Consider the following 72,089-nt stretch of genomic DNA (forward strand, 5'->3'; position numbering starts at 1 on the left):
AAAACCTAATATGGGGGGGAGGGGAAGGGAACCTTGTATACCTCACCAATAGTACATATGAAACATCTTTTCATTAACTCATGCTTATTTTCTACCTTTACATGTCACTTAGAAGAATGTCCTATTTACTTAGGCTTAAATACCTTGTCCAATATTGTAGTGAGTATCTGCCTGCTTGATGTTCAAATGATTTTTAACAATGCCATTTAATAGTCAATTACCCTTTTATAACCAGAAATTAAAGCAGCCTTATCCATTAAGTCTTTTGTGCCCTGAATAGGGGAAAGATAGAAAGAAATTTTATCCTTTTGTTTTTCTCCCTTTCTGCCATCAGACTTTGATTTCTTTAAATTGTTTCCTTCCTGACTCAAGAATCTGACTTCAACTAAATAAATCTGCAGGTCATCAGAAGCTTGTATGGATTGATTATTTAAAGCCATAATCTCATGCCTGCATTCTGGAGCAAACCTTTGGAAAAATGTTTTTAGTTTGCAAAAGTTTTTTCAATAGTTTTAAGACTTAAGTCTGACCTTGATAAGAAAACTTCAGTTGTGCTGTGCTACTTTTCAAGAGTTGAGGGAAATTCAAGGATCAGATTAAAAGAGGAATATTCATGTTCCCCTCCAAAAAGCCCTTTGGCGTAGGGGAATGTTCATAGGTCCTCTATCTAGGTGTGAGTAGATGAGGGGTAGAGTGTATTTGACTTGGTATAGATTATAATGGAAGTTTTTGGCAAACCTATTTATTTGACAATGACTGCTGCTAGAATACTGTGTATAGTTCTGGTATCTACAATTTCAGAAGGACATTGATAAATTGGAGAGGGTTGAGAGAAAAGCCATGAGAATGATTTAAAGAACTAGAAAATATGCCTTCTAGAGACAGACTCAAGGAGCTTGTAGCCGGGTGGTCACCCGCTCCTGCCCAGAAGGGCTTAAAACAGCCCTTCGAGAGGGCTGTGGCAGGGGGAAAAGCTGGGCTGATTGGGGAAACAGCCTCAGCTGTGGCCACGCCCCAAACAGACCCAGCTGGCCCTATAAAGGCCAGGGAAGCCAGGAGTAGAGACAGTCTCTCTCTGCTTGTAGAGAGAGAAGGGCCTGGCTGCTAGGGAGCTGAGCAGGGTACTGGGAGTGGAGCAGGGCTGGGGGAAGGCTAGAGGAGCTGGGGAGCTCCAGCCTGGAAAACCCCCAGGCTGCGGGGCCTAGCTGAGGACCTAAGACCAGTACCGGGGCTGCAGAGGGGCAGCCCAGCTATAGAGAGAGGTAGCAGGTCCAACCCAACCTTGCCTGTGATGAGTGGCATATACTGCAGTCTACCCCAGGTAGTGGGGCTAGATGGTGACTAGCAGTAGCCTTACACTGAGGCGAGGTGGGGTTAGTGGGTGGGAAGACCCAGAGTGTGGGGGTACTGCCAGGGGGACAGCAACCCAGAGAAAGGGGCACCAGGGTCCTGGGAGGGACATGGGGGGCCAGCGGTAAGGTGGATCATTGGCCTGCAGAGGGCACTCCGGAGCTGGGATGAGCTAATTCCCATGGACAACCAGCAGGAGGCGCCGCAGGGGTGAGTCCGCACCGTCACAGAGCTCTATCTATTTAGCTTAATCAGAGAAGCTTAAGGGGTGATATGATTAAGTCTCTATGTACCTACATGGGGAAACAAATATTTGATAATGGTCTATTTAGTTTAGCAGAGAAAAGGTACAAAATCCAGTGTCTGGAAACTGAAGTTAGACCAGTCTGGAAATAAGGCATACATTTTTAACAGTGAGAATAATTAATCATTGGAACAATTTACCAAGGGTCATGGTGGATTCTCCATCACTGGCAATTTTTAAAATCACACTTCAATCTTTTTCTAAAAGATATGGAATGTTTTCAAGGAAGTTCTATGGCCTGTGTCATACAGGATGTCAGACTAGACGATCACAATGGTCCCTTCTGGCTTTGGAATCAGAGTATCTGAGCACCTGACAATCTTTAATGTAATTATCTTCACAACATGCCAGTGAGGTAGGGAATTACTTTCATTCCCATTTTACAGATGGAGAGCTGAGGCACAGAGACTAAGGCCCAGATTGTCAAAATGATGTAGGCCCCTACCTCCCACTGAAATGAGCGTTCGATGCCTAAATGCCTTTGAGGATCTGGGTGTAAGTGATTTGTCCAAGATCACACAGGAAGTCTCTGGTGGAGCAGGGACCTGGGAATAGCACCTTCACACATGCTATTCATCCATGTCTTACCTACTAGACTGCAGTACCTCTCCTACAAATAGCTTCAACTGTTGGTATATAGTCTACCCGTGAAACTGGGTTAATAACCGGTTTCAGAGGGGTAGCCGTGTTAGTCTGTATCAGGAAAAACAACTAGGAGTCCTTGTGGCGCCTTAGACTAACAAATTTATTTATTTGGCATAAGCTTTCGTAGCCCACGAAAGCTTATGCCAAATGAATGTTAGTCTAAGGCACCACAAGGACTCCTCCTTGTTTTTTGGGATTAATAATGCATACCAAGGTTTCTAAAGTGCTTTTTGTAACACGCATGGAAATGCACTCAACTTCAGAGTTATTAGCCCTTCTCCCCCCCCCCCCCTCAGATATTGTAGCCAATGCCCAGAAAAATCATTTGGTTTGGAGACACTGCAGACTAGTGAATTAGGTATTAGTGCTGAAACCCAGAGATATGGATTCTAGTCTTGGCTCTGACCCTTACCTATAGCTCATTTGTAAGGAACTATACTAGCAGATCTATGCCAGAAGAAGAGCTTTCCTTAATTTGTACCAGTATCTGGAACTAAACTAGTTACAGATGCACATGGATGTGTGACTAACCTAGATACACTTTGAGTCAAATCCTCACATGAGCCATTGTTCGCTTAGCCAGCTCCCCTCTCAAGTTAAGGATTGGTGGCCCATCTATCCTATTTATTTCACACTTTAAAAACTGTAACTCAGTTTATCTTTAGAACTCTGCTGGCCATAGATTTATCCTCGTGTCCCTTTGCTTCACATCAGTTTTCTACAATTCCTTAACTTCTGATTTATATTTATTAAGATCAGCTTCTCCTTTCTTCCATTTGTTTTTACTTACACATGCACTCACTTTTATAGATGCCTTCATTTCCCCTCTAAACCAGGTCACTTTTAAAAATCAGTACAGCCTTCTTCCTCAGTTGTGGGATTGTGGCTCTTTGGGCAGCTAGTAAGATATTCTTAAATGATTCCCAATTATCATTCATATTTTTTGGATTAAGACCTTCCTCCTGGCTGATTGGGCTTATAATTGTTTTCAGCTTTGTAAATTTGGCCCTATCATAGCATCTAGTATATCTATTACTAGTCTACATTTTATTCTGCCTGCGCAATCACATTTATTATAAGTCACGATCACTTGTACCTAAGCTACCATTAATTTTTAGTTCTGTGATCAGTTCCTCTTTATCTGTTAAGACAACATCTAAGGTGCCACCGGACTTCTTGTTGTTTTTTGTGGATACAGACTAACACGGCTACCCCCTGATACTTTACTGGTGAAGTTAATTAAATCCCTTTTCAACAGCAATAAGCAAGTTTTCCAATAAGCCTCTGTAACCTAGTTTACTTCACAGCTCAAAGTATGATGCTGAGCTCTCATGAGGAGAAATGTGCCACTTTCTTGCTATTTTGGGCAGTGCTAACTGGAGCATTTACCAGTTTGTATCACAAACATGCTGACATTTGTACCACTCTGACTTGTCCCTGTTAACACTATGAGTGGCAAATTGAGTGGGCAGTTCCACTCACATCTATACTCTGTACTTTCTCTTAATCTTCCTTTCTCCTTTATGCTTAATTCTTTTAATCTGTTTCACCCTTTTCCCCCTTAGGTTGATATCTACCTAGATTACATTTTTTTATTTATGTTCCTGATCCTGCACTGGGAGGGAGTGAAGTCAATGAGACTTCAAGTGGATGAGGGCAGGTTTGCATTTAGCATCTGCCAGTGTATTATTGGGCTTTAAGAGTGTGTCACTTTGTACTAGTATAAATAACTACACAAGGTGCAGAGCGATGGCAAATTGGGCCCTGAGAATCAGAACTCCTGGGTTGTGTTCCTGGCTAAGCCGCTCACTTATTTGACTTTTGGCAAGCTATTTAGTCCCAGTTTTTTCTAAAGTAAACACACGTGTTTCCGTTTTCTTGACTTTGCACACAATGCTCAATGCATGTATGCAACCAAGGGTTTGCGTAGGTAGATAGCAATCAATACAGGCACATTGAGTATGTGCAAAGGTGTTTACGTATTTTAGTATGTGTCTGAAAATATGGGCCTTCTTCCGGATACCTGAGTTGCCTCATCAGTGTTGACAAATGCAAAGTAATGCACATACAAAATGGTGGGGTCTAAATTAACTGTTACCATTCAAAGATCTTGAAGTCATTGTGGATAGTTCTCTGAAAACATCTGCTCAATGTGCAACAGCAGTCAAAAAAGCTAACAATGTTAGAAAGCATTATCTGTCCTTTTCCTAATAGAAAATATCCTAATGCCATTATATAAATTCATGGTATGCCCACACCTTGAATACTGTGTGCAGATCCATTTGCCCCATATCAAAAAAGATGTATTAGAATTGGAAAAAGTTCAGAGAAAGGTAACAAAAATGACTAGCGGACTGGAACAGCTTCCACTTGAGGTGAGATTAAAAAGACAGACTGCTCTCTTTAGAAAAGAGACAACTAAGGGGGGAGATGCTAGGTCCATAAAATCATGACTGGTGTGGAGAAAGTAAATAAGGAAGTGCGATTTACTCCTTCTCATAACACAAGAACTAGGAGTCATCAAATGAAATCAGTAGGCAGTAGGTTTTAAACCAACATAAGGAAGTACTACTTCAGAGTGCACAGTCAACCTGTGGAATTCATTGCCGGGGATATTGTGAAGGCCAAAAGTACAACTGAGTTTAAAAAGAAATTAAATTCCTTGGAAGAAAGGTCCATTGATGGCTATTAGCCAAGATGGCCAGGGACTCATCCCCATCATCTGGGTCATCCCTAAACTGCTGACTGCTAGATGCAGGGACTGGATGACAAGATTAAATTGCCCTGTTTTGATCATTCGCTCAGAAGCATCTGTAGGGTGACCAGATGTCCCGATAAAATCGTGACCATCCCGATATTTTGTTCTCCCCCTCTTTCCCCCCCCCCCCCCCGGTGTCCTGATACTTTCTTCCTCTGATCTGGTCACCCTAAGCATCTGTCACCGGCCTCTGTCAGAAGACCGGGTGCTAGGCTAGGTGGCCCATTAATCTGACCCAGTATGGCTATTCTGATGTTCTCCATTATTCTCAAAATGCTTTGATTTTCATTTAGAAGAAGCCATGTAAGTATTATAAATGTAGAAAACTTACTGTTAATACTGTGTACTTTAAGTTCCTTTTGTACCCAATCATGTAGTTTTTGGGTCACCGCTCTCCAGTATTGGGGATAAAATAGGGCAGATCACAGTGATTGAATCACAATACTGAATTATTGTTTGTTTGTGATATACCAGGTAAGGCTGAGCACTGAGAGTCCATCAAAAAGCAAAGAAACTCATGATTAAAATTATTTAAGTTATTTGCCTAGCTCTAATGATCCTGTTTCATATTCCTTTCTTATCTAAATATTCAACACCACAGCATTTGTAAGCAGCAATATTTTCAGGAGAACAGGAAATGGGCTTAGATCATGCAGCACTGACTCCTTTTGCCTGAAATAGGGTTCCTTCTGCCACTTGGGGTGTGTGTGCAGCACTGGGGGAGAGGTAAAAAGCACCAGGAGGAGAAGGGGAGTAAGAGGGCCTAGGGAGGAGGGAGCATCTGGGGAAGGGAGAGTTAAGACAAATTAAAATCTAAGACACAGGTTGGAGTCTGCAAAGAGACTAGAAGGAAGAGAGCTTGGGAGGGAAATTGAGAGAATGCGCAAAGGGAATGAAAAAGGAGAGAACATGTGTTGAAGTGTGAATGAGAGTGGAAATGAGAGGGGAGTACTTCAGTACCCATCTGTGCTCAGAACTCTAGGCAACACTACTTTAGTTCATCAGGAAGCTGCTGCACACAACTTTAATTGATGAATTAATGACACAGAGCTGTCATCAAAAACAATGTTTCTAGGCAGACCCCCAGCTAGCTCACCCCTCTTAAAGGGATCATATCAAAATAAAGGAACCACGTCAAATAACAGTTGTAACTAGTCACTAACTTTTAGACATGACCGATCAGGAGAGAATGAGAAAAGGAACCATGGCCCAGATCCATGAAGAGATTTAGGCACTGCAGCACTTAGCGCCAAAATATCTAGCTTTTAGGTGCCTAGAAAACCACTGGAACAAGAATGGGATCCACAAAATGTGAGTTGGGCTCCTAGGCTTCCTCTACAGTGAGTGAGGAGAGACAGGTGCCTAAGACTGTGATTCACAAAAGCCAGCACCCAAGTGGGAAGCTGCCTAAGGTAACCAATGGGAGATGCAAAGGAGAGGAGTTTCCTAAGCCTCACCACCCCTCTCAGGGAGCGATGCACCTTAGTCTAGGCTGCAGTGAAGTGCCTAATCCCCGTTCAAATATCTTCTCCCAATCAGGCCGAAAGGGGAATTGAACCAGGGTCTCATTTAACTGTAGTGCTCTAACCATAGGGCTAAAAGTTATAAGGGAGGCAGCACCACCACCTCCTCTTGGATTTTGAATGAGGCCTGATCTGGTAGGCATGCTCAGAGTACACCTACTGGATTGGGCCTCACAGGCAAGATAGGCAGGGGAAAGCTTATCTTCCCTGGTTTGTGGCTTGCATTGAGGCTTAGGCAAGAGATAAGCATTCAAATGCCTAGAATGAGACTGCAGTATCCATGCTCAGAGGCTGCAAATTAAGGCACCTACAGGACTTTTACCCTGAAAATGTATGCACCAAGTGAGATTAAGAGCCTACCGAGCTAGGTGACAGCCAACCGGGGATCCTCTCAATCACAGTAGCACCTAAATGTGGGATTTAGATGCCCCGAGTACCTTAATAGATCTGAGCACATGAAAAGATGGGAGTTGCCTTACCAAGGGGGGGGGGTCCAGTGGTAATGAGGCCAATTCAATCAAGGTGGATGTGGCCTATTCTCAACAGTTGACAAGAAGGGGTGAATATCAAGACAGGGAAATTACTTTTTGTAGTGATCCATCCACTCCCAGTCTTTATTCAGGCCTAATTTGATGGTGTCCAGTTCTGCAGTTTCTCATTGGAGTCTGTTTTTGAAGTCTTTTTGTTGAAGAATTGCCACTTTTAAGCCTGTTATTGAGTGTCCAGGGAGACTGAAGTGCTCTCCTACTGGTTTTTGAATGTTACAATTCTTGATGTCTGATTTGTGCCCATTTATTCTTTTGCATAGACTGTCTGGTTTGGCCAATGTACGTGGCAGTGGGGTATTGCTGGCACATGATGGCATATATCACATTGATAGATGTGCAGGTGAACGAGCCCCTGATGGTGTGGCTGATGTGGTTAGGTCCTATGATGTCCCTTAAATAGATATGCAGACAGAATTGGTAACGGAAAAACTAGACAAGGCATTTACAACACACGTTTTGCTTCTCTACAGAGGAAAAAGGACACTAAACTCTCTCAACTCCTAAATGCCACAAGGAGCCCCAACAGTGGTTCCCTTAACTCACCAACAATACTGTTATACAATCCAGCTATACTCTTAGCCTGGCAGAAGAGTCTCTCCTATCTCGGGGCCCCTCCTTCTGCCCCATCACCCCCACGAACATGATACAGTTCTGCAGTGACCTAGAATCCTACTTCCGCCGTCTCCGATTCAAGGAATATTTCCAACACACCACTGAACAGCACACTAACCCACATAAACCTTCCTACCAACGCTACAGAAAGAAGGATTCTGCGTGGACTCCTCCTGAAGGTCAAAACAACAGACTGGACTTCTATATAGAGTGCTTCTGCCGATGTGCACGGGCTGAAATTGTGGAAAAGCAGCATCACTTGCCCAATAAACTCAGCTGTGTAGAACACAATGCTATCCACAGCCTCAGAAACAACTGATATTATAATCAAAAAGGCTGACAAAGGAGGTGCTGTAGTCATCGTGAATAGGTCAGAATATGAACAAGAGGCTGCTAGGCAACTCTGACACCACATTATACAGGCCATTACCCTCTGATCCCACTGAGGGTTACCAAAAGAAACTACACCATCTGCTCAAGAAACTCCCCGAAGAAGCACAGGAACAAATCTACACAGACACACCCCTAGAGCCCCGACCAGGGGTATTCTATCTGCTACCCAAGATCCATAAACCTGGGAATCCTGGACGCTCCATCTCAGGCATTGGCACCCTGACAGCAGGATTGTCTGGCTATGTAGACTCTCTCCTCAGGCCCTACTCTACTAGCACTCCTAGCTATCTTTGAGACACCATTGACTTCCTGAGGAAACTACAATCCATTGGCGATCTTCCAGAAAACCCCATCCTAGCCACTATGGATGTAGAAGCCCTCTACACCAACATTCCACACAAAGATGGACTACAGGCCATCAGGAACAGTATCCCAGATAATGTCATGGCAAACCTGGTGGCTGAACTTTGAATTTGTCCTCACCCATAACTATTTCAGATTTGGAGACAAATTATACCTTCAAGTCAATGGCACTGCTATGGGTACCCACATGGCCCCACAGTATGCCAACATTTTTATGACTGACTTAGAACAACGCTTCCTCAGCTCTCTTCCCCTAATACCCGTACTGTACTTGTGCTATATTGATGACATCTTCATCATCTGGACCCATGGGAAGGAGGCTCTTGAGGAATTCCGTCAGGATTTCAACAATTTCCACCCCACCATCGACCTCGGCCTGGACCAGACCACACAAGAGATCCACTTCCTGGACACTACAGTGCAAATAAGCGATGGTAACATAAACACCACCCTATACTGGAAACCTACTGACCGCTATACTTACCTACATGCCTCCAGCTTTCATCCAGACTACACCACACGATCCATAGTCTACAGCCAAGCTCTAAGATACAACCGCATTTGCTCTGATCCCTCTGACCGAGACAAACACCTACAGGATCTCTATCAAGCATTCTTAAAACTACAATACCCATCTGGTGAAGTGAAGAAACAGACTGACAGAGCCAGAAGGGTACCCAGAAGTCACCTACTACAGGACAGGCCCAACAAAGAAAGTAACAGAATGCCACTAGTCATCCCCTACAATCCCCAACTAAAACCCCTCCAGCACATCAAAGGATTGACCACCTATCCTGAAGGACGATCCCTCACTCTCACAGACCTTGAGACAGGCCAGTCCTTGCTTACAGACAGCTTCCCAACCTGAAGCAAATATTCACCAGCAACTACACACCACACAACAAAAACCCTAACCCAAGAATCAATCCCTGCAACAAACCCCGTTGCCAACTCTGTCCGCATATCTATTCAAGTGACACCATCATAGGACCTAACCACATCAGCCACACCATCAGGGGCTCGTTCACTTGCACGTCTACCAATGTGATATGTCTACCATTGTCACTACAAAAACTTTCTCTTTCCTGACAATGAATTCAACACCTCCAGTCCTTGCTCTATTGTGAAATGATCTTCCTAGGAATACTTGCTCTCCACTTTTCCATTGTGCAATGAGGTCTTTTTGTTTCATATATCCTGATGACATCAGCTTTTATTGGGGTTTTTGTGTGTGTGACTTCAATGTAAGTATCACTGTATGGATCAGATGATAGTGTAGTGACTCACAACAAATAGTTGGACTATTCTTTTTGCCATTTTCAGTTTTTCGTTCTGTGCTATCCTGGGTTGTGAGCGTTAGTCAGGCCCATGCATGATTCTGTGCTCAGTTTCCCAATTTATTCTGCTTTGTGTGGCTTGTTTGGCAGGAGAATTTTGCAGCAGTGCATTTGGGGTGCCAGCCCTTGTGCCCTGTAGCTGTGGTACCCCCTCCACTTTGGCTGGGTTGCCCTAGAGTAATAGAGGTATGGTCGGACTACCTACTACCCTGGATGCTAACTTGACACCTCCTTGGCTTGGTAAGACCTGTCAGAGCATATGCTCCACTATATTTCGCTGTCAAACCCCATTCACCTCCACACGAATGCTGAGGTAGGATTTTGTGGGGGAAATAGGTTGGATGCCCTCAATATTGAAATGAATCCTTAGCAGGGTTGGTGTCATAATTCGGTGGAGATGACCAAATCCACCAGTCTCGATCACTGCAGGGAATTCCTTATGTGAAACTGACCCTGTGTGTGTGTGTGTGTGTGTGTGTGTGTGTGTGTGTGTAAACCCAGTCATGCTAAGATGAAGACTTCATGATTTTAACATTATTTCCTCCACTATAGTTACAATTGTGTCAGCATTATGGCTGTTTAATTGGGTGGGGGGGAACCTGGCAAAGCCTAAAGTTTGAAGTATTCATATTTTTGCTATGAATTAATTTACAATAGTCCAGTTTCAAGAAAAAAAGCATAAAACATGTTTTCACTAAAAGTAAGGCAATTTCTCTCACCCAAAGTGCAATTTATTTCCTATATGTTGCATTTTTCTTAAACAAGAGTAAGCTTTTCAGGGCAGTAACTGTGTTTTCCTATAAGTCTGTATAGTGCCTAGCAAAATCCTCAGTCTGTCATTCCATGTTCCAAAATTTTATTGGGACGAATATCCGTTTTTGGATCAAGTCAAGCAAAACATTAGACTTCTCACATGCAATGTAAAAAACAAATTATTTTACAAAAATGTTCCCCACAAAAAAGAGAATTTGTCACTGGCTCAAAACAAATTGATCATAAAAACGTTTTTCCTAATTGCATTTATTATAAATGGGGACTGTTTGTTTTTAGGATTCCATCTGTAAATATTTCTCGCTATATGGCAACCTGGTCAGCTGTAATTTTACCTGGACTGATTGCTGATGATAGTGGCACTGGAAATCATGAGAGTTTTCAAATTTCAAATACTGCCTGTCAGGCAGCTTAGGGAAAAGTGACCTTGGAATGGTCATTTTACATCCATCAAACATGATGCAACTGCTGAACTTCTGCAGTCTTATCTCCCTGTATTGCATGAAAATAGTTTTAAAAGGACTATTGTAGACCCTGAATGAAGCAACATTCCAGAATATGCATGAAAAGCAAAATTTAGGTGGCCTGTCAAGATTCTCCTATTCCTTCACCTCTCTTGTCTCCAAGTACACACATCATTAATATGCTGGGTTTATTGTAAGTTACAGGAGGCAAATTTTGTGGAAGGTCCTTTAAATATTCTGTATGATTACATATTGGCAATACATACTCCTGACAGCAAATGTTTTGTAAAATGCTTGGGGAAAAAACACACAATATGGCATTTTTGCAATAGGTCAAACATAAAAATCATACTTTCCTTCTGACAAAAACAAGGAGGATTGTCGCACTATTTCCATCACCTGTCTGTTTATTAATAATAAACAATCAAAAGAAACATTGGGCCAAATGTTCAGCTGGTGTAAATCAGCATAGTTCCATTGACTTCATCCCTTACTGATAGGGTGAGCCAGCTATTGTTTTTAAGGCTTGCCACTGAACGGTCTTTTTGATCCACACATGTGTCAGGATGTTCAAGTATCATTGTACTTGGCTGGCAAATTTTACAATCTTTTTCTTCTGTATGTAGATCTTGTTATGGTTAAGCCTGCCTTTGGTCACCTCAAGGTTGGATTACTGCAATGCTTTCTCCATATGGCTAGCTTCTAATCTTTTGGAAAATTCAGATACAGTTAATGCCACAGGATTCTGTGCTATTTCCAGCCTAGATCATATTATTCTTGAGCTTATGATCTACACCCTAGCTACAGACTAAATTCCAGGTGAAGATTCAGAGGTGCATGCATGTGTTTTGTTTCTGTTTTTTTAACACTTAGCACTAATTTGGATCCTGGCTACTTGGGATCCTTCTATACATGACAGTTGCAGAGTACATGTGCTTGAGAGAGAGAGAATCAAAAAACCTCACCTTTGGAAGGAGCATAGTTATTGGACATTCTTGTAAAGGGTCCATGGCTCAGGAATTCACTTCCCACTTTGGTTTTCCAGTTTGCCATATTTAATGGCTTGCAAGACTTGCCTACTGTCATGGGCTGCTCTTGTTTTGAGGGGAGGTTTTGGGGACAGAGGGAGCTGGTGATGCAATTGAGACAGTTTCAGCATTAAAGGTTTTTTAAGGAAATCTTTTTATTTTAAAAACACATACATTTTGTGTAAAGTTTATTGTTTTTGATCTGGAATGGTCCTAGAATTTGTAATAAGGACAAATGGGAAATCTAAGTATACAAGGGCTGTACTAATGATAAACCCAATGAGCGGCACAAAATTATCTATGGATAAGTGTCATTTGACTCACTGCACTAACCAAACTCTATTCAGCCCAAACAGCTGCAGGATGCTAAACATAAGGAGGTATAAAAGGTCTTTTTGAGTGAAGTCATTATTCCAATAATAGAGGAAGGTTGCCTTAAGCTAGATGGAGAATAGTAGAATCAACCAAACCCCTCCAGCATCAATAACACTAGAGTAACAAGAGGCTAATATAGAAAACTGTTAGACCTGATTGCTGTTTCTATTTCAGTAGCAAATATATCAAACCTAAGAGAAACTTGAAACACTATCAAATGGCAGCCCATATCCAGCAGAGGTGTAAGCAAGGCAACTCAAGTCACAAAAGAACAGGCTAACTTCTGCTTTCACTGGCATTCTGTAGTTTTACACCAGTGTAATGTAGTGAGAATTTGGCTTTGCTATGGTAACTTGAGATGCATGTGCCACATCTCTGTGGTTTCACAAAAGCCAATAATTGCCCCTACTAACTCTTTTATGTAAATTCAGTGCTCAGGAAAATTAAGGGTCAATATAACCTGGCTGGCTATAACCAAACCTAGAGCAGGCAGATGCTGCACAACCTTCGCTATGTAACTTAAGGTTGGACCAGAGTTCAGACCTGTAACTTAACTGCTTTTCCCGTTCTGAAGCTGAACTTGGTGGTGGGTTTGCATGCAGGGCTAATATTTGATCCTAACCAAGGGCCTGTTTTTTTTTTTTTTTTTTTTTCAGTAGTGCTGAGCACCAGCAACTTCCACTAAAGTCTGAAAATCAGAAAAAAGATTGAACCTTGAAAACCAGGTCCCATAATTTTATCCTGGGTTTCCAGAGGTGAAAGACCATTGTGCTACTTCTCATTTTATGTTATAGTAGTGGTTGTCTCCCAAAAGAGACAAGATTGTTATGTAATATCTGGTAAGCAGATAGGCTGTTATGGAATAGACTAAACCACAATCTGGTTAATTATGAAAACCTATTGGTATGATGATCTATCTGGGTTCTTATATGGCACCACCCATCACTGTAGTCCCTGCAAAATTATTATAAATTACAATACTTGCCTGTGCTTTAAACAGTCCTTTGTTTTAAGGCTGACAAAATGTAGTTTTATGCCATTAAAATCAAATAATGTGCTTAACATGCATATCATTGCAATATCTTGGATTCCCTAGCATACAGAGAGAAGCAAGTACATTTTTTAAAACTTTTGATCGAGACACAATTTCTCAACACAAAATTAGTATTTAAATGTAAGTCTCTTGTGAAATGCACCTGACCTTACAGGAACTAGACTTGCACTCTGAAGATTTAAATAGATGAGACACTGAAAGTGTTGGTTTGACATACCTGCCTAGCATATGTACATCTATGACACTATATGTTTGTTAAATTAAAGTGACTAATCTGGAAAGGTCAAACTTGATGTACTTGTAGAAAGCCCAGAGGATCTCTATCAAAATGAGTGTTTTTTTGTTTTGTTTTTGTTTTTGTTTTTGTTTTTAATTTTAATCAAGTGTTCAAGGTCACCATTTACTTGTCTTTCTAAATTATCACATAGGCTTATTGAAAGGATATTTATGGCAAGTTTGTCATGCTTACTCAATGGCTTGACCCAATACATATAGTACAGTTAAAAGTCATACTGTTCATGTTGATAAATATCAGCAACACAATGCATCATATTTGGTTTTTTAATTTGCATTATCAGAATGGGTTTTTCCTTGCTATATTGGATGGTATATTTAGATCTTCAATAAGCTATCAAAGCCTTTAAACACTGATATAAAGGGCCATACTAGTGGCCTTGTGGTTAGTGTTCTGTACTTCCACACACTGTTCTCACTTACACTAGTTTTATGCTGGTCTAACTCCATTGACTTCAGTGGCGTTACTTCTAACTTACCCTAGCATGAGTGAATATTTTTGTGCCAGTGGTGCTGAAGGGGGTGGGAATAGTCCCAGGTTAGAAAGAGTTAGGAGAAGGTGCACTCAACCCCAGGGTAATGAGATGGGGAGAGAGTGCCTGTTACTCAGTAGCAACCATCCTGTTCATTCTAGCATAGTGTAGATTGAAAGTAGAAGGCAGACGAGAATCACTTTGAACCCTGAGTAAGGTTGCCATGGTATGGTGTGGGCAGATCCTTCCCAACCATGCCTCACACCACCACTTAAAAAAAATCCATGGACAAGGGGATGGGCTATAAAAGCAACTGAAGCAACATTGTTTTCTTTTGGTTTATTAGCAAAAGAAAACTTATATAATTTCTTATGCTCTGCAACAGTTCAGTGAGCGAGGTCCTGAGCAAAATTGTTTTGGATAATTTTTACTTTCCTAACTGGGAGATTTAGGGAAAATGCAACTAATTTTTTTCTCATGTAAGAGGGGCAAGGGATGGTGTAGAACTTCAAGTTATCCAGCTCAAGCCACAAGTGCTGCAAAGGTCTCAGTGAGAAAATGCGAGAGATGGAGACGAGGAGATGGTGTGGGCAGTGTTACAAGGTGTGCTGAGTCATATCCCCACTAGTTTTCATTAACTGGAACATGACTGAAAGACAGTTGCCAGAGGGTGCCAATTAACTGAGTAGAGATGCAGCTGAGGGGCTAATAGGGTGGAAGTAACCCCCAGCAGCTGGGACTATAGAAGCAGACCAGAAGGGCCTGCTGGGGAGGAGAGTAGGGAGCCTGAATGAAGGCAGGACTGGCTGCTACTAATACTGTATCCTTCCCAAGGAGCAAGTGGGGGAATCTGGCTATTGACTGTAAATGGTATGTAAATAACACTCCAGGGCTATAATAAAGCATAGTGGTGGTTAAGAACACTGGAGATGTGATGGTCAGGAGTGAAAAGTCTCTCAGGGGACCACGCCATAATAGCACTAAAGTAGAGATGATGAGCTGCTAGTATTTCCATTTTAAATGCATTTCAGGTAAGACAAACATCAAGGAAAGATTAATGTTCTGTTTCCACTGTGGTTTTGAGGCTTATCTGGCTTAGCTAGAGTGGTGAGCATTTTTCTTACCTGTGTGGAGGTTGTCTCAGTCACATGCAAGAAGTCAAATGGCAAGTCATTTTATAACCTTTGGTAAGGGTTGTGTGTGCCTATATGTTGAAGTTGTAAGATGAAATGGCCTAGAGGCATAAAAATAGCCATTGGCAAGTAGCTTTTGATTTACCAAAGAGCAGCAGAAGTAGGGAACAGTGCTAACTTTCAAAGAGTTTGGTCTAACAGCTAAGGTGACCATACGTCCCATTTTGGCTGGGACAGTCACTTTTTTAAGCCCTGTCCTGGCCGTCCTGACTCTTGTGCCCCCAAAAAAGTGGGCATTTATCCCATTTGCTCTTGCCAACTTGATCAGTTGCAAGAGCAAATGGGACAAATGCCCACTTTTGTCAAAGTGTGGTGTGGGGGCAAGCAGAGATGCCAGCCGTGTGTGTGTGTGGGGGGGGGGGGGGGGAGGAGCAGGGCTTGTTCAGGGGGCAGGCAGGGTTTCAGTGACCCTAGCTTTACATGGAGGGGGGGAAGGGAAGACAGGGTTTGAGTGACCCAAGCCTCATAAGGGTGAGGGGGGGCTCAAGCCAGCCCCACGCAGTGCCCCATTTTCCCTTTAGGAAATATGGTCACAATCATTACCACTGAAATCTACACAGTTGTATATAGTTTTGTTTGAGGATGAACTCCTACAGCCGTTAAATATGGGAAGATTTTTAGAGCAACTCAAGGCGTTTTTTGTTAAGTCACAGTAATACACAGCAGAGAGAAGACATCAAGAGAAATAAAGATGAAAATTCTGAGTTTGAGGACATGGGGTTAAATTCTGGCCACACTGAAGTCAATGACAAAACTCCTGTACCTCCTTTAGAAGGGGTGTGCCTGAAACACCACACTGAGTATCTAGGGCAGTAGTTCTCAACCTTTCCATATTACAGTACCCCTTGCAGGAGTCTGATTTGTCTTGTGTACTCTGTTTTACCTCACTTAAAAACTACTTGCTTATAAAATCAGACATAGAAATACAAAAGTATCACATATGCTATTACTGAAAAATTGCTTACTTTCTCATTTTTACCATATAATTTATAAAATAAATTGATTGGAATATATTGTACTTGTATTTCAGTGTGATATTTGAGCCTGTTAGCCTAGTCTGACACCCAAGCTCCACAGCCCGGGGCTGAGGCATATAACTTAGCTTTGTAGGCCCCCCACCCCTGTGGTGCAGGGGCCCCAGAACTGCCTTTCTTGCTACCCCATAACACCAATCCTGCACTTGTGACCCCCTAAACCTGTCTCGCAAATCCCAGGTTGAGAAACACTGATCTAGATGAGTTCAGTACCCCCTGGAAGATGTCTGCATACCCTCAGGGGTATGTGTACTGCTGCTTGAGAACCACTGGTCTAGTGGACTTGCCCCAGACTACGGCAGCAATGGCTATTGAGGTTCAGGACTGTTTTCCAGATAGAATGGTCTAGCAACTCTACTAGAACCAAAGGATTTGATTTTACTTTGGGGTTTGGTTGTGTTTGGAGTGTAGTAGGGAAAGAAGCGTCACAACCAGGGAAGACCCTTCTACCTTCCCCATTCCTACTTAAGGGAAGACTTTGAGTCCTCCTGGGATTTCTGGGACATTGAGCAGTGTCATCCTAGTAGAGATCAGAAACCCATGAGGCTGAGGAGAGTTGCCGTCAGGCTACCAAGAGCCAGACTAATTGCACATTGGAATCCAGACCAGACAGTTACAAGGATGATCTTGCCACTTTGTGGATACTTTGTAAGAACACCATTGTTTGTTTGTTTTGCTATTCTGTTTTAAGCCAGGTACCAATTTCAGTGCTGCACCAGTCATCAAAGACCAAACCTACATTCAGTGTTTGTCTAGGCAGATGCTAGGAGGGACCACAGGGTGGCTTGTACTGGTTGTACATTTGGGAGGGGTAGAGTTTATATATTGCTTTTTGTCTTTTATTATCCTAATTACTTTTCCCATTGTTCTTGAGTTCCCTGTATCTAATAAAGCCCCAGTTACTGTTTTTATTTCTCTGAGAATTGTGATAGTTAGAGCATACACAAATAAAACAGCTGACAGTCCTCTGTATGAGAACGTGTGTTAAATATTTTCCCAAGGGACAACCCTTTGTGCTCTCTGCACTAGGAGGGGTTTCAGTGGATGGCGGCACCAGACACAGTTATAGGTGACCCCAAGACCCATAACCCTGAGGAGAAAAGGGAGAAGGCGGCAGCCATGCCTGGGGTTATACACCCATTAACTTCAGTGGTGCCAGGATTTCACCTGTGATTTCTAATGTCCCTTCAGTATCTGGAATGGGATACTCACTCTACTTAGAAATATATTGATGGATATTTTTGCCCATGTGTTATGACGCAGGTGGTTCTGCGACAAAGGATTATAATTATTAATGCAGAAAGTAAACAACTTATTTTAAATCAAAGAGGGAAAACAAAGTCCTTATTTAAATGAAGAATCATACTTTGAAACTATTTTTAAAAGCCTGTTTTGAACAGCAATCTTGGAGAAAAGCACATCTTCTCCAAATACTGCAGGCTAACTCTACAACACATGATGTCTGTTTATGTCCATTATATTACATGACTGACATAACTGGAGGTGGCACATCAGATCCGTGGCATACAGTATAAATGGTGTTTGTTCTAAACAAGATAGCTGTGGACCACCCTAATGGCAAAACAGCACATGGTATCTAGATTTCCATGCCAAAGGCAAATGAACATCATGGCTAAATTTTTCAGGCTGCCTAAAATTAGCTACTTAAATCTATTCTTAGGCATTTAAAGTGGTCTAATTTTTAGAAGTGTTGAGCATTTGGATCTCCCATTGAAATGACTGCTCAATACTTTTGAATATCAGGCAACTTATTTAGGTGCCCAGCTTTAGGCACTCAAGTTTGAAAACTTTGGTCCATATGCATTGTGGAACGTGGACCAAATGTGGAACCCTATACAGTGCTTGATCTTTAGGGAAAGGCTAATTTTCTATTGAAGACTTCTTGATGACGAATTTAGAAAACTCTTTTTTTTTTTTTTTTTTTTTTTTTTTTTTTGCTTTTCAGTTTGATAGTGTTATTCCTATCCCAAACTGGTCCATGCTGCTGTTTTGCTGTAAAACAGATGGTTGCACTTCAGCGGTGGATCGGCGGGTAGCAATCGATCTATTGGGGATCAACTTATCGTGTCTAGTGAAGACGTGATAAAATCGATCCCTGATCGCTCTGCCATCGACTCCGGAAATCCACCGTGGCAAGAGGCAGAAGCAGAGTTGACGGCGGCGCGGCAGCGGTCGACTCGCCGCCGTCCTCACAGCCAGGTAAGTCGACCTAAAATACGCAACTTCAGCTACGCTATTCATGTAGCTGAAGTTATGTATCTTAGGTCAAACCCCCCCCCCCCCCCCCCCCGTAGAGTAGACCTGGCCTTAGATAGGAATGTCTCTTCTATGGCAGAACTCATTTGTAATTAAACTTGAAAGCGAAAAGTAAATTGCACATGGTCAGATATTAGCTGCTTAGTATTTTGTGAGATCGTTGGCCTTTTGGGGAAAAATGCAGTATTGCCTCAGGGACATTCCGTTGGCAAAATGAGTTGATTTGCTTAGCTGTGTTCATTCCTATGTACAGTAATAGGTTAGCAGGGAAGCTTCAGGATGGTAAAATAGTACCAAAAAAAAAAAAGAGCCATCATATGATAGAAGCTTTGATGGAGAAAAGTAAGCTTAGAGAAGAGGACATGCAGAGGGCAGCTGGCAACAGCCCGGGCAATTATTTTTAGAATCACTAGGTTCAAATCCATGATAAAAGCATAGAGCTGCTGGGCAACATCCATTCTATGAATGACTATGTATTTTGGTTTTGGCATGCTGTGTACCTCCTGGGTTCATTAAGACGACTGCCTTTGAAACCATTTCTAAACTGCATATAGAGACTTGGATACAAAATACATCATGGAACAGGTTTTTACCACCATTCCCCCTCACCCTCACTTGCTATAAGCATGGAAAATATGTAAGTCCTTTGTTCTCTTGTTTGCTCTGAGTATGTGAATGAAATCAGATTTGGTTTCATCCATCTAGGTTTCTTGTGATCCACTTATGAATGTGAACATTTGCAAATAAATCCCATCATTCAAGGAGAAGTGATCAGGCTTTTTAGTCAGGCCAGAGGAACAGTTCTTAGCATACCATTTTCTGGCTACTTCCACAAATCCCTGATTTATTCCACACTGCTGACAGTTCTCTTCTTCCTAACTGCCATGACATGGAGCATTATGTCAGCCTGCCAGTTCCCAGAAGCTATTCCTTCTATGAAACAATGGCAACTGAAAATGACAACATGCATTGGCCTGCAGCAATGCAATTATGTTATCTTGCAATGAGTCAGAAAATACCTTTCTACCTCCCAATGACACTTGTTTAATCTCTTAGAGTTTAAAATATAAAGGCTGGGATGTATGTAACCAGAGGAGTAAAACAAAAATATCCATGACACAGTTTAATGCTTAATATACATTAGCTCAACATACTTTTAAGTGGGGAGGATTCCTTCTCACATCTGTCTCCTTTGGTTTAGTATCCTGGATCAATTTTAAGTTTTATTTTGATAAGAGGTATTATGTCTCCTAGCTGGTAGATCAGAATAGACTTGATTGATTGCCCCCATCCAGTGGTTGTCTTCACTGTGTGTGACCATCCTATTCATGATGATAGCAGAAACTCAAATCAGAGCTTTTGTAGTCCATGTAGGTTAAAAGTGAGCTTCTCTTAGCTGATTCAGTAAGTGTCATGCTAAGGTTGCTTCATTGGGAGGCCACTTTTCATACCTTATAGCCAATTTATGATGATTTTTCTGAATAGCAGTATTTGATCAAATGGTGGCTGATCCATGCTACCATAACACTCCCTGACTCTCAATTTTTTTTGTAGGACTCCAAAATTGACTTTTTAGATTGCCCGTACCCTTCTTTTAACAGCAGTATGTTTTGGTAACCCCAGAACCATCGGCTTAACTAGTCACATAATGGGAAAACTGCAGTTTAAAGTCTTACCACCATGCATTGAGGTAACAGCCTTATTGAGGGCGCAGGAACAAAGAATCCTGATGTGCAGAAAGAATAGCAAATATGACAGGTGACCAGGTTGGCTTAACAGAAATCTTCATTGAGCTTAAACACAAAAAGGAAGCTTACAAGAAGTGGAAACTTGGACAGATGCCTAGGGAGGAGTATAAATATATTGCTTGAGCATGCAGGGGTGTAATCAGGCAGGCCAAAGCACAATTGGAATTGCCACTAGCAAGGGATGTGAAGGGTAACAAGAAGGGTTTCTACAGATATGTTAGCAACCAGAAGGTGGTCAGGGAAAGTATGGTACCTTATTGAATGGGGGAGGCAGCCTAGTGACAGATGTGGAAAAATAACTTTTTTGCCTTGGTCATTTTTTTTTTTTTAATAGAATATCAGGATTGGAAGGGACCTCAGGAGGTCATCTAGTCCAACCCCCTGCTGATCCTTCACTGACACAGTCAGCTCCCAGACTGCTGAACTGGGCAGCACAGTATGGGGAGGAGGTGAGCAGCCCTCAGTGGTGAAAGAACAGGTTAAGGACTATTTAGAAAAGCTGGACATGCACAAGTCCATGGGGCTGGATCTAATGCATCCAAGGGTGCTGAGGGAGTTGGCTGATGTGATTGCAGAGCCATTGGCCATTATCTTTGAAAACTCATGGCAACTGGGGAGGTCCCAGACGATTGGAAAAAGGCAAATATAGTGCCCATCTTTAAAAAAGGAAGAAAGAGAATCCAGGGAACTACAGACCAGTCAGCCTCGCCTCTCTCCCTGGGAAAAATCATGGAGCAGGTCTTCAAGGAATCCATTTTGAAGCACTGGGGGGGGGGGAGGAGGAGAAAGGAAGGTGATCAGGAACAGTCAACATGGATTCACCAAGGGCAAGTCATGCCTGACCAACCTGATTGCCTTCTATGATGACATAACTGGCTCTGTGGATATGGGGAAAGTGGTGTACATGATATACTTTAGCAAAGCTTTTGATACGGTCTCCCACAGTATACTTGCCAGCAAGTTAAAGTATGGATTGGATGAATGGACTATAAGCTGGATAGAAAGCTGGATAGATCATTGGGCTCAACGGGTGGTGATCAATGGCTTGATGTGTAGTTGGCAGCCGGTATCAAGCGGAGTGCCCCAAGGGTCTGTCCTGGGGCTGATTTTGTTCAACATCTTCATTAATGATCTGGATGATGGGATGGATTGTACCCTCAGCAAGTTCGTGGATGACGCTAAGCTGGGGGGAGAGGAAGATACGCTGGAGGGTAGGGATAGGGTCCACAGTTACCTAGACAAACTGGAGGATTGGGGCAAAAAATCGGAGGTTCAACAAGGACAAGTACAGAGTCGTGCACTTAGGATGGCAGAATCCCATGCACTGCTACAGGCTGGGGACCGACTGGCTAAGTGGCAGTTCTGCAGAAAAGGACCTGGGGATTATAGTGGATGAGAAGCTGGATATAAGTCAACAGTGTGCCCTTGTTGCCAAGAAGGCTAACATTGGGCTGCATTAGTAGGAGTGTTGCCAGCAGATCGAGGGAAGTGATTATTCCCCTGTATTTGGCACTGGTGAGGCCACATCAGGAGCATTTTTGTCCAGTTTGGGCCCCCCACTACAGAAGGGATGTGGACAAATTTGAAGAGAGTCCAGTGGAGGGCAACAAAAATGATTAGGGGGCTGAGGCACATGACTTATGAGGAGAGGCTGAGGAAACTGGGCTTGTTTAGTCTGCAGAAGAGAAGAGTGAGGGGGGATTTTGATAGCAGCCTTCAACTACCTGAAGAGGGGTTCCAAAGAGGATGGAGCTCGGCTGTTCTCAGTGGTGGCAGGTAACAGAACAAGAAGCAATGGTCTCAAGTTGCAGTTGGGCAGGTCTAGGTTGGATATTAGGAACAACTATTTCACTAGGAGGGTGGTGAAGCACTGGAATGGGTTACCTAGGGAGGTGGTGCAATGTCAAGCCTGTCCTTAAAAACCTAAGGATGGAGAAAGCGCTGGCTGGGATGATTTAGTTGGGGTTCGTCTTACTTTGAGCAGGGGGTTGGACTAGATGACCTCCTGAGGTCCCTTCCAACCCTAATCTTATATGATTCTATGTACTCCGACAATGCTCCTTTTGACACCTTGAGACCATTAGTTATTAATTTGAGAGACACTTCATATAAATAGGGCCCTACCAAATTCACGGACATGAAAAAAGTGTCATGGACCATGAAATCTGGTCTCCTTCCCCCTCCCGTCTGCACCTCCCCCCCCCCCCCCCCCCCGAAATCTGGTATTTTGTGTGCTTTTATCCTATACAATACCTAGGGCTGTGCCAAATTCACAGTCCATTTTGGTCAATTTTACAGTCGTATGATTTTAAAAATTGTAAATGTCATGATTTCAGCTATTTAAATCTGAAATTTCATGGTGGTGTAATTGTATGGTTCCTGACACCAAAAGGAGGGGTGTGTGAGGGTTACAAAAGTTATTGTAAGGGGCGGGGGATTGTGGTACTACCCTTAGTTCTGCACTGCTGCTGGTGTTGGTGCTGCCTGCTGAGGGGGGTGGCTAGAGCAGTAAGGATGGCATGGCATGGTATGGTATTGCCACTCTTACTTCTGTGCTGCTGCCTGGAGATCTGGGCCCACAGTCGGCAGCCACCACTCTCCGGCTGACCAGCTCTGATTTGATTAAGGTGTAAGACCTCACTGAACAATGAGGAGAAAACAAAATATTGGTTAGTTTCTCATTAAGTGAGCATCATCTATCCTGTATGAGCCAGGAATCATTGTATCAGCGCATTTGCACATGGGGATGAATAAAGGTTGCACAGACAACTTTAAATCTGGCATTTCCTAACTTCTGAGTGCTTTGTTTTGTAACCTTACTATCTTTTAATGTACTTTTTGTGTACAATATTATAAATAGTCAATATTCACAACTAATCTTATAGATAACGTTTTATTATCTACTGATATTTGTTTTTAAACATTTATAATGGACCTTTCTTAAATGTCAGGATACCAAACATGTAGAGTGATATTTGTTTTTGATTATAGGTTTGGGTTAGTCCAATGTAATTATACCCTCAGTGCTGATTTGCCTAATATACATTCATCAAATCATTATATATGCATAATCTACTGAGGGTTGCTGCTCCAGCCCGAGTGCCCATGGTTGATGGCAATGGCATCACAGCGGGCATTGTGTAGTGACGTTCCTGGATCTGGCTCAATCCTGCAAATGCACAAATCTCTGGGGCAGCCCCATGGGCGATACCAGAGAAGGTCTAAGTGTGCATCCCTTCGAGTGTCGATGAAGAGTTCTAGAGCATGGCATGCAGGATGTTTCTGTCCATTATGGTGACATGGCCAAAGAGCATGTGCTGCTGCTTTTGAATATAATGAATGACTGATGGAAGGCTAGATCTGTGTGGAAATTATGACCTTTCACACAAAGTCAAACCACTTTATGCTCAGGATTTGGAGCTGACAGTTTATATGGAACCCCTGTAGCCACCCCAAGTCTGCCTGTAAGAGGGTCCAGGTTTCTGACACATACAGTAATACACAGTATCGATAGATCCTGAACTTTGTCGCAGCACAAAGAAGTTTGAGTCCATAAGCAACCACATCATCGTCTTGCAGGAGGTGATGAGATCTATTCATCAAAGAATGTCCAGTTTGCTACAATTATTTGAATACTGCTTTTGCCCGAGGTAGATGAAGTCAACACTCTCCACAGTCCTTGACTCCACCTGCACTATGGCTGCTGCTGGCCCAGCTCTGAGGTTCTGGACCTTGGTCTTCGGCCAGGAGATGTTCAACCCCATAGTGCAGGTAGCATGTTGGAGACTTTGGAGGATGGGGTTGAAATTCCGACTTCTCCATAAGCAAGGCAGTATTGTCATTGTAGTCCTGACCAGTGAACATTTCTTGACCAACCTTGATTGTGATGTGTGGAGCAGCCAGTCCTAGTATCCAGTCAATAACTTGACAGAATAGTGTCAGCACGAGAATGCATCCCTGCTGCATTCCTGAGGTAGGGCAAAAATGACCCTGAGATCTACATCAACTCCCTGTCTGACAAAGCATAGGAAGGCCTAAAGTGCATCCTCCCTACAGAGCCATCATGTTCCTGGCTGGCCATCATAAATACCCATCACAAAACCAGATGGCTTTCCCTGTTCATTGGCAGATGAGGTCCTGGACAGATGGAAAACACATTATGAAAGCATGCTGGATCACCCACCAGCTGACCACAGTTCAGAGCTTATATAACCTGTCAAACTGTATGGCAGCAGACCCTGATTTTCTGTTACTCAAGGAGGTATGAAAGGCCATCCAAACATTATGGAATGGACACAATGTTGGGCCTGATGATATTCTGCCTGAGCCTTGAAAATAACAGTGTGCATTGTCCTGTGTCAATTGTTCTTTAAAGTGGGGACATCAAGCAAAAGTACCATCAGAATGGAAAGAAGGCATGACAGTGTCCGCATACAAAGGCAAAAGATCTTGCACCAAGTGTGACAACTACAGGCCAATCTCATTGGTATTGGTCCTTGAAAAGATCTTTGCTCATGTTATGCTTGGTAGCATGCAGCTACCCTTTAACAGACTTTGTCTACAGCAATAAGGCTTTACTGTTGGGCAGTTGACAATGGGCACTGTCCTTACCCTCTGGCTTCTGGCTGAGCTGCACCGAGAATTTAACTGCCCGCTTCATGCAGCATATATTGACATCAAAGTGGCTCTTGACTCGGTCAACAGGTCAGCATTTTGGATTGTACTGAAAGGAGTTGGCATTTCAGATGTTTTGCTAAATATGTTGCATGATCTTCAGACTAGTATTGAGTAACAGATTGGAAAGCGTGTGTTGGTTCATGGCTTTTGCCACACTTCTAATGTACACTGAGTATATTTAAAAAAATCACAATACTAGACAGCTCAGTATCAGAATAGTTCTGCTTTGTGCTGGAGACCACAGTTTGCAACCCAGTCCCACTGTCTCACTCCCTGGTCCATTTATATAATGGTAGTGAAAAACTCCAAAGGGAATTATAACCAATGTTCGTTGGCCAGATGTGAGCCCTAGAGGGTGGTGGAGTGAGGGGGGGAACCCAAATGTTCAACTCTTCATAAGCATTTTTGAGGATTCTCCGAATGGGGATGCCTATTGCTAATGAGATAATGTGAGCAGCACTTTCTCCTTGCCACTGTTACAGCCAAGTCAGGTAAAATAGGCAAAAGGATTTCCCAGTGAGACAGTGGGATAGATATCAGGCTGGTTACAAAGTCCTTAAAGAAAACACAGGAGAAAAATATTCAGAAATCTGAGGTTTATAAGTATATTGCTGAATTTAGGCATGTTTGGGGCATATTCCTTTGGTACCTAGGACATTAAAAATCAGAAATAGATTCTAATCATCTCCTCCCTTTGGACTTTTTCATCCCTTCATTGGCCTTTAGGCTAATAGTCAGAGTCGTTTTAAACTGTGTTTAGACTGTAAATTGCTCATGGGAGGGGGTGTCATTGTTGGTTTTAAAGCATACTGTTGGCACCTGACAAATACTTTTCTTATTTATTAAGATTATTAATGGCAGTGTAACTGCAGGCTAGTGTCTTTTTACTGGAGTCATTACAGCATAAGGGATTAAAATAATAAGTACAGGAGTGAACTCAGGTTTTTTGCATAACATTATCACTTAGCATGATATAAAATCAACAGCCACTGATATTGCAAAGAAGTTAGATTTGAGCACCAGACACGCTCAGGTGATCCATCCAAGTATTAAATGAGTACAAGGTCACTTTTTAAAAATCGCATGAGATCAGATACATTAAGCCTGGAATGGCCATCCTTTTTTTTTTTTTTTTTAAGAATCTAGCCACTGCCCCTTTATGTCTATCTTACTGTAGCACTGATAAATTATTCATTCAAGGATGCCTACATCTGTCATATCATTTAAGTTGCACTATTTAATTGTAAAAATCTATGAACTCTTGTACAGGTGACAAATTAGAAAGTTAAGGGTATTGTGGCAGGAAAGGGATCTTTACTCCTCCAGAATAAAAGATCTAGAGTACTCAGAGAAAGAACTTACGTTCAGCATATTTAAATAATAAAGCACAAATTAACAGTTCATGCCCTAAATACAGTGTCCAACCGTTATGGGGACTGGCCCTTTCAAGGGAGTCAGGGAGCAGCCTACCTGTGACAGGCTCTGCCAAAGAGAATGAGCCAACTCATTCTTGTGAGTTGTTAATTGCCTAGGTGGCTGGGCAGCAACTAATTGGGGCCTAATAAAGGCTTATGAGAGTTCAGTCAGAAGGCCCAGAATGGAGGAAGCTCCTGAGGAGTGAGGCTCCCTGGAGAGCAGAGGCTCACAGACAGAGGGAACAGGCCCAGAGAGTGCTCCCAGGTAAGGACTCCTTCAGGCCAGGAGAATGAAGTGGGCACCCTGCTGAGCCAGTCCCTAGTGGCCCCCCAAAGAATGACTCGCTGTCAGGGGAAGACAGGTGTATGGCTGAACGCCCAAGAATCAGGCAGGGAATTCAGCCTAAGAGTACTCTAGGACTAGGGTTACCAGATAGCAACTGGGGGGGGGGGGGGGAGAACAGGACAGGGGGTGGAGGGTAATATATAGGCACCTAAGGGGTCAGTCCCTTTTTGGGGACTTTCTTTTAAAAATGGGACATCTGGTCAACCTATCTGGGACTAGAATGAAGACTGATTAGCAGGAGTAGAGACTTTCCAGTGGAGTAGCTGACTGAAGCTTTTGTTGTTCGTTTTTCTGTTAAATAAATGAGACCCTCCAATGGGCCATGGCTACAATAATACTGAGAATGACAATGGAAGATATTGAATTTTGCTATCTGAAATGGAAACTCCACAACCTGAAGGAAGCAAAACTCAACTCAGCAACTACTTCCTGAGCAAATGCAAGAAACACAACCGCCTCAGAGGACTCACCATCTATAACCCTCTGACAACTGCATACAACTCTAAATATGCTGAACAAGTCTGCAGAACGACTTCAGGAAAATTGAAAAACCATCTCATGCACATCATGTACTCCAGGAAGGACCATCTCAAACAAGAAATCACATGCTTCCATTGCTTCCATACACTAGAAGGGAAAAATCAGAAACCCTACCTGGAGATTATGCAAAAAACTCAAAACCACTATTAAAAAAAAAAAAAAAAAACCATGATGGTAGCTATCCAACACAAAAACAAAAAGTGGAACCAACTATAATAGCTCCACAACAAGTTGGTCCAATAAAAGATATTACCTCACCCACCTTGTCATCCTCTTTTTTTTTTTTTTTTTTTTTTTTTTTAATACTAGAAAGGCCTTCTTGGACTTGTGTTTACCTCTGGGTGAGGGGAAACTGAGGCAGGGCTGTGCCTGACCCCAGGGGGTACACTAGGGTTATTTATTGAGTTTCCCCAATAAACCATTAACTGATGAACCATAAGAGCAAAATTTGTCACTAATTTTCCTGTGACTAGCTCAAATATTTGTCCTAATGTTTTTTTTGAAGCTGTTTTGTCACTTGAATCAGTATGTGCTAAACAACCTAGTTCTAGGTGTGTTTTTGCAGGGGGTGGGAAGTCAAGGTGAAGGTGTGAATCCTGGAGAATACATGATACACAACCAATTCCCTCATTACAAACATAAGAAATGGATCTTTATGGGTTTTTTTAAAGAAGTCCTTTTTCGTCTAATGGGTATGTATCCTGCTAAGCCCATTAGGCCATTTCAAGTTCTTGGTGTCTGGGGTCATTGAAAAGTGACTCAGTTCCTTCCTCTCCTCTTCTCTTCTCCCCCCCCCCCCACCCCCACTGATCCAAAAAGTGTGAGGGACAGGTGAACACCTGAATTTCGATCCTCGCACAGATGCAGACACCTTCCTTTCCAAATGCAAACAGATGGACCATACCGAAAGGACTGAAGGTAAAAAATCCGTTACAAACTACATACCACACAGACTATGCTGAGAAATTGTGCCACACACGCTCAAAGAAACTGCAGCCATCATGATTATCACTACAAAAGGTTTTTTCTCCTGCTGATAATAGTCCACCTTAATTGATTAGTCTCGTTAGAGTTGGTATGGCAACACCCATCTTGTGTGTGTGTGTGTATACAATACATCTTCCTACTGTATTTTCCACTCCATACATCTGATGAAGTGGATTTTAGCTTACGAAAGCTTATGCTCAAATAATTTTTTTAGTCTCTAAGGTGCCACAAGTACTCCTCGTTCTTTTTGCTGATACAGACTAACACGGCTACCACTCTGAAACCTGTCACCAGTATAGCTGAGAGTATAATTTAGCCCTAAAACAGGAAAAACTCTCTGCTTGTTTTCACTTGTTGCATTTTCCTTTTTAAGTGCTCGAACTTTTTTGTGATTTTTATTGAATATTTCTTCCTGTAGCCTCAATACATCTATCATTCCTTCCTAATGGTCCATCCCTTCCAAATGAGTCATGCCTGTTACATAGCAGCAAAAAGCCAGCAGGGGCCAAGTTTCAAAAACCTATTATCTTTATTGCTTTGACATTTTTCCACAACAGTAAAACAGTCTGAAAGCATGCAAAGTTGCAGCAGAGGAAATAATGTGTCCAGTACTGATTATCCTGAACTGATTGTGATTACTTTATCAAGGATTGGTACCCTGAAGTTATGTGATTTCTGACTAGTTGTCCATTATTTAGGTATTGGGTTGGGCATGACTAACCACAGTGGCATCCTTCTGATAGTGCTACTGATTGAATAATCATGGCTTCAGGTCAAGTCTCCCCTTTAATGTGCAGTGATATATGATTTATATACTGTGCATTGAAGATAGTGAATGTGAAGCCATAATGTGTAAAACTGAAATAGTGAATTAGCAATGAGAATGTACATGCTGTTAGAGAGATGATGGCATTAGATGTGCCTCTGAGGATTTTCTCCAGATGAAGGTGCCATTGATTATTTCAAAATGTCTCAGAAATCAAACCCAGAGTAGATAGATGAGAAGAATACCCTGAATTAAATTCCCTTGCTGTGCTCAAGCACAAAAAAGCACATGCCAGCGGTAGGTGGGGTTCCTTAATCCTGGTCACCTGGAAGTCTAGGGTCTCAAACATGGCTTGTCAATCACTAGAGCATTGAGTCAGCCTGAGACATACAGACAACCTTAACAGGAAAACTTCTGTTACCCTGTCACTATTTAATAGCTAAGGCCTCGATCCTGCAAACACTTATACATATGCTTAACTTTACACTGGTGGGTTCAGCGAGACCACTCTCGTACATAATATAAGCTTTATGCACGAGTGGAAACTAAGTGCAGTAAACTTGTTTCCCCCCTTCCCCCCTTTTTAAATTACATTATATTTGATATTTGGAAGGTTTTCCTGGTTTGAGGAAATCCTCTTTCCTCTTCCCTTTTTCCCTCTTCCCCTCTCATTCCCATGGCACTGTCCCTTACTATTGTACATTTTCTACCATTTTCCCCACATTTCCCATTCTACTTTGTTCTCTTCCTCCTGTGGTGTTTTTATTGTCTAGTTTGTGTGAAGTTTATACTGTGCTGTACAAAGAGCTTACAATATATAGTTTATTAAATTCATATTTCAAACTATGTATTGCAAGCTTTTTGGAGCAAGGACTCCTCTTCTAGTCTATGTATGTATAACACAGTGGGCCCCTGATCCCTGACTGGCGTGAAATACAAACACATTAATAATAATAATGAATAGCAAACTATATAAGATTTTACAATATCTTAATCTGTGGCTACAGTTTTAAATATAGTACATAGGATTCTAATTGTATTGATCTGAAAACGCTTAAAGGGGTCAATAGGGTGAGAAGACTATTTCCACATATTACTGGAAATTAATTTAGCCTCAGTGTTTCATGGAACTCAGAGATGGAAATACCAGAGATTGACCTAGTTTCCTCAATTAAAGGTGAAAGATCAAAACCAATCCCAATATAAGTTAAAACTAGTGAAGAAAAACAGTTGCTGGGCCTTTAAACACCCTTCAGTCTCATAATCTTGGAAGATGTGGCATGTGAAACTACTTAGACACTCTATGCAGTTTCCTGTGATATAGGTAGTCTTTGAAGGAGTGTGAAAAGGCTAATTTATGCTCCTTTAGTTTCTTGTGTGTACACGCAGTAGGATTCATAATGGAGCTCAGAAACCACTGCTTTGTGTGTGTGTGTGTGTGTGTGTGTGTGTGTGTGTGTGTGCGAATGTATATATACATTCGCGCTCTCTCTCCTCTTCCCTTTCTCTTCTCCCCCCCCCCTTCCCCCAATGTAGAGTTACTACTTAGAACCTTTCCATCCCCTTCCTGGCTGGCTTCTTGCTACAAATGTGAAGAAACAACTTGCATATCTCGCATCAGTTTTTTCCATCTGGCAATTTTCAGGTTTTAATGGTGGTTTTTTACCCCCTTTCTGTAGACCAGGGCAATTTGCATCGGATAGTGTCCTTTTAAGGTTTGACCATAAATTACAGAAAACACTGTTTATCGACCTTGATAGATGAAAAGCTGAGATGAACCTATTCTGGATTTAGGGAGCTAAATTCCCTCCTAGCACTTCTGGAATTATTCTGTTTTATAACTTGCATATTGTCACTTAGTGAAATTAAAATCAAGTGAATTTCAGCAGAAATACTAATTACCCTGCTTAGAAGTTAACTTAACACTGAACTGAATTCACTCTAACCTGTATCTGTTATAGACATACCTCTTGTTGTTTTCCTTGAGCTATCAAAAGATCTAATTCATCTAAAACATATCGATAAAATGCTGCAATCTGCATTTTCACATTTCCTGTGGTGGTACCAGGATATATGAGAGACAAGGTTAGTGAGGTAATACCTTTCATTGGATCAACTGCTGTTGGTGAAAGGGACAAGGTTTTGAGATCCACTGGTCTCCAGACCTGAACAAGTTCTGTGGAGCTCAAAACTTTCTCTTTTTCCAACAGAAGTTGATCCAATAAAAGAGATTACCTTGTCTTTCAGTGTTTTACTTAACATACAAGGCTATTTTATCTCATGTATCTCACTCTTTCCAAATCCATAAACATTGCTTCTTAATATGTGGCTTTCACTTATAAGAATTTGATTATTTTCTTGCTACTGTTTTTGGTTTGGCTGCCCTTCTTATGTCCTTTGTGATGATCACATGAAAAGTTAGTGCTGGCAAATTGTAGGCTAGATATATCTCTAATGAAATGCTTTTTTAATGCTTTAGTTCTGATTTTTCTGCTGATGCTTATTGCTAAGGTTTGGCAAACCAAGCCTAAGCACTATCATTTGGGTGCTGCAACAAAGTGCAATAATCTTGAAATTCCTTAATGTATCACTTGTCTCCAAGCACAAAAATGAAGAGTAATTTTGTTACAAATTTATAAAAATCCATTTTAACCATGTGAAGGATGTGGGGCTGCTCTTATCTAATTTAGGACTACTGCATGTTCTATATGTTTGTCAGGTGGTGGTAAGGGGTTTACTTTATGAAAACGGGATTAAATCCAGAAGAGACAGACTTCTTGTAGACAGGGAAGAGTATAGTTTTTCAGTCTCTCATTTGCCAACACTTAAGAGAGAATGCAAGACCCATCTGCTATGATGTCCTACCTTGGATCACCTGATGAGCTCATCAGACTACCGTGTGTGTGTGTGTGTGATGCCTGTTTATATATACAGGAGCCTCCAAAATCCCAGAACCATGAGACAAAAGGCTTCTGAGAGATAAGTGATGATACTCTTGAGGGAGAGATAGTGAAACTAGATCTACCTCAGCTCTCTGCTAAGCCTTTAGGTCAGATAGACATGCATGTAGACCTTTTTGGTTTTTAAAATCCTTTTTTCTGTTTGTTCCTAGTGATAGGACTAAACAATACTTTGGTTCAAGGAGGTTCTCTGGTCACATTATTTATTTCTGGTCACTAGCTCTTGAGGGGAAGAACCTCAGGTACTGAGTCTAGTCAGACCTGCTGGGGAAGCATAGTTGATAAACCATGTCCTAGGCTACATTGCCCTGTATAAGGGTGGGAGAATCATGGGATTTAATCTTCAGATCACAAATTCAGTTAAGACTAGATACAATTACTTGTCTAAGGTCTCTCATGCCACCCATATTTACTCGTTGAAGGATAAATATGCCCTCTGACAGTACATTAGGTATGTTAAAAGATGTGGGGGTAGTTATGGGTATAATAATAAATTCCCGTACATATCACGTTCAGTATTTCTTGTAAATTTCCATTGTGCCTTGACATACATCTGACTTTTTTGTTATACTGAGTTATTTATTGAAATCATCTGTGTTTCCTAATCTTAATCCTTTAGTTTGATTGTTGCTCTGAATTTTAGGTACAATGATTTCCATTTAGAAGACAACACTTACCAACAGCTACTGGACAGTGGTACTTCCAAGTACCTCCTATACCATTGAGTGGTAACTTTTGGCAAATTCTCTGTTCTATCTTAGTCAAGTTATTATACTGTCCTCATCACCATACCATGTGAGCAGCTTCCAGAAGTGAAAGCATTTAACATGCGAGTCTTTTTCTTGCCTTTAGGTTTCCCCTTGGATTTTTTAATACTTAAAATTTAAGTCTGCTGTGCTGTGTGTATGTTCTTGAAGGCAATGCCAAATAAATGTGCCTTGCACTTGTAATGGGACATGGTGATGTTTAAGTGGTTCTTATATCTGTGAGTTTCTTCTCCTGACTTGGACTGTCTCCTGCATAAAGGTGTTTTGTCCTTGCTGACCTTTTAATTGGGGACCACTTTGCTGTTAAACATACCAGGTACCTGTATATGCTAACATTACACTGATTTACCTGGACTTCTGCTGTGCTGCAGTGAAAAAAGAGAAATTTATCAGTAGTAAAAACATTACCCCCCCCCGTTTCTTTTTTAAAAAAGTTCATGTTCAAGCAACCTATGTGACATAATTGCTATAAAACTGGAAGGAAGCAGTATTTTTAAACTGGAGTTAAAAAACTTGCAAACATGAGATAGAAACTTGTTTTTACATGAATTGTTTTTCTAAAGGGGGAGGGATAGCTCAGTGGTTTGCGCATGGCCTGCTAAACCCAGGGTTGTGAGTTCAATCCTTGAGGGGGCCACTTAGGGTTCTGGGGCAAAAATCTGTCTGGGGATTGGTCCTGCTTTGAGCACGGGGTTGGACTAGATGACCTCCTGAGGTCCCTTCCAACCTTGATATTCTATATGCTAAAGATGGATGACTGTAGAAGACAACTTCTTGTGATGTTGCCATATTAAACTTCATATTTTTCGTCTTAGTTCTTAAGTATCTAAGAAGTTTGTCTATTTGACAAACAATTAATTTAAAAATAACTGCTTTTGCACAAGATGTTCCTAAACTTCCTCGTGAGTTATGTGCCCAAACTTATTTGAAGAGCATTTGCAATGTTAATTTGATAAAGACACCCTAAGGTATATTTACATGCAAAATGTGGGCAGCATAAGGCGAAAAAGCAATCTGTGTATGCAGTATCCTAATTTTAACTACAGCGAAAATGTCAAATTAAACAGTTTTATTGTACTTGAAAATATAGCTTATAAAATTTCTAATTAACACTATCTATTTAAAGTTCATGGACAAATTAAACATTCATTGTTTTTTCCCCCTCTTTAAATGGCAATATAGTTCTGTTACCAAGAAAATTAGTATGAGATTACAATACATGTATAGCCACATTGTTGAGAGAATGCAAACAGTACTTATTGCTAGCCTTTGCTCTTTGTTTCTATAGTGCCTTGCACAATGGATCCATGAATGGACTACCTAGGTGTTAACACAATATAAATAATAACTACATGTATATTCAAAGATTTATAGGCTTTGAGAGGGTTAATTGTCTGTTACTGTGGCGGAGGTACTAGTGGCCATTGGACAAAAATCAAATAGAGCTTCTTTCTTGTGGCTGAATACGTTTCCCTTCCATCCAGGGTCTCTTGTAGCTGCAACATTGGAGTCAATTGAGAAAGATTGCCACAAGGTAATGTTCCTGCTTCCTGGAGGCAGAACTCTGGTCCCCATTTGGAACACATGAACTGATATGCTACTTCCGAAGATACAGAATACTTCCTCCTATCCCTGCTCTGTAGATCAATATGGAAAAAGGGCATGGCTAAAGGTGAAGATGCTACAACAGGAGAAATAGTATAAGAGTGTCAAATAGTTACCCCCTTGAAATGGGAGAGAATGTTCGATTACAAACAAAGTGGCAAGCAAACTACCAAAGTACCAGGCATACTATTCATGTCATGGTCAGGTGTTGTAGCCACCAAGGAGAGAGATACAGGAGGAACAAAAAGCATTTGTGCAAAAGCCAAATGACTGGCTCTCTGGGCCTTGAGGATGTTCAAAATACTACTGACAGAAATAACACTCGCCTCCCCCTTGTCACTGACAATGGAACATGCCAGAAACTGCAAACATGGGTTCCAGGTTGAGACTCCGTCTCAGTGGCTGAACAGAGTCTTGCAGAAGGAACTCTTTTTTTCCCCTCCAGCTGAAGCTGTTCCACTGTGAATAAATAATCATTGGGCTAGAGAGTGAGCAGCAGTATGAGAAGGACTCTGTATCCTAGTGATTAGAGCACTCATTTGGGCTGAGGGAGACCCAGGATCAAATCCCCCTCCTCCCATGACTTTTAAAAACTATTTACCCACAGTGAAACATCTTTAACAGGAGAGAGTGAGGTGCCCCACACCAGAATGTTCCATATCCCAGTGGCACTCACCTGCGAGGTGGCAGGTCCCAGTTCAGATTTCAGTCTACAAAGCTGTCCCAATCCTTTCCACAGCCAGTTACTCACATGTGTACATGTCTGTCGCATACAGGATGTGAAATAGGGCCACAAAGTTGGATTTGTCCTAAATTTGGGAGGAGATACGACGTAAAATTTTCAAAACCACCTCAGCAAGTTGAGTCTGTCCTATTTTCAAAAGTGACTTAGGCACTTAGGAGCCTGTCTCAGGGATGTGGGTTCCCAAGTCACTTAGGCTTAGTCTATGCTTAAAAAGTTAGGTTGAGCCAGCTATGTCACTCAGGGGTATGAAATCCACAACCCCTAGTGTAGACAGTTTCACCACCTCTCTGGGAAGTGGACTACCTATGCTGACAGGAGAAATATAGATGGTAGCTACACTGAAGCAGTACAGCTGCAGCATGGTAGCTGTGCTGCTGTGGCATTTGAACTGTAGACAAGCCCTTAGACACTTCTGAAAATTTTACCCATTATTGTTTTCCCTGGGTACAGAAACAAAAATATTTTCAGTACAAGCAAGTTTTTGTTGGGAGTTTCTAAATAGTCCTCACTTCTTAAAGTAAAGTGTTCGCTCCAGTGTGGTCCCTATGGGGGAGCATTTTAACTGTGTCAAACCACCTGCATTGTTCTGTAAGAACAGACTAGTATTTGCACAATTCAGTGATTCCAGAATAGTTACACCAAGCATTAAAAATGCTCTGTGTTGGTATGGTTTATCTTATTTGATTTCATTAAAACCTGATGTTGGGCCAGCAAATCTTCTCTTAAAATTTATTCCATGCTCTTGTATTTCTTTTCCCTTGATGAATTTTGCTGTAGCATACTCTTTCTGTTGCAACTGCCAGCTTCTGTAGAAGTCAATGATGTGACACATGGCAGTAAGCCATTCTGTGACTATATTTCTCTGCACTCGTTTTCTAGCTCTTTGTTAATAGGTTCTCCATCAACTGTCATATTTGATGTAAGGTGACCCTGTTTTTACTGCAGGTATTTTCTGAATATTTGCAGCTGTTGTAAAAATAATACTTTAATATTGTATTTACATTGTTCTCTTCTGTCATTTGTAGCTGCTTATTAAAACTTTCCCTGTAAAGGAAACATGTTTCACTCTTTCTATCTTATCTCTTGATACAGGACATCACCTGCCACTGGTACTGGCTCAGTGAATGCTTAGTGGAAGAAACAGAGGACCACATTCTGCTCTTAGTTACAACTGCATCCAGAGCATATTCACTGAAGTCAATAGGTTTCACTTCATTGGATTCGCATGGATGTAAGTGAGATCAGAATAGCCTAGGTTGGATCAGTAAAACTGATTCTGTGAAATTCCATCACCCCACTGGGATATGAGATAAATTACTATGTGATCTCAATAGAGTATCTCCATTGATTGCACTGATATTACTTTAGATTTAAACTTGTATAAATGACAGTGGAATTTGGCCAACATTTCTGAAAGAAGTTGACCATGTTGACATTTGCCGTGTCACCCGTTTCTCTCTTAAACATTCACCTTAAATTAAAACATACAGAAATAATGTGGCCTAGTAATTGTTGCTGTAGAAAAGCAAGCAGAAAACGTATTGACTCCTTTTGGCTTTAAATATGCAATTTTAGAGTTTCATTTACATATTTTAATGATTAACTACTACTATTTGCAGGTCCATTGACTCCCATGGAGTTCATTGTGAACTGTGGGAGCCCAAGGAATGCAGGAAGCCCAAGGTCTCCATTCTGCAAAGACTTGCACATGCTTCAGTTTACACACTGACTATTCCCATTCAAACTGGCAGGGGACTTACAATGAAGAAAGTTAGCTATGTGTGTAAGTCTTTGAAGGGTTGGGGACTTAATCTGTAACTGTATCTACTTCTGTGGAAGTATGTGGAACTGTGAAATAATAAGTGCTGTTAGTCTGTAATATAATACAGAATTGCATGCAGCTCTATAAACCCAACTCAGCTGCTACCATATAAACTTATTTATTAATACAAGAGCAGATGTCCCTGCCACTGCCCACCATTAACACTTTGACAAGGACAGCTCATGGGACAAGAATGAAATTAAAACGCTCTGATTAATACATTGATTGGAAGGTTAAATCATTCTTCAAACTTGTCAGTGAACAACAATATAAAATAATTAATGTCAGAAGGTGGCCATTTTCTAGCAAGTTGTAATTCCTAAACTGTTGCTTTGAAGATTTTAAAAGTTCTACTGTAGGAGTTATGAAATTGTTTAGGCATTTTTTTCCAGTCTAGTTGAGAACACAAGAAATTGGATAGGTTTGAATCCGGTAAACCAAGGTCAACGTAATTAAAAATGCTTTAGTCCTAGCACATTATCCTTGCATGGCTCAACAGACCCTGATAACTAATCACAGTTGCAATCTTTTATGGTTGTTTGTTTAAGCAAAACTTCTCATAGAATGGTTTTGTTTTTTTTTTTTTTTTAAACGTCTGCTTTTGATGAGCAAGCCAGGTTAGCAATTATTCCTTGTGGAAACTCTCATGTCAATCAGTTGCCAAGCAATTAATGTAATCAGAAGTAGACTGGATTGACCGAATGAGTGGAGGCGATTTCTAGAAGAACCATAACAGAAGCACAATGAACAATAAATTGCTATATATTGTTTGATGGATTATGATTATAGACGTGGTGCTAGCGGCTTACAAACTGGGCTGATGGATTTTTCTCAAATTCAGTTACAATAAATGACAGCTTGAATTTAAGAGTTGAAATTCCATCTTTGTTCCTTTTTTTACCCCACTGTTTGCTGCTTTCCTGTATTTGCTTAATTTATATTTTAAGAGTTTCCCTTCACTAGTAATGACTCTTTTCTTTTATTTCCTCTCTAAATGACACATGCCTCTTGAGGTACCGAACAGGACCTGGGTTGCTCATCAATTGCAGGTTTATGCCAAATTACTGGGCTTTATTATGTCAAACTTGAGCTCTATTAGTAGATAGTAATGGGCTATAGCTTCACACCAGCCACAGTGGTTGTTTTTGCAGTGGCTGTGAATTTGTGTTTAATTTTATTCTTGCCACTACTGCCCGTGGGCATCCTGAGCAAAGTGAAGAAACTGGCAATGCTCCTCCATTCATCAGCTACTTAGGCTGCTCATGCAGCATTGTAATCAGCCTTCCCTGATTCCCTGAGGATACCAAATCATTGGGTTAACAATGTAAATATGCTGCTGCTGAGGTTTGACCTGTGCACTTAATCTGAAGTTCTCTGAATGGTATCTACAGCTCTAACCTTATAAAATGCTGGGCTGCAGAATGCTTGATCATGTCAGTCTGAAACAAGCGCTCTGCAGATTCAAGTACAATATTTCATAGGGTATCCTACTTAACAAAGTATCTATATTATACTAATGAACAACCTCATCCAAAGAAGGTGTATTTCTCTACTCGTTTCTCTATGGCTGTAGGAGAGGCATCTTATATTGCTTGTTTAATTTAGAACTTTGTATACAGAGGCCGCTTTAAAGATTAAGCTTTAAGTGGACAAATGAATTTGAAGGAGGAGGCAATGGTAGGCCCTAATGTGGAGTTTAGAAGGATCATTTTTGTTTTGTATTACATTTAATATCTAGAGGCTCCCCTGTGGTAGGCTCTACACTATCACATAGGAAGAGACAGTCCTTGCCCTCCAGACTTTTATAATCTAACTAGATGACAAAGGGTGGGTAGAAGGAAGGAAATATTTTTCTATTTGGGGCTGATAATGCACAACATAATAAGCAACTTGTTCAAGATCACACAGGAAGTGTGTGGCAGAGCTAGCCTGCGAACTGAACCTACATCACCCAAATGTTAGTCTAGTGGCCTAACCATAACACCAACCTTCCCACCCCTAGGGCACTGTTTGAGGAGAAGAGGTGTAGAGGGAAGTTAAAAATCATCGAGGCAAAAACTGGTAAGAGTGTGTTGGTGTAGTAGTGGTGTTTCAGAGGTACAAGCTGGGTGACTGATTTCTTGGACTACCATACTCAATCTGCCCCCTTTATATACTAGAATGCATTGTGTGTGTGTATATTTTGACATTAGGCTTTCTATAAATAAAAAACTAACTTACTGTGTCTCCCTTAACAACAAGGAGTCCTTGTGTCACCTTAGAGACTGTCATTACCCTCTGATCCCACTGAGGGTTAACAAAAGAAACTACACCATCTGCTCAAGAAACTCCCTGAAGAAGCACAGGAACAAATCTATACACACACCCTAGAGCCCCGACCAGGGGTATTCTATCTGCTACCCAAGATCCATAAACCTGGGAATCTTGGACGCTCCATCTCAGGCATTGGCACCCTAACAGCAGGATTGTCTGTCTATGTAGACTCTCTCCTCAGGCCCTACGCTACCAGCACTCCTAGCTATCTTCAAGACACCACTAACTTCCTGAGGAAACTACAATCCATTGGTGATATTCCAAAAGACATCATCCTAGCCACTATGGATGTAGAAGCTCTCTATACCAACATTCCACACAAAGATGGACTACAAGCCATCAGGAACAGTAACCCCAATAATGTCACGATAAACCTGGTGGCTGAACTTTGTGACTTTGTCCTCACTCACAACTATTTCAGATTTGGGGACAATTTATACCTTCAAGTCAGCAGGATTGCTATGGGTACCCGCATGGCTCCACAGTATGCCAACATTTTTATGGCTGACTTAGGCGACAAGAGCTGAGGAAGCATTGTTCTAACACCCCTACTCTACTTGCACTACATTGATGACATCTTCATCATCTGGAGCCATGGGAAGGAGGCCCTTGGGGAATTCCACCAGGATTTCAACAATTTCCACCCCACCATCAACCTCAGCCTTGACCAGTCCACACAAGAAAGCCACTTCCTGGACACTACAGTGCAAATAAGCGATGGTCACATAAACACCACCCTATACTGGAAACCTACTGACCACTATACTTAGCTACATGCCTCCAGCTTTCATCCAGACCACATCACATGATCCATTGTCTACAGCCAAGCTCTAAGAGACAACCACATTTGCTCTGATCCCTCTGACCGAGACAAACACCTACAGGATCTCTATCAAGCATTCTTAAAACTACAATACCCACCTGGTGAAGTGAAGAAACAGATTGACAGAGCCAGAAGGGTACCCAGAAGTCACCTACTACAGGACAGGCCCAACAAAGAAAGTAACAGAACGCTACTAGCCATCACCTACAGTCCCCAACTAAAACCTCTCTAGCGCATCATCAAGGATCTACAATCTATCCTGAAGGATGATCCCTCACTCTCACAGACCTTGGGAGACAGGCCAGTCCTCTTTTACAGACAGCCCCCCACCTGAAGCAAATACTCACCAGCAACTACACACCACACAACAAAAACCCTAACCCAGGAACCAATCCCTGCAAGAAACCCCGTTGCCAACTCTGTCTGCATATCTATTCAAGGGACACCATCATAGGACCTAACCACATCATCCATGCCATCAGGGGCTCGTTCATCTGCACATCTCCCAATGTGATATGTGCCGGCAATGCCTCTCTGCCATGTACATTGGCCAAACCAGACAGTCTCTACACAAAAGAATAAATGGACACAAATCAGACATCAAGAATTGTAACATTCAAAAACCAGTAGGAGAGCACTTCAATCTCCCTGGACATTCAATAACAGACTTAAAAGTGGCAATTCTTCAACAAAAAAACTTCAAAAACCGACTTCAACGAAAAACTGCAGAACTGGAATTAATTTGCAAACTGGACACCATCAAATGAGGCCTGAATAAAGACTAGGAGTGGATGGGTCACTACAAAAACTAATTTTCCCTCAGCTGACCCCTTCTTGTCAACTGTTTGAAATGGGCCACCTTGATTGCATTGGCCTCATTAGCACTAAAGTGATTTTTTCCCTCCCTTGGTATTCACCCCTTCTTCTCAACTGAGACTAGGCCACTTCCACCTTAATTATATTGGCTCGTTAACACTGACCCCGACTTGGTAAAGCAACACCCATCTTTTCATGTGCTGTGTATTTTTATCTGCCTACTGTATTTTCCACTCCATGCATCTGATGAAGTGGGTTTTGGCCCACGAAAGCTTATACCCAAATAAATTTGTTAGTCTCTAAGGTGCCACAAGGACTCCTCATTTTTGCTGATACAAACTAACATGGCTACCACTCTGAAATGTCTCCCTTGTTGTTCAATCTCTGCTTTTAAAATTTACTTTGTCACTTACCTCAGATATTTTTAGAATCTTTTCCTCTTCTATTTTATGTAGTTTACATATGCTGACTTAATGCTCAATTATTGTGACTTAAAATGGTTATACAAAAACATAAGAATATTGTTCCAGTAGTTTTAAATCTTTTTTTAAAAGATTGCAATAAAAGAACAATTTTTTTAACCAGCATTAGTTTCAGCAAAGCTGCAGGTGGTTTCCAAATGACACTGTTCTTTCCTATACATAATTTGGTTTCATCTGAATACAGCATTGTAATAAGATGGTTTGCCCATTTTGAGGCCCTGGGGCCAGCCTGTCCTGGTCTGGAAAGGTGTCAGATTATGCCTATAAAGGGCTGAAAGATTTCACTTGGAAAGGGAGCTGCAGAAGGAGGGTTGGGGATGCAGAGCAAGAGATGCAAAGGGAAAGGCCTCTGCAGTCTGTGTTGGTCAGGAGAATAGTTTTTGTCTTTCAATCAATAAACCATGCCCTGAGGGAAGGGTTAGGAAAAACTTGGGCATGATGTTAATCCTTCCTGGGCTAGGGGAGACAGCAGCCCTACAAGCATATAGAGATATTGCAGGAGTGGCAGTTTCAAGATAGTACAGACTTGTTCTTGTATTGTCTTTTATTTGTTTGTATTGTGGAACAGACTTCCTAATTTATTTCTAATATCTTATTAGACAGGAAAGTAACTTATTAACAAGTATAGGCTATAGACTCTACTTTTTAAAATTTGTAACCTTATGTTTCCAAACCCTTATGCTTGCATTCATTTGAATCTGTCTCGAGCTCTGTTAAATAAACTTTACTTTAATGCTCTTCATTGTAATGCCAAAGTCTGTCTGTCTATCTGGGCCTTAGCCTCTCTGTGTCTCCATTCTCCATCAGTAAAATGGAGCATTGTACCTCACGTGGTGTTGTGAGGATAAATAAAAACATTATTGTGAGGCACTCGGATACTACGGTGATGGGGGCCTTAAAAGGTAAATCTAGCCAGCAGTACTGCACATGACCCAAAATACTTCCTGTTATGATTGATATCAGTAAATTAATTCAGATTAGATATCTCCGGTATGAAGGGCAACTAAATTTCTTCTCTGTATGTTTGTTCTCTTTCTATTTGTCAATCAGGTGAGATTCATAAAGAGGAAACTTAGAGCAAGTAATGATAGGAATCTAATTAAGCATAATTACCACAACACCCTACAAGAGCCCTGTCATTTGAGACTGAAGAGGCTTTGACAGAATTAAATGCCAATATTTACTATTTGTCCTTAAAACTGGCTTTCAAAATTAATTCAATCAATTGGGCGAAGATTTTATACTGTACTCCTTTTTGTTAAGAGGATGTTTAATGTCATCATTCATCACCGAGCTAAAAAGCAGTACTAGAAGAGGCTGCCTTGTTTCTGCCCCTCACTTTTTTGACAATTTTTTTTTCTGCTCTCCTGTCAAGCTTACAAATAAATAGCAGCCTTCAAATGATGCGTGCACTGAGAGCCACTAAATTTGGGGGGGGGAACTGTGTGCAAGCTAGTATGGACTGAGACTTCCTGACTGTCTTTTAATTATTAGACACATTAAATTCAGATCCTTCTCTCCTGGATTTAATAGAGGAATTGTGAAAATTTGCTAAAGACAAAACAAAGTGGGGAAAATCTAATCTGTTTTCAACTAATTATCACACTTACTGTTAGTGGTGTAATTGCTCACTCAGAAGGCTAATTACAGGCTACTTGTAGTAGGATTTGTTAGCTCTAATATGACCTGTCTCTGTACAAATTATGAGATAATTTACCATGTCACTGGTAAAAAGTAGATTATAAAGGTGTACATTGGCCAAAGGATAACATCATTTTTAGCACACTTCCACAGAAGATTGCAGGTGAGCTTTTAAAAAGTGTAAACAAAATTAAAGTGAATTTCTTGTGGGATAGGAGGCATCCATGGATCTCTTGGAGGATAATCACCAGTATTTTCAAAAGCTAACTGCCTAAACAAAGGTTTCAGAGTAGCTTTATGCTCAAATTTATTTGAGCATAAGCTTTCGTGGGCTACTGCCCACTTCATCCATTCTATGCATCCGATGAAGTGGGCTGTAGCCCACAAAAGCTTATGCTCAAATCAATTTGTTAGTCTCTAAGGTGCCACAAGTACTCCTGTTCTTTTTGCCTAAACAAAAATTGCCTGATTTTTTTTCAGAGGTGTCAAGTACCATGACTTCCAGTGAAGTCAATGAATAGAAGCTAGTCTGGGAAATCTGAGTCTTAGACTTTATACCTGTTTTCACTTATCCTTTTCCTTACATCTGTTGGTAACCTATTTCTGCCCTTGTCAGGAAGAATCTCGTGGTCAAAAGTTAAACTGATGTTTCACTGCAGCATGTTAAGAGTGCCTTGCTGTAGTAGTACACATGCTAAATATTGGAAGTGCTCTGGTACTTTTTAAGCAGACCCACCATGTGTCTCCTCTTGGCTTACAAGAGAAAATGAGGTGGCACTCCCTTTCAGTTCACTTCAAGTTTTCTTATATTTAAAACTTCTATAATTTTTTTCTATAGCGGTAACCCATACTTAATACTGTTTTGACCATGAAATAGCTGCAGTTTCCCCCAAATGGATATAAAACTAAAATTTGCCTGGGGGGGGGGGGAGAGGGTTGCTAATGTTACCTTTTTTGATCCAGCAATTGGCCAATATTTGGGGACTTGTGGGTTGTTTCCACTGGGAGAAATTGATAATAGTCGAAATGACGTATTTCTTTGATGCAATCCTGTTTATTTACAAAGAATGTACATAAAGTCCTGTTTCCTTGAAAACTGAAAGGAATCAAACTGGTGATAGCTTCCTTCGCTCAATATTCCAAGCTTCTTTTTCAATAAAATGGATGTTGATAATAATGAATACATATCAGAAGCGAGGAATTGTCGAAAATGGATTAAGGAAGCAAAAGGAGATAACCCTGCTGGCCATAGATGAGGACAATAAGGAGGTTTATTTTAGCTTATTAGGAACAAAAAGAATCTGACAATGGTACTGGTCCATTAGTAGATGGAAATAGTAGTAATATAAATAAGAATGCAGAAATGTTCAATAAATATTTGTTCTGCATTTGAGATAAACAGATGAAATCTCATCCAATGATAACACACTTTTCATTCCACTAGTATCTTAAGCGCATATTGAACAGAAGCTCCTAAAGTTAAACATTTTAAACCAGCAAGTCCAGGTAACTTGCATCAAGTGTTTAATGAGCTATCTGAGGAGTTCTCTGGATTGTTAATGCTGATTTTCAGTGAGTCTTGGAACAGTGAGGATGTTCTAGAAGAATAGAAAAAAGCTAGTATTGTGCCAATATTTAAACAGTATAAATGGGATGATCCAGGTAATTACAGGCCTGTCTGCCTGGCATCAAACTGAGGCAAGATGGAGTGGCTGATATGGGACTCGATTAATAGAGAATTAAAGAAAGGTAATAAAATTAATGACAATCCAAATGGGTTTAGGGAAAATAGAGCCTGTCAAAGTAACTTGTAATCTTTTAAAAAGCAACAGAGGGTCCTGTGGCACCTTTAAGACTAACAGAAGTATTGGGAGAATAAGCTTTCGTGGGTAAGAACCTCACTTCTTCAGATGCAAGTAATGGAAATTTCAAATTTAACGAGGTTAGTTCAATCAGGGAGGGTGAGGTGCTCTGCTAGCAGTCCTGACCAGACTCCAAAGAGAAACTGCTGAGCTCCAGTTCATTTGCAAATTTGACACCATCAGATCAGGATTAAACAAAGACTGTGAATGGCTATCCAACTACAGAAGCAGTTTCTCCTCCCTTGGTGTTCACACCTCAACTGCTAGCAGAGCACCTCACCCTCCCTGATTGAACTAACCTCGTTATCTCCATACTGATTTATACCTGCCTCTGGAAATTTCCATTACTTGCATCTGAAGAAGTGAGGTTCTTACCCACAAAAGCTTATGCTCCCAGTACTTCTGTTAGTCTTAAAGGTGCCACAGGACCCTCTGTTGCTTTTTACAGATTCAGACTAACACGGCTACCCCTCTGATACTTGTAATCTTTTGTTATAAGACTACATGTTTGGTTGATACAGGCAGCAAGATTGATGTAATAAAGTCTCTGTAAGGTGTTTGACTTGGTATGCGTGACGCTTTGGTTTAAAAAAACAAACAAACCCTAAAATGATATAAAATGCCACACATGAAATGGATTAAAAACTGGCTAACACGTCTCAAAAGGCAACTGTAAATGGGGAATCATCATTGAATGGGTGTGTTGCCAGTGGGGTTCCACAAGAATCAGTTCTTGGCCCTGTGCTATTTAACATTTTTATTAATTACCTGGAAGGAAACATTAAATCATCATTGACAAAGTTTGCAAATGACATAAATTTGAGGAAGTGGTAAGTAATGAAGTAGACAGGTCACTGATAGAGAATGATCTGGATTGCTTGGTAAACTGGGCACAAGCAAACAATATGCAATTTAATACAGCTAATTTTACATCTAGGAATAAAGAATGTAGACAATACTTACAGGATTGGGGAGTCTATCCTGGGCAGCAGTTACTCTGATAAAGATTTGGGGGTCGTGATGGATAACCAGCTCAACATGAGCTCCTAGTGTGACCTTATAGCCAAAAGGGCTAATTCGATCCTGGGTTGCATAAAGAGAGAAATCTTAAGTAGAACGGTTATTTTATATCTGTATTTGATAGTGGTGCGACCGCTGCTGGAAAAAAGTGTGCAGTTCTGGTGCTTGCAATTTAAGAAGGATGTTGATAAATTGAAGAGGGTTCAAAAAAGAGCCACAAGAATGATTAAAGGATTAGAAAACTTACCTTCTCACAATAGACTCAAGGAGCTCAACCTATGTAGCTTAACAAAGAGAAGATAAAGGGGTGACTTGACCACACTCTATATGTACCAATAAGGGGAACAAATACTTAATAGGCTCTTCAATCTAGCAGAGAAAGTTACAGCGTGATTCAATGGCTGGAAGTTGAAGCTAGACAAATTCAGACTGGAAATAAAGTGGACATTTTTACCATGAGAGTAATTAACCATTGGAACAATTTACCAAGGATCATGGTGGATTCTCCATCACTGGCAATTTTAAAATCACCATTGGATGTCTTTTTCCTAAAAGATCTGCTCTAGGAATTATTTTGTGAAGTTCTGTGGCCGTGTTATACAGGAGGTCAGACTAGATGATCACAATGGTCCCTTCTGGACTTGGAATCTATGAAAATAGCACACTATGGATGCTACAGCAATAATTTATATTGATATTACCGGACATGCTTAGAAAATGCATAAGGCTTTTTCCTCTGTGGATATAAAATGCTGGAGATGTCAGTCCCCAACAAAACCTACACATTTCTCACACTCTGTTCTTTGTGTCTGTAGATATGGACAGTCTCAACTGACATTTGGAAAGATATCAAGAAATATAGCCGAGATCGGCAACCTTTGGCACGCAGCCCGTCAGGGAAATCTGCTGGCGGGCCGGGACGGTTTGTTTACCTGCAGCGTCCTCAGGTTTGGCCGATTGCAGCTCCCACTGGCCGCAGTTCGCTGTTCTAGGCCAATGGGGGCTGCGGGAAGTGACACGGGCCAAGGGATGTGCTGGCCGCCCCTTCCCACAGCCCTCATTGGCCTGGAACGGCAAACAGCACCCAGTGGGAGCTGCAATCGGCCAAACCTGAGGACGCTGCAGGTAAACAAACCGTCCCGGCCCGCCAGCAGATTTCCCTGACAGGCCGAGTGCCAAAGGTTGCTGATCCCTGAAATAGTGTTATTTCTCCCATGGTTAAATTATTGTCCCTTGGGCTTGTAGATACATAAACTACTTTGTTTTGACTGTTCTGCTTTTAAGTGGATTACTACAGCTTTAGCCATTACCAGAAGGGTGAGTTTAAGAACTTGGAAAAACCCTGTGTATGTCCAACTTGTGTGGAAGGGCAGCTGAAGTGACTGGCTGATGATATGGTGATCTGAAAAATTCCTTTGCTGGCAGAAACAATAGAAAACTGCACAATATATTCTCATTAAGTTAATCAAAGGACTTTCTTATGCTTGTCTATGCTTTTCCCCCCTCTTTTATAAGCCATTCCATATTCTAGTATTGCAGTGTATTTTCTTTCCTTTTTTGTAAGAAGCTAAATCTAGATGATATATTTAAATTGCACTCTCCCAGCTGTGGTCTATTTCTTTCTTTCCTTCCCTTGCAAGAACATGTGTAGAGGAATAAATTAACTCAGCCCTACATATCTTTAAGGGCTATGGAGTTGGTACATTCTCCCTTTGCCATGTGACCGGTGGGATGCAGAGATGGAAGGTCTAGGGCTTGCAAAAGCAGCAGAGGGGTGTGTGTGTGGGTGTATCCATGGTTGAAAGCCATTTTGTTGGGGGGAACCTCCCCCCCCCCCAGTCATGACAGTTTGGTCAACTGCCACTCCATAGTTTTGTTCTTTATAGCTCCTGGGGGAGAGTCACTCAGCATGCAGAGGAGTTAGTGGTACATGTAAACTGATTCCTCTGGCTTTTGGAGAGAACAAATTACTTCATTGTTGCCAGGGCACACACCCACACTTTTGGGTGATCAGAGAAGGTGAAGCAGAAGGCTGTGTAGCAGAGAGCATCTCACTTAGCCACAGTTACTTGCCACATTGTTCTTTGCACTTTCTGTCCCCTCTGTGCTGCACAGCAGTGAGGGAACATTCATGTATGTATGTTTATATGCTTCTCCCTTCTAAACAGGTCCTTGTTTAGCATATAATTTAAAAAAAATCACATTTAACAGGTGTCCAAAGGAAGAGCTAACAAATAAAAGCACAACATTTTAATAAATGTAAGTGAAAAGTAAGCCAATATACAGGATGCTGTGCTAATATATAGTAATAAAAGGCCTATTTGCTACCTACTACTATCAGAAAATCCATGAGAGGGTGGAAAGATGAGAATCTTGATATGGATTTCGTTGTGGAGTCTGCCCCTATGGAGAACAGGCTGTGGGACTAGCCCCCAAGCCTATGGAGTCCCCAGGAGTTCTAGGGGAACAGAATGAGGCGACCTGTGCCCCTACCTTTTCACAGGCTCTGGAGCTTCAGTGCCTCTCCTCCCCAGCCCTGGACAGGGCTTCCAAAACTGGCAATTGCCCCCACACTGCCCCTTTTAAGGGGGGAACCTACTAGAGAGAGGCTGCACAGAAAGGTTACAACTCAGAGCTGTATTATTGCTTCTTTCAGTTCTTCACAGGTGTAGTTGGGGGTTGATATCTTCAGCTTGATCACTCCTCCTCCTGGCTCACTCCTTTCCCATGATGTGGATACCAGGAACCAAGCAGCACCTCAGTCAGGCTTCAGAGAAGGGAGGTAGTGAACACTGCTCTGGAGACAATATCACCTTCCATGTGGAAGATCCTATATGGAGTGAAATATAATATATTTGTACTCCTGAACTTTGTAATCTGACCTTTTTCCTGGGAAATAGCAGGAGGGTTTGAGAAAAGGGAGAGCATATTGTAATAGCTTTGGTGTGGCCTCCATTATTATTTTTTTTTCTTCTCCATGGCTTTTGCAGTCAGGTATTTAGCTACAAACACCAAATACAGGTTCCTTTCCACATGCAGGTCTAGGGGGTGCAATCAAGACCACAGTTACTAGACTTCATCTGAATACTGTCATGCAATGACTTGTTTTTGTGTTGGAATTATCTACATATTATGATAGAGGACTTGTAAAGTGTCTGAAAAATCACGTTGTCTTGTAGATCCACCTTGATTGCTGATTATGATTAAAATTGAGGTACTAGAGTATAGAAACTTTTTTATCTAATTAATTTTCCCCTTACTCTTCTCTAGAGGTTTGCCTTCCATGCATATTCAGACATCTTAATATATTTTTATTTCCTTCTGTGAAAGATATGAGACACAGTATTCAAAGTGGCTGATTTAAAAAAAAAAAAAATGTATTTCAGTTCTGTGGGAGCATGACCTCTAGAGAAAGTCTAAAGATTTCTCTGTTTCGTATTGTTTATGTAAGGCTATGTCTATACCCTGAGATAGGGGTGTGGAGTTGTCAGGGCCGGCTCCAGGCACCAGCTGAGCAAGCTGGTGCTTGGGGTGGCAGCTTGTAGGAGGCGGCATTCCACCCAATCCTAGGGCGGCACGGCCGCTTTTTTTTTTTTTTTTTTTTTGTGGTGTTCTGCTCCGGCCGCCCTGTAGGGGGTGGCAGCCCGGAGGACGGGAGCGCCCTGCAGCAAGCCCAGCCCGTGTCCTTCCCTCCCAGCCGACCGTAGCAGCGCAGAGCCCTCCCGGCAGGCAGCAGGGCTGCGTGGCTGCCCCCCTTCTCTCTTTCTCTCTCTCTCTCCCCCCCCGCTCCCTCCCCCTCACTCCGCTAGCCGGGGCACATCTGCAGCGCAGGGAGTCCCCCTGCACCCTGGCTCCGGCCGCGCCGCAGGGTGGTTTTTTTTTTTGTTTTGTTTTTTTTTGCTTTGCCATTCTGGCCGTCCCGTTTTTTGCTTGGGGTGGCCAAAAAGCCAGAGCCGGCCCTGGGGGTTGTGTACACATACTCGTGCTAGCTCTCCTTAAGATAGTGTGAGGATAAATAACAATATAGCCGGAGTAGCACAGGTAGTGTAGGAAAGTGTCCCTATATAAATGCTCAGGTATGTTCATGTTGATGTCTATACTGAAGTTAATGTATTTTTAACGTATAGTTTATAAGGAACTGTGTTAATTAAGGTCATGTGGCTAATGGACCCTGTGATTCAAAATGAAGTCTAGACAATTAACAACACTGACTCCATACTTGTCGCCCCCCTTCTTGTCACTTGTGGTGGGAAGGAGCAACGGCCACTAGGGGTCCAGTTCAGACCAGCTCAAACCTGGAATGTTCATGCTACAGAATATATAAAAGGACTGCGTGCCCTAACCGGGCTGTTCATCTCAGAGGCAGCCGGTATCAGGCTTGTTTGCGCAGGCTTCGAGGATCACCTCTACGGATCATGATCTACCCCATCGATCTGGACAACATCTTACACCTGAGACAACCTACCTGATCCTGGTTCCAGCATTGCTGTTTCCTGGTTCCTATACGTGGATGGTCCGGTGTTCCTCCTGCCCTCAGCCATAACCGGTCATAGGTCCAGGATCCGACAAACCTGAGCTGCAAGGACAGATATCACATCAGCTACCTAATCCAGACCAAGGTCATCCATCGTGACAGTACAGCTTTGGGGTGTTTTTGTTTAGGGTTTATTCTGTTGGAAGTTATTGCCAAAGGGGTTGTGAGGGACCATGCTTAACACCTACCTTTCTGGGGCAACCACAATTGCAGGTTATTGCTTTTATCTAGATTACTATTTCCCCTTTTCCTCTCTTAATAAATTTTCTTTGTGGTTTTGAAGAATATCCGTACTTTTTTCTTTATTAAAGTTAAGAGGGGGGTGGGAGGAACTGACATCTTTACTCCACAGGTGATAGATACTGTAGGCCAGCTCAAGTACCTGACCTCTGTCTACTACTTTGAACATAACAGGAGCAGCCAGAAGAAGCATGGTTTAGCCGTGCTGAGTACATACCCACCAGTTTCAGGCTAGACTGCTGTTTATATGCATGCTAGCTCGATGAGAGTTAGCATGAGTACATGTACGCCAGTGGGGGACTCTCACCCTTAGGTTGTAGTGTAGACATAGCATTAAATACTTCTGTACATCTTGTTTTCCTAAAGTACCCTTGAATAATTGCTTAACAGCTCTTCAAGAATTGTTGGTGCTCAGGAGAAAATTGCTTCAGTAAATCATAATGAACTTTGAGTTTTTTAAATATATTTTTCCCTAACAATTTTCCTTGAGAAATTAGGCGTAACTAGCAACTTAATTTGATGTGATTGCTACAGCTAAACTGCTTCTACCTAAAATTAATGTATTTTGTCATTAATTTGGCCACTGGCCCAAAACTTGTTTTCCACAGACGTGTATGACCCAAACTTTTCCCACATTAAGTCACATAAAATGAATAATACAGAGTGCAAACATTCTGAAGTTTCCAAAGTGAGAGTGAATAACTCCCTGTAGTGGGGCAGTTAGCCTACCTTTTTCCCCAGGAGCAGGGTGAGTGGGGAAGTGGCCACAGCTGCCCCTGATATAAGGGTAAAGGGAGGAGTTGGCTCAATCTCACTCCAGCCTTGGAGTGGGAAGGACCTAGCTGCCTGGGAGCACAGGGTACCTGAAGCAGAGCAGTGCTGGGGAAGGGCAAAAGGAGCTCCAGCCTGGCAACTCCCCAGGCTGAGGCCTTGTTAAAGGCCTAAGGAGGCGCTGGGGCTGCAGAGGTGCAGCCCAGGGATAGGCAGAGGAAGCTGGTCCAACCTCGTTGCCAGTGATGAGTGGCCATTACAGACTGCAGTTTGCCCAGTGAGAGGGGGCTAGATGATGACGGGCAGTGACCACTGAGGCAAGGTGGGCATAGAGGATTGGGGTTCCCCTGGGATGGGAGACCCAGAGTGTGGGGGTACTGCTGTGGGTAGCACCCCAAGGTAAGGGGCACCGGAGTCCGGGAGGGACACAAGGGCCTGAGGCAGGAGAGACACTGGCCAGCAGAGGGTGCTCAGAGGCTGGAATCAAGCTAATTCCTGACTACCAGCAGGCGGCGCTGTGGCGGTGAGTACTCTATCTGCTACACTCCCTTTCAAAGTTGTTTGACCTCCCTGGATACTACTGTGGCACACGACAGACCTGTCTTTATCCTCCCAGTAACCATGCTTTGACAGTAGCCCACATGGCTGATAGAACTGTGGACAGAGCTGAGTATGTACTTTGTGAAGATTTTAGGAATCTGACTGGTAATACTAGCCTGGCCAGTCATCTGTAAAAGGGAAATCTACCTGTCTTAGCGCTCCTCATAGGCATTTCCAAACAAATGAATGAAATCCTGGCCCCACTGAAGTCAGCGGTAGAACTCCATTTATTTTCAGTTTGCAAAGTATCATGAAAGTAGCATTTTTTGTGTAACATGATTTTTATTTAGCTTTATGGGGTTTTGTTTTATGCTTTAGGTATGAAATGTGGTAATTTACAAAATAAATGATCCGCAGTAACAGCCAATTATGTCAGAGAAGACTGCTCTTTGTTATATTAACTTAGTCATTAACTCCAGCAGGTTCCACAGAACGTTTAGCTCTTAGCATAGCATCTTCATGAGCATCAATGATGCATTTTGGATTTGGTTTCTGAAATGGTAAAGCCAGTCTTGGACTGTAATCTCCAAAGGGTGGAGGTAAATTGTCAAGGCTTCATAGCCTAGGGCTAAACACTACTTTGAGATAAGTTGGGTGTCCAGGATCATAGGTTAAGGAGGACTAAGGATAAAAGACCCATTTGTCTTAATGCAGAGGGATAAGAAAGTTTGCACCTTTTATGTCATCTAGGGCCCCTATCACCATGTTACAAATCACCCAGTTGCCAAATATAATAATTAGAGAATAATCATTTCTGTCCTGGGACTGGATTATTTTCTCCTGTGAATTATTTTCTCAGCTCCTTGGATAAAGTGAATTTCTAAGGGGTGTCCTGGAAAAGGGTATCTTTGGGAAGGAAATCTCTCTGGTCATGTTATAGCCTCCATTAATCTATTAAAATTCTGTTGCATTCAGTGTTATAAGAATGTGTGGTGCTCCAGGGAAAAAATAATTAAAAACCAAAAAAACCCTCACTGTCTCAAAGTGTTCTCAGTCTGAGGGTTTGTTTCTACATCCCTTACCTGAAGTAGCACATACTCATATGTTAGTCACATACCCGAATGCCTTCCAGTAGTGCATTAAGCAGTGGCATAAGAACCTATAAGGAACAAAACAGAATACTCGTATGACAAATCCCATGGAGGTCAGTGTCATCTCTTTTTGTATTGAGCCTAATTTAGGACCTGATTCTGCCATTTTACTTGTGCGTTTAGCACCACCTGCTAATCATTGAGTGATATGCTAATCATAGGATTGAAAGGGACGTTGAGAAGTCTTCTAGTCCAGTCCCCTGCACTCAAGGAACTAAATTTTCTGTAGACCATCCTGGATGGGTGGGTGTCTGACCTGCTCTCAAAAATCGCCAATGATGGAGATTCCACAACCTCCATAGGCAATTTAGTCAGTCCTTAACTACCATGACAATTAGGAAGTTTTTCCTAGTCTGTAATCTAAACTGCCCTTGCTGCAATTTAAGCCCATTGCTTCTTGTCTTATCCTCAAAGGTTAAAGAGCACAATGTATCTCCCTCCTCCTTGTAGCAAACTTTTATGTACTTGAAAACTGTTATTATGTCACCTCTGTCTTCTCTTCTCCAAACTAAACAAACCCAATTTTTAAAAATTTCCCTCATAGGTCATATTTTCTAGATCTGTAATCATTTTTGTTGCTCTTCTCTGGACAGTCTCCAATTTGCACACACCTTTCCTGAAATGTGGTGCTCAGAACTGGACACAATACTCCAGTTGAGGTCTAATCAGCCCAGAGTAGAGTGGAAGAATTACTTCTCATGTCTTACAACACTCCTGCTAATATGTCCCAGAATCATGTTTGCTTTTTTTTTTTTTTATGGGAACAGTGTTACACTGATTCATATTTAGCTTGTGATCCACTATGACTCCCAGATCCCTTTATGAAGTACTCCTTCCTATGCAGTCATTTCCCATTTTGTATGTGTGCAGCTGATTGTTTTGTCCTAAGTGGAGTACTTTGCATCTGTCCTTATTGAATTTCATCCTATTTTCTTCAGACCATTTCTCCAGTTTGTCCAGATCATTTTGAATTTTAATCCTATCCTCCAAAGCACTCGCAATCCCTCCCAACTTGGTATCTTCCGTAAAGTGTACTTTCTATGCCATTGATGAAAATATTGAACAGAACCAGACCTAGAACTGATCCCCATTTTATATTCCCTTCCAGCTTGATGTGAACCACTGATAACTACTCTCGGGGAATGGTTTTCCAACCAGTTATGCACCCACCTTATAGTAGCTCATTTAGGTTGTATTTCCCTAGTTTGTTTGTGATCAGGTCATGCGAGATGGTATCAAAAGTCTTCCCCACCTATCCATAAGGCTTGTTACCCTGTCAAAGAATGCTATTAGGTTTGTTTGACACAATTGATTTGACATGATTTGTTCTTGACAAATCCATGCTGACTTACTTATCACCTTATTATCTTCTAAATGTTTGCAAACTGCTTAATTATTTGTTCCATTATCTTTCCGGGTACTTCATTTTCACTGGTATTCATGAGGTTAGATGTCCATTTGCCACTAACCTTTTGGTGAAAACTGAAACAAAAAAATAATTTAGAACTTCTGCCATTTCCACATTTTCTGTTTCTCCCTCCACCCCCCTCATTGCATAATGGGCCTACCCTGTCCTTGTTCTTTCTCTTGCTTCTAATGTATTTGTAGGATGTTTTCTTACCTTTTATGTCTCTACCTAGTTTAATCTCATTTTGTACCTTGGCCTTTCTAATTTTGTCTCTATATGCTTGCATTGTTTGTTTATTTTAATCCTTTGTAATTTGACCTAGTTTCCACTTTTTGTACGACTCTTGTGAGTTTTAGATCACTGAAGATCTCCTGGTTAAGCCAGCGTGGTCTCTTGCCATACTTCCTATTTTTCCTATACAGTGGGATAGTTTGCGTAGTCAGGCTCTAAATTAAACTCCGCATAGTGAAGGGATGACAATGACTAAAGGGAGTGAGGGGTGTGTGGTGGGATGAGTACATTAGGTAACAAGTACATGGAGAGCTAGATTCTCATCCGCTTACTTGTACTGTGTAGCACCTTACTCCATGAGTGGCCCTGAATCTGGATTAAGATACTATTAAATATGAGTAAGGGGATGAAAATCTCACCTGAGGATTTTTTCATCTCATTTTTAAAAATAAAGTTTTAGGATTTTTAGCCTCAAGTATAATATCAGAAGAGAACATTACAATAGGAATTTCAGTTTCTGAATGCATAATTCCTTTAGCAATACATGCACTCCAACAACCTATTGACCATATTCATTAAAACTCTAATTCTCTGAGGTGGTTAAGCACATGCTTAACTTTAGGCGTCGGAGTAGTTCCACTGACTTCACTGGGACCAGTCATGCTTAAAGTTAAGCACATGCTTGGCATCTTAATCTAGTGGGGCATCAGGCAATAGAATCTAATGACGTCCCTTTTTCTTCTTGCTGTGATTTTTAGCATTGATAATTTTAGAACTCAATGACTTGAAAAATATGGCCATTTCCCTACAAAATGATGTTAACATTGCAACTGATTTTCAGTCCACAGCACTTAGTCTTCCTATTTCAGGACTTTGTCCTTTAGCGTGTTTGAACACAGTTGCAAGAAGATTTTGTTACACCAACAGTAATACTAAAAAGAATAATCTCCTTTATTCAACCTGTGTTGCTCATCATTAATTGGATCTTTTTCCCGCATAATTTATCTGAACTAGATTACAAGATATTCCTTTCCCAGTGCACTATGTTCCCAGACTTCTAAAATGACTTATGTCTGCAAGTTTTTACTTCCTTAAGTTCTGTTACAAGCAGCAGTAGCGTTGGAACAATTTTGATAGTGGAGATGCTAAAAGCCATTGATGAAAACTGTAAACCCTGTAGATGATGGAACCATTTAAAGCCAGAGGGTGCTACCTCACCCCTAGTTCCAGCACCGCTAATGAGCAGACACAATCATAATAGTACATGTCATTTAATATATGGACAGTCTAATATTAATTTTAAGAATCTCCAATCCTGATCAATCACTTTTGGTCATATCCAGACACTAAATAAGTTCCTTTCTTTTCTGTAGTTCTTGGAAAACTTAACCTAGAAAAATCTTGATCCCTTGCATTTTGAAAGAGAGAGAAGGTGGAAACAGTATTTTTAATGTTTTCCTTGCAAGTCTGATTGTTCAATAAACCTTCATATCCAGGGAAACCCTGAGGACCAGAGCTTCAGCGAGTTGAAATTGTCCTAGCTCCACCGCCTGCTTTTGAGCTATGCTGATTTAAACCTGCTGAGGCTCTGGCCCTAAAAGAGCCTAACACAACCATGTTTTGCATTTGTTTATTATCGTAACTGTTTCATATTTTGGTGCATTATAACAAAGCCAAGAACTGTGCAAATGAAAACAGGAGGCATTTTTGAATTGTGGAAAAATCATCGCTACAACTTTGATAGCAGAGAAAGGGCACTGAATAAATGTGGTCCCTTTGCTATATGATGGAACATGCTGTGGAAAAATAGGCACTAATGAATACAGAGAAAATGACAACAGCAATGACATTAAAATATGACAGTAAAGGGGGCTGTAACTGCCAATGTAATCCATGAGAGTCCAATTTTTTCAGTTAAATCCCCACAGAAACATGTCAATCAAACTCCAGTCACATTTTACGCTGTCTGTTGTGTTGTATTTCATCATATAGCCAGCAATATCTGAGGCATAGAACACTGCTTACAGTGAGGATGTTGCAGTTTAATTCTTCCTGAGTATTTCAAGTGGAAGAATTAATTGTCAGTAATTTCTGTTAGACTGAAGTTTTGGTTCCACTTTTCCAATGTAACGCTTACGACACCAACAGATCTCCCTAACCATTCTCTCTTTCTGTGCACTTACACTCGCATTTTTACCTAATTTTATATTCAGTCATACTTACGCTGTATCCTGGATTGCTACTTTGTTTCCTTTATAATGCCCAGGGATTCCTTTTTAGTCATATGACAAGGCATGGGTATAATTATAGGGGAGGACAACGGTGGTAAAGGACAACAGTATTTCTCCTCTGCAGCCTGAAGTTGGTTCTTTATGTGGCAATGCTCAGCCAACTCCCTTCCCTCTGCTGGCCTCCCAAGGACTGTTGGGCTCGAAGAAGTATCAGGTGCAGCCTTCCCCCCTGTAGGTGCCCACATATCCCCCTGGCTAAGGAAGCTGCTGCAGTGAAAATCCTTTCTGTAACCAGCTGATCTCCTTCCTTGCCCTACCTAGGCTTTCCTTTGCTGGCTTGGTGGGGGAGACGATGGAGGAGAAGGCAAGCAGAGCTGGCGAGGAGCAAAGTCAGAGCCACTGCTCCATCCTACCATAACCTTTTTTTCCCTTCTCTTCCCCAGCGTTGGAGATAGGTTGGGGAAGGACAATGGTAACAGGAAGCTTTGAAGGGGGAGAGAACTTTTCAGGGGCAGGTTACCTACATGACTTAGAAGGGCAAGTTTCAAGAAATCAAAGGACCCTTTTTTGTACTATTCAACTGAGCCCTGCTCTGCAAGGTCTCAGATTCAGAATATGAAATTCGTCCGTCTCACCCCCCCCCCCAACCTATCCTGCATAGCATTCATAGAACAGCTAGGTGGAGGTTTTGGTTCCTTAGGTGGGCCAACAGGAAATGTATTTTTCCTCCGAGGCATTCAAGCTATCAGCAACTTGTAGTCCAGACCCGACGTTACTGGTGCATGAGAGGTAAATATCCCTATCCTTTCAACTGAGGGGATGTTCTACAGTAATTAGTTTGGCAGCATTGTTCCAAATGCTATTCACTAGCTACCAGGACCCGAGTACTCTTCACTGATCATCAGGAATGGATACTCCTTTACTCTACTAGATCTTGCCTGACACTTGACCTCTTTGACCCCATTGAATTATTGCTGTAACAATGGAAATAACATGCTGTGCAAACACCACCTCCAAACCTGTAATGAAACTGAGTTGTGCATTTTCAATATATTACTGCCTGCTATCTAAATTTCCTCCAGCAGCATCCAACAAAAACTGCTTCTGTCACAATTGTCTGAGGAGGAAAATAAATGAAACCTGCTTGCCCTTTCTGTAAAGCCTCTGAAGCCAAATGTCACCGTTATAATGATTACAGTAAGAAGCACTGCAGAGCACAGCTGCAAATTCTCTTGTATCAGTTCTTTTTGGTTCTACTCCATCTGAAGTTAATGTCAACCTATGATTGTACCAGAAGGGGAGATTTGGTTAGGAAAATTCAAACTGTGGGTGGGAGGGCAGGGAGCTGCTGCAGCAGCAGAGCTAACTACAGTGTTATAGAAGAAGAGGTACATTAAGGGCCCAATTCAGCATAGGCCTTCAGCCCCTTTGTGCTGGCTAGTCTAAAATGAAGACTAGTTCCTATAGATACAAAAATTCATCAAGGAACGCTGTTTAAGTTAATAGGTCAAAACATGTACCTTTGGGCTAGTGCTCTCTTCACAAGAATGAGAAATTAAAAATCACATAAAACTTACTTCTCGTCATCCTAACTCTGTGCTGTGCCTCATTTGGGAGCAATTTCTGCTGTGCCCAAAGCTGTGTAAGGCATATGCCAACAGGGGGCTCTAGTGTAGCAGAAGGACTTCAGGGAGTCATTCCAGTCAATGCATAATGCAACAGAACAGTGGCACATTGAGGGACCCCTATACAGCTGAGGAGGGTACAGTGCTGCACCTTGCAGTTTGAGCTCAACCTACCACTGTTTCTAATGCTAATGCCCCTGATGCTTGTGTGTGTATGATATGAGCCTGCTTGGACTAGTAAATCCTTATCCTGCACCACTGCAGAAGTGGGAGTTTTGCCTTGTGTCCGTGAGTACAGGATCAACACCATAATCTGTGCTTCTCTATTCTTGCTGCTTCCATTCGTATGCATGTGCCCCCTTGCTATACACTATCAGCTTGTTAAAACATTCAAGAATCCTGCTTAGCCATCAAGGAATACAATTTGCGCACTGGTTTACTATGGAAAAGTAGCTACTAGCAAAAAGTGGCTGATTTTTCTCCCCCTCAAACACACTTTTTTTCTTTTAATTAAACACAATTCGAAAATAGCAATAAATGGAAAACTGGGAACAAATGACTTTTACTGTCAATGTAGATTTGGCTAAGGGTTTTAAGTACCAGCTTTGATGTGTTTGTAGCAAGAGCTCAAAAAAGTGGTTGTCATTCAGCAGGAAGAATTCTAAAGTTAAAATGTTCAATGATTCTAACATTACATATCACAGAAAACTGCTTCCCTATGCATAGAAGAAAAAAAAAACAACAAGAAAGAAACACATTAATTTGAATTTGGTTCTGAACATTCTGGAATAATGGACACAAGGCAAAGAATAGCCATGAAAGTAAAAGAGGAAGAGCTAGTTCCTGTCAGACCTTTGTTAACAGGAAAGAATAAATAATGACCAAGAATATTTCCAAGTTAGACCTGGAAAAATATAAATGAGATGAAGCCTTGAAAGAAGATCCTTGAATTCAGATAAATGTAAAATACTCCTAACTTGCTGTGTCTGGCCTTTATAAGAAAATCGTGTGCAACATTAAATGAGAAAATAATTTAAAAAAATAGCTAATGAGTCAAAGGCCACGGTGAGTCATTACTGTATAATAGGCACATTTTGACACAGAGGACACAGTGACAGCTCAGTGAATCTCTCTGTATCATAATATATAGTATGATAAAAAGATGGCCAAGGCACATTTTACATTATTAAAAAGGTATTGGTCACAATAACTTTGCTGAAGTAATTGGGATAAATAGTAATATTCTAAGATAGCAGACACCCAAGCAGCCATCTTACTTTGCTACAAACTAGCATGTAATACTGTTGTCCTCTAAAAACAATTCTGATTCTGCAAAACAACAAAAAACAAACAAAACAAAATCCCCAAGTATACCCACAACTTATTATGTTTTCAGCTATATTTTTGTGTGGTGATTTTGATAGTCCATAGAATTGTAGGACTGGAATGGACCTCAAGAGGTCTTCTAGTCCAGTCCCCTGCACTCAAGGCAGGACTAAATATTATCTAGACCATCCCTGGCAGGTGTTTGATCTGCTCTTAAAAATGTCCAATGATGGAGATTCCACAGCCTCCCTGGGCAATTTATTCAATGCTTAACTACTATGACAGTTGGGAAGTTTTTCCTAATGTCCAACCTAAACTGCCCTTGCTGCAATTTAAGAACATTGCTTCTTGTCCTATCCTCAGACATTAAAGAGAACAAATTTGCCCCCCCCCTCTGTAACAACCTTTTATGTACTTGAAAACTGTTGTATCTCCCTTCAGACTTCTCTTCTCCAGACTAAACAAGCCCAATTTTTTCAATCTTCCCTCATAGGTCAGGTTTTCTAGACCTTTCATCATTTTTGTTGCTCTTTTCTGGACTTTCTCCGAATTGCCCACATCATTCTTGAAATGTGGCACCCAGAACTGGACACAATACTCCAGCTGAGGCCTAATCAGTGTGTAATAGACCGGAAAAATTAATTCTTGTGTCTTGCTTACAATACTCCTGCTACTAAATCCAGAATGTATGCTTTTTTTTGCAACAGTTTTACATTGCTGATTCTCATTTAGCTTGTGATCCACTATTACACCAGATCCCTTTCTGAGTATTCTTTCTTAGCAGTCATTTCTCATTTTGTATATGTGCAACTGATTGTGCCTTCCTACGCGAAGTACTTTGCATTTGTCCTTATTAATTAATTAATATCCAAACTCTCCTCAGGCCTGATGTTTTTTTTACCTTCAATTTGTACCAAATTTTATTTGAACCTGCAATCTTGATAACTATATCTATCTATCTATCTATCTATCTATCTATCTATCTATCTATCTATAAAGGTAGAAACCAAAAGGTATATATTTCAGTGATATCCCCTTTTCCTCTAATGTATAAACATGACTACAGCCAACCTGGTGAAGCCATGAGGATTGTGAGGAGGCTAAATATGAAATCCTAAAAGAACTCAGTATGAATTGAAAAAGGCTTAGATACATGAACCATAAGAATATTTGCAGTAACACTAGTTAAGAGAAAACTAAACTGGCAACTAAAATGATTAGGGGTTTGGAGAGGGTCCCATATGAGGAGAGATTAAAGAGGCTAGGACTTTTCAGCTTGGAAAAGAGGAGACTAAGGGGGGATATGATAGAGGTATATAAAATTATGAGTGATGTGGAGAAAGTAGATAAGGAAAAGTTATTTACTTATTCCCATAATACAAGAACTAGGGGTCACCAAATGAAATTAATAGGCAGCAGGTTTAAAACAAATAAAAGGAAGTTCTTCTTCACAGAGCGCACAGTCAACTTGTGGAACTCCTTACCTGAGGAGGTTGTGAAGGCTAGGACTATAACAGCGTTTAAAAGAGAACTGGATAAATTCATGGAGGTTAAGTCCATTAATGGCTATTAGCCACGATGGGTAAGGAATGGTGTCCCTAGACTCTGTTTGTCAGAGGGTGGAGATGGATGGCAGGAGAGAGATCACTTGATCATTACCTGTTAGGTTCACTCCCTCTGGGGCACCTGGCATTGGCCACTGTCGGTAGACAGGATACTGGGCTAGATGGACCTTTGGTCTGACCGAGTATGGCCGTTCTTATGTTCTTAAAAATTTGTAAAGGACTTCAACCCTCTTTTTTGAGGACAATATTCAGTCACTGATTATCTGTAGTTAGGAGGAAACTTCCCCCATGGGCATGGTTTTGCCTAATTGTACTTTATGTGGTACTGGCCACTGTTGGAGACAGATGAAATCTGTGTGCAGATCAGGGCATGCAATTTGCCCTTTCAAAATAGTGAAAACTCCTTAACTGTGCTCACTGTATTTATATGTTTCAGTAGGCTAACTTCAGTCATTGTGGCCAGAGCCTCACCTCTTACTCCCTCCATTCTGCTTCCCCTCTTACTCCTTCCATCCTTGTGCTCCCTCTCCATGCTGAATTCTTTACATCCTCCCCATGAAGATGACAACAAGATGGTCTCATTCAGGGCAAAATATAAGACCCTCCATCCTGCGAAAGATTGTTGCAAAGTGACGGGGCAGTAGTTGGCAATATTATTATTTGATGACTGATGCTTGAGCACCAATCAGACTATTATATGTTTAATAAGTTCACCTATTCATGCCAGAAGAATATTCTTTTTGAAGGAAGTTCTAATAAGCACTAATAGTTTTACTTACTATTGAGCTGCAGTATTTCCTACTACCTTTCAATAGCCAAAAGGGTATGGACTTTATTTGGTGCTTTAATCATTCTAGTACAGTCCAGATGTCACGGTTAAAGCAGTTCCTCATCTAGAATCTTTGGCTTCGTTTGGAAAATGGCTGCAGCTGATGGGAAATCTGATTGGGCAAGAAACAGTGTACCTGTGACGGGTTGGATCACAGAAACCCCCTTGGGAGCTGCCACCTAATATGCAAAGACTACCCCTGCTTCTGTTTTCCCTGCCAGCTCAGGACTCCAGCACCCTGTTTTGCTGAGCCAGACACTCCAGTCTGCTCTAACAAAGACTCAGGGTCTGAATCACTTGTCCCAAAGCTGCAAGTTTACCCAAAAACAGCGTACAGTAGTGTGCTTGTCTTTAGCACTCAGATGCCCAACTCCCAATGGGGTCTAAACCCAGATAAATCCGTTTTACCCTGCATAAAGCTTATGCAAGGCAAACTCATAAATTGTTCGCCCTCTATAACACTGATAGAGAGATATGCACAGCTGTTTGCTCCCCCAGGTATTAATACATACTCTGAGTAAATTACTAAATAAAAAGTGATTTTATTAAATACAGACAGTAGGATTTAAGTGGTTCCAAGTAGTAACAGACAGAACAAAGTAAGTCACAAGCAAAATAAAATAAAATGCGCAAATCTATGCCTAATCAAACTAAATACAAATAAGTTCCTCACCAGTTCCAGAATGCTCCCTTTTACAGGCTAATCTCCCTTTAGCCTGGGTCCAGCAATCTCTCACAACCCCTGTAGTCTCTGTCTTTTGTTCCAGTTTTTTTTCAAGTATCCTGGGTGGAGGGGGGGGTGGAGAGGCTCCTTCTTTAGCCAGCTGAAGACCCAATGGAGGGGTCTCCCCCAGGTATAAATAGGCTCTCTCTTGTGGGAGGAGACCCCCCTCCTCCCTCCTATGCAAAGTCCAGCTCCAAGATGGAGTTTTGGAGACACCTGGGCAAGTCACATGCCCCTGCATGACTCAGTCTTTACAGGCCGACGCCATTGTCCACATGGTATCTTGCATGTCTCCAGGAAGACTTCTTATGTGGATTGGAGCATTCCAAGATGCATTGTTCCCCAAGTGTTTCCTGATCAGGTACTTAACCTGGCGAATTCCTTCCTAAAGAAGCTGACCAAATGCCTCCCAAAGCTTACTTAGAAACCAAGCAAGCATACAGCCCATATTCTTAACCTCAAGTAGAAAATGATATATATATGTACAAATAGGATGAATAGATATAGTAGACCATAACCTTTACGGAGATATGTTACCTGGCACAGGCAGCACAAAACATATTCCAGTTATGTCATACATACATTTATAAGCACCCCCTCCCCATAAAGCCTTATGGGGTACACCGTCACAGTACCTTGGTCTCATTATTAATGCAGATAAACCTAAGTCCCTGGCCATTACCATCTGACAGCCTCCAGATCCAGATTACAACAAGCTCAATATTAACCTGTCTGGATGGCATATTGAGGAGATGGCAACTGTCAGATATTTGGGCAGCATCATAGACAGTGCTGGACAATGATTGAAAGATGTGGATGCACATATAGCGGCAGCTGCTGCCATGCTTTGGGCCCTTCAGCAGCCTCTGTGGAGGATGTGACATCGATCTTCGTACAAAGCTGTGGATCTATAGAAACACAGTTATACAAATTCTGTTGTACTGAAGTGAAATGTGGACACCGAGGAAGGCTGAAGATCACTGGATTAATGTTTGCAATTCTCATCATCTCTGTCAGCTGCTCCATATCAAGTGGCAGGACAAGATCAGAAATGAGGATACTCAAAGCTGAACCAAGTAACTGCCTCCATTGCCACTGGTCTGATTTTGGCAGCTTTTTTGTTACGGACATGGTATTAGAATAGAAGACCAATGAATTCTGAAGTGTGTGTATCAAGGAATGCTGCTACATGACCAATGATCTTGTGGGGACCAAAAGCTTCAGTGGCGCAACAAGATTGTATATTCAGTTTATGTCTGTCACTGGCAAACAGATCACCTGAAGCATCTTGCCAGAGATCAGTCTGGGTGTTCTCAATTTGTAATTAGGATTATAATCTAGACTCTTTCCTCCATCATCATCATCATGGCAAATCCCAGAGGGATGTGGTCTCCTTGCAGATTGAGATCTACCTGGATCATTCTCTGGCTAGGTTGTTAAGGTGGCCTGACATCACAATGGCATAGTGACCCCTGGGAGACTGTTTACCCTCAAGCTGTAGAAAAAATAACAGTAATAGTACAAAACCAGCTGACACGTGGCTCAGAATACACAGTTTATGTGACTAAAATCTCTCTCTCTCTCTCTCTCTCTAACGTTCACTTTCACATATGACTTTGTGATTAATTCCCACCAATATTTTGGCATTTATGATTTATTTTAAAAGTAGTGTTTTTGTTAATGTGAGAACAGACCTGGAATTTCTCCATTCATTATTTTTGGGGATTCTCTCTCATATGTGCCAAAGAACACTGCAAAACAGTATTGATAAACATGGATATTTTCATCAGCATTACCATTAACATTGTCATATAACTTAGATCATCTTACGCTAGTTGAGTCTTAGTTGTTAATGAATATGTAAAACGTCAAAAGCTAAATCCTGAGTTCTGCAGATGGGAGATAGGAAATCCCTTTCCCTGGGATTTCATGAAAATGTAAGGAGTGTTTTTGTGGATAAGGACCCAAACCAACAAAGCATTTAAGCATACATGTAAGTCATATTGAAGTTGATGTTAAACACTTAAAGTTAAGCACACAAAATGCTTTTGTGCATTGGGGCCAAAATGCCCTGCAAATGAAGAGTAAGTTTTAACATTTGGGTTTTGTTCTTTAGACACTGTAAAATAATATGATTATTTGACTATATTGTGTTTGTGAATTATTTACACTCTCCCTCTGTTTATCCTTTTCTCTGAAGTTTCATACTCTGAGATTAGTGATTCATAGCATGCATTCCATTGCTAGTTTTGTCATAACAATACATTTGCAGTGGGGCATTCAACAATGTGAAAACATTCCCATCATGTTCAACTTGCTTGTGCATACAATTTGTAGCCTGAAAACTTCTTGTCTATTCCTGGTGACTGCTTCATTTATGTTTGTCATATCATGTTTCACTCAAACTGTAAATATACTATTGAATTTCCTGGGTGTGGGATCTGTACCACACTGATGTGATTTACAGAATAACTTATTCTACTTCATATTACTCCAATATGTTTCTTATAGCTTTGTATAGTACTTCATTCTCTTGAAGTGTCTTTTGTTTAACCTGAGAGTCTTGAGACTGTAACATTCAGATAGCTCAGAGAAGCAGTCGTAAATACAGTGGCAGATTTTTTTTTTAAAAAGTGCACCTGCTTCTGTTGCCAGCATTAAGTAAGTTATGTGTGAATTAGGCACCTAAATACCTTTGAAGATCTGGGCCTTTATTAATGACTCTGTTTGTTCACTGATGGTCCCTTTGCTTTTCTAAGCTGTGCTGTAAGGAAGGGAGTAACATCAATAAAGAGAGCATGGAGCAGGATCAGCCGGGAGCTTATAACAAGAGCTAACAATGACTAATTGTAGTGTAATAACCAGAGTGCAATTACAGTAATTGAAACCCAGTTAGAAAAACTAATCCAATTGCTAATTTGGTATGCAAGGTGACAAGTGTGCAGATAGTTTTGGTGAGTGTGGGTGAGTTGTAAATGTCAGTTAAAAAGACTAAGGCCAAATCTTGGCAGGTGCTGAACACCTGACACCCTGATTGATGTCAGCTGGATCTGCAGGGGCTCAATACCTCTCCCATCACTGCAGGTTCTGATCCTGCAAACACGTAAGCATTGACTTCGGTGAATAGAATTATGTAACTGCTTCAGTGCAAGATTAATGAAGTTGAGATGCCACAGTGATTGGAATTAGACTGGAATTAGAAATACCTAGATAGTTATAGTTACCAGTGATTACACTGCTTATTGGGTGCACAGGCAAGTGCATAATTACTTTGCCAGAGAACATGATTAATTTGGTGAGTGCCATGAATAGTTGTGTGTTACTTGAAAAACGATAGACCATAAAATGCATGTTTTAATGTATGAGTTATGATTTCTGGGTTAATCAGTGGGCTGAAAATTTTTGTGATTTAAAAAAAAAAAAGATGCTGACTGAAAAAGGGGGAAATACCGTGAATGATTTATAACTTAGTCAACTGACTACACACTTGTAAAGAGGTTTTACAGATTAATCTACGAGACCATTAAAGAAAAACAAATTGTGCTATTTGGGGGGAGAGGGGGACGCTGTGGTATTTTCTGTTAGTTTATAAAGAAATAGAGGGATTACATTTGGTGCACCATACTCCCTTATGCTTCTGTGAGTGGAGATTGACCAAAACCCATGGATCTAGCTAGGGTTCAGAAATGTGAGGAGTGGAAGTGGAGAGAACTGATACCTCAGTATGCTTCTTGCTTTCCCCAGACCTCTATTCAGTCCTCCACACTCAAAGATCCCTGGGGATATGATGGAGGCAAGTAACTTTAAAAGAGAATATTCAAACTGATCTGTGAATTAATTAGGTTTTTTTAAGTGTTCATTAGCTGAGGTCAGTTATGTCAAGTTTTAGCCCAGCATACATTTTAACAGTTAAATTCTGAAAATAAATTCTAAAATAGGATTTCACATAAGAGCAGTTGAAATGTTAATGCTATAATGTTTGGTCCATCAATCCAGCAAGGGCTATTAGCCAGGATGGGCAGGGATGGTGTCCCTACCCTCTGTTTGCCAGAAACTGTGAATGTACAACAGGGGATGGATCACTTGATGATTACCTGTTCTGTTCATTCCCTCTGGGGCACCTGGCATTGGCCACTGTCAGAAAACAGGATACTGGGCTAGATGGATCTTTGGTCTGACCCAATATGGCTGTTCTTATGTAAAACTAGTTAAGAAATGTTTTGTTGATTTTCTTTAAACTTTTCTCTTTTTACTTTACTTGAACTGAACAAAATGATTAAGTCTTCCATTTAATGAAATTCTCACATTGGTCCCCCTCAATCACATTGTAACTACAGATATTATACATACATCATTTTTTCTGACAATCCATTTTAGTCACATTTAAAATCAGGTTTTCACTAGAATAACTACTTTTTAAATTAAGGCACCTTTTAAATTACGGTAATTAAATTCAGATGATACTGTATGCATGAAATGCTGATTTTCCCCCCCCCATGCTACATAATAAGTCATGTCTCAATACACATCCCGTAATTTGTTAGAATGCTACCTTTTCTGTATTTAGTTTGTTTCTAGCTTGTTAACAATCAGATGTTTCTGCTGTGTGATTTATAAAATAATGCACATCTCAAAGAGAGCTAATGATAACAGGCTATATACAAACTAGAATCTTAATGCTATATAGAAATATTGTTTTTTTCTGAATTTGGTTTGATATAATAAATCTATTAGAAAGCAACAGGTTTTAACTTGTCTTTTTGGCACTTTATTTTATGAGGTGAAACCTAAGACTGATTACATACATGGTTTTCTAGAGTTCCAACTGTTGCAAAATCAAATGACTTTTGTGAAAACATATTAAATATAATCTTCACTTTGGCTCTTACTTACTCGATATTGCCTGTCTATTATAACATGTAACACAAACACTTACAAGACTGTGCTCCCACTCTGTATGTGGCTCTTCAGAAACATTTGGAATTTCAGCTTATTAGCCATTTTGTTTGTTTCCTTTGTTCATTATTTCCTTCCTTCCAGTAGTTATAATTGTAGCATATACAATGCAACTTCATTACCTAGTAGAGTTCAGGGCTTTATTAATGTGAGAATCCCCATCACCATATGATTCCCACCCTGGGGTGTCCTGTAGGAACTACTGGAGAACCTCCTGGCTGTTGTATTGAGCATAAATATCTGTACCCATTTCTATGCAATGAAAGAACCATCACTCTGGACACTCTTGAAATTCCCCTAAAATATTCAGTTTTACAAATAAACAGCTTTCTCAATCACTTCCCACTGAGCAATAATCCTACAGTAGAAAAAAACTACAACCATTTAAACTACCTTACCATGGTCCCACCAATATATATTACCTACCCTCACAATTCTCTCTGAATCCCATAAAACAGAGAGAAAGGATGGGCTTCAGCAGCATAGCCTTGTGGTCAACAAAATTTGACCGTGGGCTTGTCTTCATTACGGGGGTAAGTAGCCCAAAATTTATGCTACTCCAGCTACGTGAATAACATAGCTATAGTCAACGTAGCTTAGGTCAATTTACTGGGGTGTCATCACTGCACTGCATCAATGGGAGACTCTCTCTGGTCAACTTCCATTACTAGTGTTATCTTAATTACAATATGTCTATTTGTAATTTAATTGTGTCTTAAGACTTTTGAGTGAGATTTGTCTAAGAAGTAAATCCAAAAATCTGGTTTAATCCATGGTGAATGCACCTGTTCAAAGCAATATGAAATGAGCGTGGTAAACTAAGCAAAATATTTGTAATCATCTGTGAATTATATGGTAATTTGAGAATGCTTTCTACCAACAAAGTTTGAATCATTATGTAATTCTAACCATAACTTAATTTGAAAGCCAAAGGTTAAGGAGTTAATCAAACCAAAATGATAGTCACCCTATTCCCAAGAAGAACCCTGAAGTCATTGGAGTGAAATGTGTAATGAGTATATTTTTGAATCCTACAGTAATTGAGTTTAAAATATTGTTCTTCTGCCATCTTGATAAAGCAGCATGTGGATGTTGGAGTAGTGAGCTTTGAGGGGAGTAGTGAATTCAGGTGCATTGCTTTTTATACTCTGCCATTGCTGAAATACCATCCAGCACCTGTTTAGAAGGCAGGATTGATACATCATAGTTAAGGCTGCAATTCTTTCATGGAGGTCACGGATTCCATGACTTTCTGTGACCTCAGTGGCTTCTGCAGCGGCTGGTGTGGCTGACTTCAGAGCCAGCTGCTTGGGCCCCCCATGGCCAGCTGCACCGGTCACTGCTGGAGCGACCTGGGGCCAACTGCTCTGGTGGTCCTTGGGGCCAGCCGCACCAGCCGCTGTTTGGGAGGCCCCGGGCAGCTGGTCCCAGTGACTGCGTGAGCAGCGGCTGGTCCCGGGGACTGCTGGAACAGTGCCGGTGCAGCTGGCTCCAGGGAGAGCCCAAGCAGCAGCTGGTGGGGCTGGCTCTGGGGAGCGCCTGAGCAGCAGTCCTGGGGGTGTCCTGGGGACCGGCTGAGCAGAAGTGGTCCTGAGGCGGCTGGAGCAGTGGCCCCCAGGGGCACCCAGAGGCCATCTGGACAGCGGTCCCTGGGAGCAGTGGCTGGGGGGAAGTCTACTCCCAGAACTGGAGTGGGCCCCCCCAGAACAGTGGGGCCCCAGAAGTAGATTTAGTCATGGGTAATTTTGGTAAAAGTCATGGACAGATCACGGGCCGTGAATTTTTATTTATTGCCCGTGACCTGTCTATGACTTTTACCAAAAATACCAGTGACTAAATCTTAGCATTAATTATAGTTAAACTGCTGTGAAGTTGTTAGTCAATAACTACAGCATCTTTGGGCACTCAGTCTACTTTTGTACCATCTATTGTAAGGGGACTAGAGGTGGGTGAAATTTTTTGATCAGAACTTTTTTTGTTGGAAAAACTCAGATTTGGGTTTATGGAAACATTTAGCAAATTGGTGTGAATTAGTTGAATTTCTTGCATGAAAATGCCTTCTTTCCCCTGTCCCCACCCCCCAAAAAAGTTCCCGCCAAATTTAAACATTTTGCTGACATTTTTGAAATTAAACATTTTGAATTTTTTATTTGAAATTACTTCGTTTTTGAAACTTCAGTTTTATTAAAAAAAACCTTTAAAACATCTTGAAATCAAAACAAAAGAAGTTCTTTCAGGTTGAACAATACAGTTAGTATGATCTGAAACTTCCACTTTTTAATTCACCGAAAATTTTGGTTTTTGGGTCCACCCAAACTGATTTTTAATTTCCTTTTTTGAAATTGCCTGCAAACTGAGGAATCGGTTATTTTCACAGTCCCAAGTGGGAGTTCTCACTTGGAATAATGACACCCTGGGGATATGGATATGGATGGATATCTATAGATATAGATATATGTGTGTGTGCATGGCACTTCATAGGCAACTGAAAAATGACAGTGCCCTGCTTTTAGAAGGTTACATTCTAAATTAAACATGGCACAGAAGTGGTTGACAATTATAAATATGGAGCATTGGAAGTTGTTAGACACTAGTGGTGAGCATTATAAAAAAAACAAACCCCAAGAATAGAATATGGAAGGCTACTATAGAGATCAGTTATGAGACATGCTTATTGTTATGTCTGTATCTTATTAGTTCCACTTTCTTTTCTAAGAATATATTTGAAGATGGTGGGCTGAAGACCAGGGTGAAGGTCAGTGACCAATATTGTACCCTAAGTTCAGTTTTTTCTTACAGTACTTTCCGGACCAACATCAGCTCAGGTGAATTTGTTTTATTACTATGTTCAGACAAAATATTGAGCTCTCTCTCTCTCTCTCTCTCTCTCTCTCTCTCTCTCTCCAATTAAAATCTAATTCAAACAAAAAACCTTGTAATACACTAGTGAATGCTTCTTGGCCATTCCCTCTACAGTTTTTCAGTTCTACCAATTCTTGCAAGTTTATTGAGAGTCTTGTGATATTTGGTGTTTTTTGTAATGTCCCAGTTCCAGGAGTCAAGACCCAGATCCACAATGAGACTTGGACACTTAAACCCCAGATTTAGACACCTAAATCCTGGATTCAGATATCACAAATCCCCTATTTGACTGCTGCTTAAACCTAGAGGCACCTACATTCACTTAGAGCAGTGGTTCTTAACCTGGGGTGCATGCACTCCCAGGGGGGGAGGGGGGTGAGATGCTCTTTCTGGGGGTGAGAGACATGCCAGATTTTTTTAGAAAGTAAATCATCGAAAACACAAATTAAGCACAGGCACGTAAGTGCAACTACTTTGTTTCATCAAACCTATGTATATATTAACATTATACATTTTTAAACGATTACTGTAATATACAAACAAAAAATATATCTAGGTTTAACGAACTGACCTACTTCAACGATTTTTGATAAGGGGCGCGAGAACATATTTTGAGAACCAAAGGGGTGCAGGCTGCAGTAAAGGTTAAGAACCACTGACTTAGAGTATTAATTGTTGCTGTAAAAGTTCCCCAGGTGCCTAGGTTTGTGCTTCTGGGCATGCACACTGCTGCCTCAGGAAGATGTCTGGATGCTTATCTCACCCCTATGCCCGAGCATGATCCTCAAGCCAGGTGAAGGCATCCCCGCAGCTACCTATCTTGTCTGTGGGGCCCAATCTGGTAGGGGTGCTGGGAGCACACCTAACCCCAAACAAAATAGATGGGGAGCAAGAAGACTCCCTTATAAACTTTAGCCCAGAATTTAGGGTATTCATGTGGCATGTGGAAGATTCTGGTTCAGTTA

This window comes from Emys orbicularis, chromosome 5, assembly GCF_028017835.1.
Source record: "Emys orbicularis isolate rEmyOrb1 chromosome 5, rEmyOrb1.hap1, whole genome shotgun sequence".
Classification (NCBI taxonomy): Eukaryota; Metazoa; Chordata; order Testudines; family Emydidae; genus Emys; species Emys orbicularis.